The following is a 59,022-nucleotide window of genomic DNA, read 5'->3' as shown; positions in this document are numbered from 1 at the left end:
CCCCGTTACTCATCTGTCTTGTGGCTTCGTGGGCAAGGGAAAGATGCCCTCCCCCTCCTGCCCATCAATACCTGTGGCAGGTGGGAGAGCTGGCCCTGTGGTCATAAGAGAGGATTCATACATGTTGTTGTGTAAGTCAAAGAGAGGGATCTGAAACCATAAATGATGTCTGTACACCATGGAGTTTTCTCCAAAGAATTGGCCTAAGCTCTAGATTAGCCAAGGAAGATGGAAAACAAAACGCCAGGCTCCACTCTGCAGACAGAAGTGCTGTCCCTGTAGCATCTGATACCACTTCCCAGACACCCACACTCTGCAGGAAGTGCCTCCCAGGTCTGGATGAAGAGTGGTTCTCCATCCCTCTGTCCCAGGAAAGGGGACAGTATGGCTCTGACCACTACATATGGATTATGGTATATGTACCCTCATATACACAGGCATAGAAACAAATACAGAAAAAGAAAGAAAAAAAGGAAAAAGGACTCCTCAGCCTGCTACAGATGACATGTGGAACTGTGTCTCTGTAACCTCTACTCGTGAATCTGATGGGCCTCAGAGTTGTCCAGAGGCGGGACCTGGAGGGTGAGTCCACACTAATTTCTGCTGGAGGCTGTGGGAGTATACAGCAGATGACAATTAATAATTCAGGTGTCGACCCACCAGGTGAATAACTCTCTGATGGAGGAACCTCATCAAGCAAGGCTTATGGGACCACAGACTCTGAAAACTGGCTGCTTCTCTCTGGAATTTTTCTCTTGTGCTACTAATTTCTTCCCTAAGAGCAGCTATGGGTATTTTCCCCATTGCTTGTATGTTTATCTTGTGTATATTCCATCTATTGGGCATACATATATCTAGGATGGTCAGGAAGATGATTTCTGTTTAGGCGGTATAATTCTGATGAATAGAAATAATACTAGGATATTTTTCATAAACTCAGACTGACGTAAGAAAATGACAAGCCGGGCGGTGGTGGCGCACGCCTTTAATCCCAGCACTCGGGAGGCAGAGCCAGGCGGATCTCCGTGAGTTCAAGGCCAGCCTGGGCTACCAAGTGAGTTCCAGGAGAGGCGCAAAGCTACACAGAGAAACCCTGTCTCGAAAAACCAAAAAAAAAAAAAAAAAAAAAAAAAAGAAAATGACAGTATTCTCAGCTACAAAGTCAGTTTTTTCTAATCCAAAATAGACTAGTTGCCCCTGGAGACAAATTACACAGGGCTGAGTTCCCAAGGGTCTGTTGGTTGAACCAAAGTCAGGCTGATAACATTAAGACATAAACTCCCCGCAGCAATTGACTTTCTGCACATACTCCTAACCACAAGGTTCAGTCAATTAACTGTTTATTGTTTCAGTCCTGAATTTCAATGTAACTCTCTGTCTGGGAACCCTAACCACTCAGAGCTACATGCCTGCTTTCCTCACCATGCCCGGTCAGCACGAACTCCCTAGCCTGAGGGAAACTGTGTGACTTACCATGTGTTATTAGAATGGGTCGGACCCTGTATATGTAACTCATAACTGTCCAGAGTTTGGCTGTTGAAGGAGGTGTGTGTAGAGACAGCTGCTGTGTAGAGCTGTGTGTAGGTGTGTGTTCAGAGAGAGCTGTGTAGAAGATGAGTCGCTATGTAGAAGAGAGAGCTCTATGGTGTAGCTATATAGAAAAGAGACGTAGAAGAGAGAGGTGTGGGTAGGAGAGAAATGTGAGTAAAGAGAGATGTGTGGAGAGAAGAGATGTAACTGTATAGAGACGTGTGGCTGTGCAGGAGAGAGAGGTCTGTAAAGAGAGATACGTAGCTGTATATAAAGAATGAAACTGTGTAGAGACAGATTTTCAGAAAGAGATTATTTTAAGGTGAAATTACCACCAGAAAGTGTGTTTCCTTACTTACTCTCAGAAAGTCTAGTCCTCGCCATTGATGTTTTTGCATACCCTGGAGACGGTCTTGGAACTGGCTCTCCCAAAGGCTGCCAATAAATTTCCCTCCAATAAACTTATTTAAACAAATAAAAGTAACCTTCCTACAGAGAATATGCTTCCACTGCTGGCCCTCTGCCCTGCCTGCTGAGTGAGCACCATGTTGAAGATCCAACCAGCCTCCTCAGGAGCAAGGGAAGACTGGGTCCCCAGAAGAGGCTGTAGTACCTGAGTTCATTCTAGTGTTGGAGTGCAGTGGGTCTTCATGTTAAATAGAGGCCACTAAGGAGGAGATAGTAGGCAGCAGGTGTGTTCCTTGTTAGTAGACGCAGTCAAGGTAATTCTGTCAGTTCTGGATAGGACACCTGTGAGTTTCAAGCTTGAGCATGCAGCAGAATCACCTGAACTAATTGTAAAAAGTGAATGCTGAGCCCTACCAGGGTATTTCTGACTTAGTGGGTCTAAGACAGACCTGCACACCTAACCCAGGTGATTCTGTGGCTGCTGGAACCATACCTCGAGAACTACTCTAGATTTCCTTTCAAGTGCTTGGGATTGAACCTCGGACCTGGAACAAAAAAAGCACACACTTTCAAAATTACCCATAAGCTTGTTTAAAGTGCCTTTTTTTGTTTTGTTTTGTTTTTTCATTTATTGCTGTGCTTGAGTGCAGGTCAGGAGGCAACTTTCAATGATCCTGCATATTTGGGGTGGTATGGCCACATGCAGAAGGTAACTTCCAGAAATCAGTTCTCTCCTTCCACCATTGGGTCCTGAGGGTTGAACCAGGGTCGCCAGGCTTGGTGGCAATCATCTTTACCCAATGAGCCATCACACTGGCCCAGAAATGAGTCCCACTTCAGAGTCTTTAGTTGAGCAAGGTGCCAGGTGATTATGCCTAGACTTCCCCTCTGAATGTTTGGACGTAGAATTGCTAAGATTGAGTGTTCTGGTGATAACTGTGGACAGACCTGTATGGGAAACTCCTGCTCATCCCTCCCCATTCTTTAGTTCTTGGAGCAGATGGAGTAAAAAAACAAGAACCTCCAGCACGAGACTGAGAGGAACAGCTGCTCCCTAGAACAGGAAAGGGGCAATGTGGTGCCTCCATGGTCTACGATGCCGTCAGAGGAAACAGAGGCGGAGAGGCTGTGGGGTTGTGAGAACCACAGAGTCTACAGCTGGGAGCTAGAGCTCTGCTGAGTAGCACCTGTGTCTACAGGGGGCTCCGATCCCCGGGCCTCACTCTCTGGCCTCTCAGAGCTGGTTAGGACTGCCTGATCTGGTTTCCCTGAGAGGCAAAGGGCTCCTGCCCCAGTATCATGGAGACGCCTGTCCACTAACAAGCTTAGCTACCTCAGCTTACTCCGAACGCCTCTGGTGATCCTCCCGGCTGAGATCTGAACGTGCTAGTATCTAAGGTGACAACTAATTCTGTGCACTCGGAGGCCTGACCTGTCAGACGGCCAGCGTGCGAATTGGCTGAGTGTCCTCACCAAACTTCTGATGACAGACCCGTAAGTACACTTGCTTTGTTTTCTGGTGGACTTGGGACAGATGAGGAAGAACGGTCTCCTCTGGGACTGGGAGTGAGCTTTGTAGTCAGACTTCAGGAAGACGACTAGTAAGCTGTACAGGTCTCTAGGATTCCTTAGAGACCTAGTCTGCTCTCCCCTCTGACTGCCTCCAGAAGACCTGCATTTTACCAAGATCTCATGCCTCGGCTGGTCTCTTCTACGCTACCCACTTTCCATGTGGAGTATCAGCTTCTCCTGGGCCACAATCTTAGAGGAAAGGACTCTATTCTCCAAAGACAGCTGCAGCATCTCAGTAGCTCTCATAGGGTGAGATTCTCAGTTTGAAAAGGGAATAAGGCTGGGGGTAGAGATCACTGAGCCCCTGAGTTCTGTTCCCAGATACAAAACCAAATCCACAAAATCCCAAAAGAAGACGGCCATCCTATCTCTGCATGTCTCTCCTCTGCCTGAGCAGCAGACAGCTCCCTCCTCTACATGAGGTCACTGTATCCTCCAGACGTGGCCATTGCCATGAAAATGGGATTAGAGAGAAGCAAAGCAGCCTGGGCACTGTGCAGTTTCTGCGGCCTTTCACCAAGACTGCCCACCCACTCGCCAGGACACCACAGACAGTGCCTAAGCACATAGTATGCTCCTCAGACATGTGACAAATGATCTAATCTCTTCTGCAAATGTGGCCAACACCTGTTTATCCTCGGCCTCATTGCCACTGTCTGGACCTCATCTTTCCCAATAGTTTACCATGCCTTGGCCAGACCAGGAAGAAAAGCTGCAGAGTCCTAGAGAAGTGTCCAGGAAAGAGCAGGTCCCTTATGGCCCAGGGCTCCTAAAGGTTATGGTCTTGCTGAACTAGAGCCAGGAAGTTAATCACCTCCAATCCCTCCTTCAGCCCTGTGGAATCAGTATTATGATCCTTCATCACAGGAGACTGGTCTGAGTTAGTCACCCATGCTACCCATGGCAGGCCTAAAGCCAAACACTTAGCCTGAACCTCATTCTCATGGCCAGCTGAAATGGGAGAATTGCCCTGGTAGTGAGCAAATCCCATCCCTCAGGAGGCAGCAGAACCACCGCCGCCACCACCACCACCACCACCACCACCACCACCACCACCACCAAGGCTGCCCAGTCCCCAGAGTCTGAGAGGAAGGGGCTGTCCAGAGGGGGACCAGTCTGCTGGGTGCTCCTGAGCTCTGTGCTGTGGACTCAGGTCCTGCACAGAGGCAACAGAGAGCACTGTTTCTCCAGTTGATAAAACAGGGCTGCAGGACAGGTGGGCACAAGAGTGCTCCTCCCTGCAAGACTGGGTCCACTCAGTGGGGACTGTTCCAGGACATGGATGCCATCCCAGGGCACTCATGGACAACACCCTAATGCATGCAGCACGTGGCCCTAGGGCAAGGAAGGTGCCCACTGTGTCCCCGTGCTGTTCTGTCAGCACGCGGCCCTAGGGCAAGGAAGGTGCCCACTGTGTCCCCGTGCTGTTCTGTAGGCTGTTCCTCCCAACTGTGAACCCTTGGCGGTGCCGGGCACAGAACCCAACCTCAGTGAATGACAGTGGAATAGAAGCAAACAGGTGAGATCATACCTTGTCCTGCTGAAACAATGCGACCATCTGGAAAGGATTAGAGAGCCAGCCCCCTCATGGAAACACTTAATATAGCATTGGAAAAGCAGCATCCCTCTAGAAACCAAGGTTTGCTTAGTCTGAGGACAAGACACTGTGCCAAACACTACTCACTTGGGTTCACTCTGTTGCTGTGTGTTGGGTGCCTTCGGTGGGCCTCCCAATGCTGAGGAGAGGGCATGGACTGTAGGAACGGTGGATTGAACACATGTTCCAGCTGAGCCTGGTGGCAGTCACAGGACTATGAAGCAAGAGGATCACCTGAGCCCAAGAGTTTGGGGAGAACCTAGGGAACATAGTCCTCAGTTCAGAGTCTCATGAAAACAAAACACAAGACAACAATAACAGTTTGTAACCGGATATTCAAAACCAGGAAGGAAGTATGCTTCCAGGGCTGGCTTTCCCAGGCATTATCTACCATGCCCAAGTGTTGGGTGTGGTTATCCCCACTTCTCAGATGAGGAAAGGGGGCACCAAGAATGGAAGTGACCAGTCAGTCCCTCAGAGCCTTGCAAGTCACCACTGTGTCACATAGGCTGACAGACTCCCAGCAATCTTACCCAGTGCTCTTGGCACCAATCAGTATTCAGTGTCGCCTCTCATGTGACTCCCATCCCAAGGCCTCCTGTCTCCTCCTCGGTCCATCTCTAACCCTAGCTGTGGTCGCTGACATGCCTGGAGAGAGCTCAGTGTCTTGTCACTATCCCTCCCACCAACCAGCAGAATGTGACCCTAGGTGAAGGAATGGTTCCTCAGGCTATGGGAGTTCAAAGGAGGATCAGCAAAGGCTAAAAATTCCTAGGAAGCTTCCTGAGAAATGCTGGGATCCAGACAGACTCAAAGGGAATGGAAAGGGCAGGCTGGCCAATCAGAGGGGACACGGGAAAAGGTCTAGGGGACTTGAATGGAGCACCGTCACTGCCTAGGAAGGATGGGATACAGGGAAGACACCTCCACCTTGCCGCAGCCTCAGCCTGGTATCTATTTATGTTGGTCAGTCCAACACAGTGATGCCTGCAAGGCCCTGAGAGACTGGCAGTTGGGATACTGCCTTTTCGATGGCCCTGATGGACCAGGTCGTTTTTCTGTGGGAGCCACGTTGGGGGTCCATGTTGGGGTCCATGGACTGTGTCCCCACAGCAGGACCCTTTTCAGGTTTCTTTCAGCAGTGTGCTTCTGAGAGTCTGCTGAGGAATGATGGGAAGCTTGCCCAGCAGAAGGAAAAGCCTGTCCACAAGCGCTAACCCCAGTTCCTCTGGTCCAGTCCAAGGAGCTGTGTCCACACAAGCAGGTAACTCATGTCTGTGGGTCTACAGACCTAGAGCTCACCACCTCTGGGTTTTCGGCCAACAACCCCAACACAACCCCAGACTTCAGTGAGAGCCTAGGACTATCCTTCCCAGTGAGCCACAAGCTCCCAGCTTGTGCTGAACTTGCAGGGGTGCTGAGAACATTAGATGTAAGGGGTTAGAAGTGGAACTCAGGGATAGAGGGCTGGATGGGTAGGTAGCACAAGGGGGCCTGTGGTTCCACCCCAGCACATTTGCCAACATGCGTTTGGAGGTGGGCATGAAGCTAGCTGCAGCGATAGGAGCCTGTACTTCCTTCATTTAGAAGGTAGAGAAGAGAATTGTGGGTTTCTGTATAGCTTGGGCTACACTAGAAGAGCCTGTAATTTCAAATGGGGGTGGGGTTTTGCCTTGTTTGAAAACCATCTTCCCAGAAATATCCAGACTGGTTTGACCAGATTCTATCTAAATGCTGTGTGGAGCCCCGTTGGTCCAGAGGATTAACCATCACGGATAACAAGATCACCCAAACCCAGCAGCACTGTTCGGAGGGGTGTGGCGAGCATTAACTAACCTAGACTAGAGACTGCAGAGCCAAGATGTCTGAACATCTCCAACCCGCAGATCCCTTAAAGGGGCAGGGTTTCTTTTCCTGTTCTGCACTCAAGCCTCTTATCTCCCCAATACCAGCCCCCACAGGGCCCTGACACCCTGGGCGCCCCCTCATCTGCAGGGAGAGACCTGCAGGAAGAGCCCCGAAAACCACACCTTCCACGGAGCTAGCAGCAGGTGGCAGCCGCTGAGTCATCCTGGGCCTGAAGATGTACCTGGGCTCAGGGGGGCTGCTCTTCCCTCCGCCTGGTCTCCCAGGAAGGGAGGCCATTTCTCATTGGAGCTGCCTTGTCCCAGAGGACTGTGAGTTTTCACTAGCCTGGTCTAGAAGCCCCGTGTCCCCCCAGGCCTGGTCCATCTGAAGCTCACTGAGGCTCTGCCAAGTGCCAAGCCATGTGACAGGAGCTGAAGACACAACAAGATAGGTCTGTCCCTGCCCAGAGACAGCCACTGAACCATGCTGAGTGGCGCTCCTGTTAGATTTGTGAGTGTTGCAGGGATGAGTGTGCAAAGGGGTAGGTCGGAGTAGCCTTTCTGAAGAAAAGTAAATGGGCCACGGGGCCAGCAGGAGCCACTGGGGAGCTGCGCCTGCTCGGCATGCAAGACCACAGCTTTCGAGAGGGCCAGGAACCTTACAGGCCGCTTTGTTCCACGCCTATGGGAAAGAGACCTCCATAGGAGGGAGGCATCAGGCATTCTCGGCAGCAGGACACCTGTCTCTGGGCAGGCAAGACCCTGAGAGCTGAAGAGCTTCCTGCTGGGAGGGTTTCTGCTAACCTTCTAAGAGGCAGAGGTGGGAATGGGTGCCTTCTTACCTACGGCAGAGACTCTTCAGCCCCCACCTACCTCCTGGACCCTTGTCTGTCTCCTCCTCCTCCCCCACTCCTGGGTCTCAGCTCCCTCTTGAGAGCATCCAAGAGTCCTGTGGGACCTTGGTACTTTGGGAGCTCCTTAGGGCCAAAGAACCCTTCCTGTGGACCTTGACTGCTTTTCCTGGCCTCCTACATCTGTGTGCTAAGCAAATCTCTCTTTTGGGGACCGTTATTGACAGGAGGAAGGAAATAGAGGTGAGGTAGGTGAATTAGGTTTTTTGTTTTGTTTTGTTTTGTTTGTTTTTTTGGGGTTTTTTTTGTTTGTTTGTTTTTTGGTTTTTCGAGACAGGGTTTCTCTGTGTAGTTTTGGTGCCTGTCCTGGATCTCGCTCTGTAGCCCAGGCTGGCCTCGACCTCACAGAGATCCACCTGACTCTGCCTCCCGAGTGCTGAGATTAAAGGCGTGTGCCACCACCGCCCGGCATAAATTGTTTTTTTGTTTTTGTTTTTGTTTTTTTTTAAATATTTTTATTTATTTATATTTTAATTTTTATTTTATGTGCATTGGTGTTCTGTGTGCATGCATGTCTCTGTGAGGGTGTTGGGTCCCCTGGAACTGGAGTTATAGACAGTTTGTGAGCTGCCATGTGGGTGCTGGGAATTGAACTCAGGACCTCTGGAAGAGCAGTCAGTGCTCTTAATCTCTGAGCCATTTCTCCAGCCCCATGATTGGTTTTTAACAGCCATTTGCAGGCCCCACAAGCTTAGGGGATTGTTGGACTGGGTGGGCTGGTGGGAGGCAAGTGTGAGCCCTCCATTTGCCACATGATGCCCCACCCCCAACTGGACTTCATGTCCACTGAGTCCTCAGGACCATTTCTAGGGTGACTGGTGTCTTAGCTTCACTCTGGTTCCATGACCTAGGCCAATCCCTCCTCCACTGGAACCTTCGCCTCCCAGGAAGCTGGGGCCCTTGCTGAGCGGTGCAGCTGTCAACCAGCCCTTCACCCCGCCCCCCCACTCCAGCCTGGGTCTGTGAACAGGGTGCTATGGAATTGGAATTACGCTCTCCCCTTGCTGAGTGCCACATCAGGGCCTGGAGATGACTAGACATGCCAACGTCAGGGCAGTGGTAAGGGCCCAGTAAGAAGTAAGGTGATGGACGAAGACCCCAGTAGGGCCCGATGTGCAGTGTACAGTCAGGGTCAGCAGGACCCTTAGTCACATGCTCCTGTGGGGCACTCGCCCTGGTCAGGCCTGCAATAGTAGCGTCTCGTGGCACTTCTCAGGCAGCACAGGCCTTCCCTCACTGCCCTGAACATAGGCCACCGGGAGGCCAGCCCGTCCGTGCCTGTGTGTGGGCAGTGCCCTAGAGTTACAGAGCCGGTTACATGGGCATCTCTCCAGGGCCTGATGGAGGAGTAACAAGGCAACCAGAGTCAGATGTGTGGGGAAGAGCCCACCCTAGCCTCAGCTCACAGACCCTGCTTTCTGTCTCCTGACAGCATGGCAGTCCTTCCTGGGGCCCCAGGCGGAGCTGTAAGCCTTCCTGAGTCCTCCACCCCAGCCCCACCCTCAGAGCTACTGTGTGGCCCCACCACTGCCTTTCAGAGGCCCACTCAGAGCCATGTTGACCTGGGCTTCTAGCTGCAGTGGGGTGTCTGTTTCGTCATGGGTCTAAGGATGGAACCCAGGGCCTAGCACATCCTAGACAAGTGCTGTCCCATTCAGCCAGAGCCCAGTCCTACAGGATGTTAGTTCCCAGCTGCAGAGTCCTTCCTCAAAGTCTCTGTGGAAGTTGTACATACAGGGAGGTGTGGCCAGGAACCTGCTCCTCCAGCCACACATACTGAAGGCCCTCCTGGGAACCCCCAAAGCTATCTGGGCTCTCCCAGGTTCTGTAGAGCCTTCTGGGAGCATTTCAGACTCCAGAGTCACCCCGCTTCAGGGTGCCTGTGGGAAGGGTGAAGGAGGGGAGCCAGACCAAGGCAAGAATCAACTAGCTCACACCTTGAGGGAGGACTGACCAAGAGGGTGTGTTTCTCCCTCTATCTAGAGAGAAGCAAGGTCACAGCTGTGGCCCTGGGCAGCTTCCCAGCAGGTGAGCAGGCTGGACTGTCTCTGAGACTCGGGGAGCCACTAACCATCATCTCTGAGTAAGTCTACAACACTGGGCCCTGAGGTCGCACTGTGGGAGAGGGGCCTTCCACTACCCGCGGAAGGCACAGGGCCGCTTTGGAAAGGCTCCCATGTGATCATGTTGGTCTCTGGGTGGCTTTCTGGCAGCCTGACACACCTACAGGGACAGAGGGAGTGGGGTCAGGCCTTGGAACAGGAGGCCTTGGATCATGTGCTACCTGCCAGGCCCTCACCCAAGGAGGAGCCTGGGTTAACTGGTGTAGGGAATTCTGGGAAATGAGTAGAAAAGGTGCTGCAAGTTCCATCGGGAGAAGGAACTCACAAACTCCAAATGAAGGTGGCCCTCTGTGATCTCTCCACAGGGATGGAGATTGGTGGACAGTCATATCGGAAGTCTCGGGCAGAGAGTATCACATCCCCAGTGTGCATGTGGCTAAAGTCTCCCATGGGTGAGTACCTGGCCCAGGCCACCTCCAGGATCTCCTACACTCTTCCCACAGTGTTCTCTTTATGCATAGCCACAAGCTGAACAGAGCCTGGGCCCCGCCCTTCAGAGCAGCAGACAACAACTGTCATGTCTTGTGCACCTTGGCCCATGAGACCTGGGAGACCAAAGAAGGCCCCATAGAGGAGGAGGTGTGGTGTGGGACTTTGGAGGGTGGTCAGGATCAAATGTCCAGAACACTGAAGGGGTTGTAGAGGGACAGGCACAGGACATCCCAAAGCGGGAGACAAGGGGCACTTCCGGCAAGGGTGAGTGGATCAGCAGTGGAGCTGGAGGACTGGGCAGTGAAGACAGAGGCAGGGGAGCCTGTGCTGCCCTGCCTGGCCCTCCTCCACCCACTCCCTCCCAGACACTTGGTAATGAAGTCTCCAGGCAAAGAAAGCCTGAGGGTGTCTTCATAGGGCTGTTCCCCAAAGACTCTGGAGTCAGGACCCTGAGAGCATGGCTGAAGGGAGTCTCTGAGCCTCTGGCGCCTGCTCTTCATGGTCCAGAGGTCAAGTGAGGCCAGAGGGTAAGGGAGGGAAGATCTTGTCAAGGTCATGCAGAGGCATATTAAACCCTTTTACTAGAAGGATTCTATTCAAGTCCACAAGCTCACCTTGTCTCTCTCCTTGCTCCACCAGGTGGCTGTATGAGGGCCTGAGCAGGGAGAGAGCTGAGGAACTACTCTTGTTGCCTGGAAACCCCGGAGGGGCCTTCCTCATCAGAGAGAGCCAGACCAGGAGAGGTAAACTCCGTCCCACACACCTCTCCAGAGTCGGGCTCAGGAGAGAGGACAGACTGTTGGCACACCTAACAGTGGAGGTTTCTTGAGTCCAGCCAGGCCCTGACTATAAAAGGGCCTGAGGTGGAGCCAGGCTGTGAGGGCAAAGGAAAGACAGTTTACCTGGAGCAATCAAGGTCAATCCACTTTGTGGAGTGGATACCTAGGCTTGGAGTTGGGTCACCTTGCTTCCATGACCGTCCTTGGACAATAGTGCAAAGTGGGCGTGAACCCACTGGCAGGGATCCAAGCTTAGTCTATGTTGTGACAACTGGGATGCTGAGCCTTTAATGCCAGCACTCAGGAGGCAGAGGTAGGAGGATCTCTGTGAGTTCGAGGTCAGCCTGGGCTACAGAGTGAGTTCCAAGACAGCCAGGGCTACACAGAGAAACCGTGTCTTGAAAAACAAAACAAAGCAAAAACCAACCAAACAAAAAACACCTGGGATTTACTCTGATCAGCAGTGGTGATTTCTCCTTTACAAGACAGGACACGATAAGATCTCTTGGCAAATGTTCATTGCAAGTCAGGCACCCAGGAAAGACCTCAGGGGACAAAAATAGAGTTTGCTAGCGACAGTCTAGGGAGGAGATACTGGCGTGCAGACAGACCTCCTGTGTCTGCCCTGATTGAGCTTACTGGATGGGCTATCACGGTCCACGCTCTGTACCTCCACCCTGCATGCATTTCCCTCAGGAGCTTCCTAGATTAATCTTTCCCCAGCCTCTCTTGCTAATTTCCAAGAAACATCAACCCCTCACCCTCCGAAACGCCCATTGGCTGGCTGCGGACGGTGGTAGGGCTGCTGGCTCCGGTGCGGCAGCTGCAAACAGGAAACCTCAGTGCTGGTGGTGACTGGGACAGGAGCCCTGCAGACCTACCAGTTGTGAGCTAGAAAAGCCACAGGAAGTGCTCAGCGCTTAGCCACCCCACCCCGCCCTACCTCTGGCCTGGTGCAGTCCTGAGGGTATAGTGACCACCCTTGTGCCATTTTTCTCCCCTCTTCATTAAGAAGGAGCATATACAAGGGAAATTCATGGAGATGCCAGGAGGGATCTGTGAAGATCTTCAAGGACCTGAAAGGATCCACAGGAATTCTGGGACTAGCATCCCTGTGGCCAGCACCTAGTGCAGGTCAATCAGAAAGCAACTCTCATCAGAAACCAAAGACCCTGAGTTAGAGCACTGTGTGCATGCCAGTAATCCCAGCACTTGGGAGATAGAGCCCAGAGGAGCAGGCGCTCAGTCACTTTCGGGCACACAGAGTTCAAGGCATACGTGTTCATCATGAGACCCTATCTCAATAAAGCTCTCAAAAGGAGAGACAGGAGGATCACCTAGAAATTCAAGACCAACCTGGGCTAGTGGTGAGTTCCAGGCTAGCCAGAGGGACAGAGTAAGGTACAAAGTAAAATAATAAAGGCCAAAGGGTCTCAGAAAGTGTTTGCTTTGCAAGTGTGAGGTCCTGAGTTTGAGCCCCAGCACCCATGTACAAAGTCTGGCAAGGTGGTGTATGCTTGTAATCTCAGTACTGGGGAAGCAGGATGGGAGGATCCCTGGGGCTTTCGAGCTTATACGTACAAAAGAACCAAAAGCTTCCCGTGCTGACCTGGAGAATGGTTGTCTCCCAGGCATGACTGCAGCCTCTCCTCATGGCTTCCTTTGGACAGCACTGCTTAGGCTGAAGGGCGTAGCCTGGGCAAAGATGTCACTTTAGTTCATTGCTTGTGGGTCTCTGTCCAGGAAAGCGACAGAATTGCCTGCAGGGCGGCTACCCCACACCGGGCATGCCAAGTCTGAGTTCGGAGCTAAACATGCTCCTCTCTTACACTGCTGGCCTGGGGAGCTTGCTTAGGAAACTGGATCTTAGCTGTACATTGGAATCATCTGGGAGAAGCCTGCAACATGGATGCTTATACACCAAGCTTGAGTTTCTGATTTAATTGGTCAGGAATGTGTCCTAGGATCTGGAATCGGAAGGAGTGCCCTGGGGTGAGACTCTTCAACAGACAGGGCATGTATGTAGTGAAGTAGAAGAACCCCCGGCGTGCGCTGGATCTGGAGTACTGGGGGTCAGACTGCTTCAGAAGCTTGAATCAGTATGTCCTGAATAAGTGACTGAACTTTTATTCTGTGGTTCCTGGGCCAAAACCCAAAATTGATACTAAGTTCTAGGGTCCTGAGTGATGTCAGAGTGCTGGTTCTCTGATCTTAACGCACAGAAGTCATTGGGATGCTCTGGACTTGGTAACAGCACTGGCTCTCGCCACCACAGACCTACTGGGGGCAGAGGCCACACACCTGCCTCCCTCTCTGGGTGGTTCTCTGTTCTTTCAAAGTGACAGAGGAAAATCCAGAAGGAAGAAATAGAGAAGTCATGTTGCCTGTAGATCAGTGGGAGGGAGGGAGGGAACGAGGGAGGAAGTGAGAGACTGACAGACAGACAGGTTATATCCTGTGCATCTTGTCACATATGATTTCTTAACCACCAACTGGGTGACAGTGGGATCGTCTTTTCTCCTCTTTTTCTGCAGGACTGGGTATCGAACCCAGAGCCTCAGATACTTTTGGAGACAGTGTCTCACTAGGTTGTTCAGGCTGGCTTTGAACTCATTCTGTAGCCCAAGCAGGCCTTGTGATCCTCCTGCCTCCACCCGAGGAGTCCAGGATCAGCCTGGACCCAGAGTCCAGTGTAGCTCTGAGGCTGGGATTCCAGTGGGGGGTGGAGCCTATGTGTGGACCAAGGAAAGCCTGCAGCCCTGAACTCTCAAGAACACCCTCTCAGCCACCCTCCACATCAGCTCAGAGTCCCTCTAGCCTACCTGGTCATGTTCTAGGCCTGGGGAGAGCCAGGCTTGAGTTGGCCCCGAAGTACTGCTTTACGAAGGAGGTCCTGGAAACTGCACAGTCCACAGGACTGCTCCAGAGTGTGCCAGGATTAAGGACAGGCTCCAGTAAGCAGCATTCCTTCACTCCCCTGCTGTCACCCTGTCCCCTTTCTGTTGGACTCAGTAAGGGAGATCAGTGAGCAAGATGTGGCTCCTCCACCCAGGGGCTCAGCTCTGCCCACTCTTGGGTGGTCAACCCTTCCCCAGTAGTGGCTGAGTCACACTTCCCGCATGTGGCTCCCAGGGCCTAGGGGTCAGCATCTCTTAGGCCATTGGCTCCTAGGTGGCCTCAGTGGAGGAAGTGCAGGCAGGGTCTGCCAGGCATTTCCCCCAGGTAGACCCTGATGGCATCCCTTACCTCTCCCAGCACCACTGGAATGCCCAACTCCAGAAGTTCTGGGCATGACTGCCTAAGCCTGCTAGAGCATCCTAGAGTCCAGGGCCACCCTCACTGCCCTTGGTCTGGAAGGTCATCCTCTCAGCCCTCTGTGCCCTCTAGCTTCACTGCTTACCAGGTACTCTAAGAATACACCTCATTTTTTCCATCGCTTCCTGACACATAGTCCCACAGCCTGGACAGCCCCACCCCCCACTTCTCCCCTGGGCAAATATACACTCGTCCTTCACGGTCCAAGCCTATCACCCCACCCCACCCCCAGGCTGTGGCTCTTCAAAACTCCCACAACATCTTGAGCAGTTCTCCCTGGCATCTTTGGTGAACTGACTTCTTGTAACAAAACTGAAAGCTATGCTCTGAGAACAATGGAGCTCACTGTCCCATGAGGACCACCGAGGACAACCGTGAGGGGATGGGCTGGCAGCAGCTCCTCTCTACCGTCCCTTACACCTAAGTCTGGGCCTGTGTCTGGCATTGTAGTAGGGGCTCAGCAGATGTTTGTTGGAGAAATAAATGAGTCTGCCTCGGTAGGCAGGATAGATAGAGTAAACTGCCTTCCAGACAGGAAGGAGGGGGCCATGTTTAATACCAGACTGCAAAAGACAGGCCCAAATTTGCCCCCCACACCACCAGCTCCCTCATACCCATTCAGGCAGCTAGGCCTGTGTGCACCTAAGCACTCTACCCTCAGCAAGGGTCTGGCTCCTGAAGGGCCCTCTAGACCCATCGCCAGTGTGGGGAGGGGAAGGTTCAATGTGTGTTTTCTATGAGAAATGCAAGGGTAGTTAAGTCTTCAAGTGGCCCACTATAATTCTAGCACTGGGAGGCTGAGGCAGGGGGATCACAGTTCAAGGCCAGATTCAGCTACATTGTGAGTTTCTGTCAAGAAACCAACCAATTAGTCAACCCATAGGACACCCAAGATCCAAGGTATAAAAAGCAAGACCCCAGCCATAGTCTCAGTGGCAAAGTGGACAGTGAACAAATAAATGCCCAGCACATTAAAGCGGAGATGAGGGTGTGTCTGTGGGTAAGTGTGCCTGTGCCCTGAAGAAGGGCTTTAGTCTAGAGCCAGTGGGGCTGGACAGGTCCAAGGAGAGGTCAGATTCTGCAGTCTTTCAAAGATGATGAGGACTTTGCTTATAAAGAGCCATAGAAGAAGCAGTCACAAGCTCTCTCTGGTTGAGATGTGGTCAGACCCCAGGTGTGCTCTCAATGTCGCCGGTATCTTGGCTTGTGGATCAGGCTTCTGCTGACAGTCACCTGGCCCAGCTGCTTTTAGGGCTGTGGCAACAAGGTAATTTGCCTCATGGGGAAAGAGTGTGGAAAAAAGCTGCTCACTTTGTGGCAGTCAGGGAACGGAAAAGCTTGCTGGGACAAGGCTGAGCCCTCATGATCCCATCACCTCCCAAAGGCCCCACCTCTGAATACTGCAGGGCACTGGAGTCCCGCTGCCCTGCAGGGCTTTGTGAAGGCATCTCAGACCCAAGTCAAGACGGTGTGAGAGGAAGCAGTCAGAGACTCGAGAGTCTGGGGCGTAGTGAGGGATGGATGGGTCAGGGTTGTATACGAAGACAGGAAGATGGTAGGATAAATCTGAGCCATCCCTCAGGAGGCCTCCTCCTCCTCCTCCTCCTCCTTCTTTCTTCTTCTTCTTCTTCTTCTTCTTCTTCTTCTTCTTCTTCTTCTTCTTCTTCTTCTTCTTCTTCTTCTTCTTCTTCTGTTTTTCGAGACAGGGTTTCTCTGTGTAGCTTTGCACCTTTCCTGGAACTCACTCTGTAGCCCCGGCTGGCCTCAGACTCTCAGAGATCCACCTGCCTCTGCCTCCCGAGTGCTGGGATTAAAGGCGTGCACTACCACCGCCCGATGAGGCTTCCTTTTTTAAAGGAAGGCATGCATCTTGGAGGTAGAATGTTCTGCATAAAAGGATGTCTTAGGGTTTCTATTGCTGTGAAGGGACACCACGACCATGGCAACTCTTATAAAGGAAACCATTTAATTGGGGCTGGCTTACAGGCCCAGAGGTTCAGTCCATTATTGTCATGGCAGGAAGCATGTCAGTGTGCAGGCAGACATGGTGCTGGAGAGGTAGGTGGCTAAGAATTCAACACCTGGATTGGGAGGCAGCAGGAAGAGACTCTGGGCCTGGCTTGAGTATTTGAAACCCACCCCCAGTGACACACCTCCTCCAAGGCCACACCTACCCTAACAAGGTAAAACCTAATAGTGCCACTCCCTAATGACCAAGCACTCAAATATATGAGCCTATGGGGGCCACTGCTATTCAAACTACCACAAAGGAACAGCAGGGACACAGGAAATACTTATGGGTGCTTGCTGCATGCCAAACCTGGTTCACTACCTGAATGCTCACAGCTGTTGAGATCAGGGTAATCGTTACCCCCTTCACACAGTTAAAAAAAAAAAAACAAAAAAAAACCCTGAGTGGCCAGGTGGTGTGCCTTAGCAATAGGGCCGGTGGGCACAGGTGGCAGGGGTACTACAGACTGCCTGTGTGAGACTGAAACCCAGGCAGCCTGAATTTTAAAACAGAGATCTTGGAACTGGGAGAGTACAGCAGTTCCTCAGGATTGGCTTTAGTTTATTTTTGAGAGTCCCACTGTAGCCCTGACTAGCCTGGCTACAGACCAGGACGGCCTTCAGCAACTGCTTCTCTTTAAAACCTTGCTGTGTAAGTGTCCCCGCCAACACCCTTGGCTGTTTCTGAATTTTAAATAGTCTTCCTGAATGTACACTCTGTGACTAGTTGCGGCTCATTCTTTTACTTGTTTTTTTTGTTTTTTTTTTGGGGGGGATGGTCTCACACAGCTGAGGTTGGCCTCAAACTCACCATGTAACCAAGGAGGGCCTTGAACGTTATCCTCCTGCCTCCACCTCCCACATGCTGGGATTACATGTAAGTGCCACCAGTCTATGCTACATAATTAGCACTGCATTCTATAAGGCACCATGGGACTTTGTGTGAGGCAATGGGACTACCTCACACCAAGTCTTTACCACTGAGCCACATCCTCCACACTTAGCATACCATTGAGCTCAAGCAGGCTGTGAATGTGGTATCTATTGAAAGCACTTCTGTTTTTCTCCGTGTATGAGATGGGACTGCTGGGTTTGAAGGTAACTTAACTGTTAACACTGACCTGTTTCCAAAGTGCCTTTCTCTCTATGGCCATGCTGCCCTCTACTTGACATTTTCACATTCCAACCCTTCTGCCACCCGAGTCTTATCTATACAGCCAATATTAATGCTCACTTACACCTCACCCAGCCTGAGGATCATAGGATCCGATCTATTACAACTAATAATCTTTGCCCTACCTGAAGGCTGGACTATGATCATTATTTTTTTCTTCTTCCAACCTGGGTGGGGCTGGGTCTCCAGCAGGGCCTTAGCTGTATCCCTGGACCCTTTCCTCCTCAGGCTGCTATTCCCTGTCCATTCGACTCAGCCGCCCTGCATCTTGGGACCGGATCAGACACTACAGGATACAGCGCCTTGACAATGGCTGGCTGTACATCTCACCACGTCTCACCTTCCCCTCACTCCAGGACCTGGTGGACCATTACTCTGGTATGGCTTTTTCTTTTTTCTTTTGCTTCCACAGTAAACTAGACGAGGGGCCTCGGAGGTGTCAGTTATGCCCTTAGAACCTGCTGGGGCTATCCAGACAGAAGAGGCATGTCCGGTCCTCTATCTGTCCTTATGCAGCCCCCGTGCTGGGTGAGAGAGGTCTCCAACCCACACTGACGAAGAACTAACTAGAAGCCAACTGTGTGAGCTTGGCCAAAATCTCACCACCACGGTGGTGGTCCCAAATCAAAGTGCCCTACAACAGTGTTCTTCACAGGATCAGATTGTGCTGTTCCTGGGTGCAATGCAATCTTTAACATTTCGGGTGCCCGCCCTGTTACCAAGGCAGTGTCAAGGAGCCAAGGAAAACCTCACTGGGCGGTGGTGGCGCACGCCTTTCACCCCAGCACTCGGGAGGCAGAGGCAGGCGGATCTCTGAGTTCGGGGACAGCCTGGTCTACAGAGTGAGTTCCAGGACAGCCAGGGCTACACAGAGAAACTCTGTCTCAGAAAACAAAGGCAGTAACAAACAGTAAAAAAAAAAAAAAAAAAAAAAAAGGAAAACCTCTTGAGAAGGTTGACTGGGGATTTCTACAAGTTGGTTCTCCACAGCAGATCTGATGGGGCCACAGGCTGAGCACTCAGCTTGCTTTTCTTCAGTTTTACACGAACTAAGTATCACATAACTTAGCCCCAGCCCAACTTCTTCTACATCCCAGACTTCACTTCCTATTACGTTTTGGTGACCATGTCCCCAACGTGCCAAGCACAGAAAACTTCCAGGGCAGAAGTCTGGGTTATAGCAAGGGTTTGGGTCTCTTCCACAGAGCTGGCAGATGACATCTGCTGTGTCCTCAAGGAGCCCTGCGTCCTGCAGAAGCTTGGCCCACTACCTAGCAAAGATCTCCCTCTCCCTGTGACTGTGCAGTCGGCATCACTCAACTGGAAAGAGCTGGACAGGTAAGGGAGTCCTGGGACATTAAGACAGAACAGAACTTGGGCTCCCAACCCAGAACGGACACCTTCTAGAGCCCGCCCAGGCCTGAGCAGTGCTGAGGACAAGGCAGTGTCAGGGAAAAAATAGGCATGGACCTCGGGGCAGCCTGGGTGAGAGGAAGGTTGGAGTGAGTGGGTCAAGAGTCCTGAGTAGGGAGGTCAAGATGGAGTTAGATCAGTTAGGAAACGAGGAGTTTGTCAGCAGGAGTAATATGGTGCTGTACTAAGGGTAGGGACACAGAGGTGGCCCCTCACCCGCTTTCTCCCGTCCACAGTAGCCTGTTTTTGGAAGCACCTGCCAGTGGGGAGGCATCTCTTCTCAGTGAGGGCCTCCGAGAATCCCTCAGCTCCTACATCAGCCTGACTGAGGAGAACTGCTTGGATGACGCCTAGTCCAGCACACAGTCAAAGGGGAACCGAGGCCATGTCGTCACCTAGGACTCCAGCTCGGGCAAACCTGACGAAGCACCCCAGAGGCAAGGCTGGGAATGCAGAGGGTTGGGCTGGGACGCAGGCACATCCCGGGTCCCACCTGGACCTTCTGCTCTTTCCTCTCTAGAGGATAAGAAGTCATTTATCTCCTCCCAAGGCCTCGGACCCTCCTACCACCTCTGGTCCACGTGCTTCGCAATTCAAAGCAGGGCCAGGCCTCTACAGAGAGTAAATTACTTCTAAGGTTTGATAAGTCAGTTCCTGAGAGGGATGTCCAGCACGACTGTGGAGTCCCTTCCCCCACTGTAACTGCTAATCAGCCCTACTAAAGGCAGAGATCGCCACTAGCATGAAGGAGAGAAAAATATTAGGGACATTCACAAGTCTCTTCAGAATGCACACACATCTCAGACAGTAGGATGGTCAGAAAGCAGAGAAGCAGAGCACCTGAGCTTACCACAGCGGCCCCCACCTCTTCCCCAAGCAGAGCAAGAGCAAGTCTAGATCTTCCCATGATCCCTCACAGCAAGGTGTCTTAGACAGCCAAGCTCTGAGATCTCTACTCAGTGCTCACCCCCACATAGCCCAGTCAAACCCGTCTTGCCATCTGGTGGTCAAACACAGAATGACAGCGTTTAAGTCTCCCACTGTAGACCAGTCACCCATCTCAGTGCTGGGCCGGGCCATCAGGTGTAGGCCCTCTGCAATGTTAAAACCAAGGCAATAACCTTCACCAAGCCTGACAACCAAAAGGAGAAAGAGGCCTGGCCGAAGCCGCTATGGGAGCTGCGAGGGAGGAAGAGCAAAGTGGGGTCTCTGCCCTGTCGACACTCCTAGGGTTTCTGAGGGTCCAGGTGAGTAGGTAAGCAAGGCTTTAGTTTACCAGGCATGCCAACGCTTTCAGTTAGACTTGTTTATTCAAGTATCCGAAAACACTCTACAGTGGAAACCTATTAGATGGCTGCCCGTACCGCGCTATGGATCACGCACATGGTGTTTTCAGAAGACTTGAGATGCCATTGACAGTTTAAAAACTGTACACCTGACGGAGAACTAAGGAAGACAATTTAATGTTTCATCCGGATCCAGAGGCGCATTAGATTAAACAGCAGCTCCACTTGGCAAACAGCTGTTACATGATGGTATCCAAGAAAAATGGTTGATGATGGACAAATTCAGAAATGCTTCCCCAAAGGCAGATGGTTCTTTGAAAAGTTTCACAACCCTTGCAGAAAACACCGATGCCCAACACGCTGATTCTAAATCCAAGAGACATGGGTCTTCTCAGTTCCATGTGGCGGGAGTGCCCCAACAGGCGTGTATCTGTGCTCTAATAAAAAAGTCCTTTGGACTGGACAGAAGAGATGGGAGCAAAGGCCATCAGTCATAGTGGATGGCAGTGTAAAAGATGATCCAAATGACCTAAGGGAGACACAAATGATGTTTTTTTATGGTGTCACCTGATCAACACAGCCGCCCCCATATGAAAATGGCCGTGCATAATTCTGAGGCTTTAAGGTATTTATAAGAATAAGAATCATCAATCCCAAAACATCACACCAAAGAGAAGGCCTGTTCCCATGGCCACTTATTTCCCATCCCTCCTTCCCCTCAGCTACTGGCGATCACTAACCTACTTTCTGTCCCTATGGCCCTGTGTATTCTGGACATTTCACTAAGGGGAATCATGTAGCCTTTTATGTCTGGAAGCACTTAGCGTAATGTTTTCAAGGTTCACCTATACTACAATACCATAGAAAGTACATTTTACTCTATGGATAGTAAACATTTTATATTTCAGATGACAGCCATGTGAGTGGTTTACTTTTTCCTATCAGGAATAATGTGCTTATTTTATATATACATATCTATCTACATTTTTGTTTTTTCCTTTCTTTTGGGACAAGGTCTCTCTATGTACTTCAGTCTGAATTCAAACTTATAATCCACTTTGCTGGTATTACAGCTGTGGATGACCACACCCAGCTCAACAAGCACGTATTAAAACATTTCCCAGGTTGGAGAGATGGCTCAGAGGTTAAGAGCACTGACTGCTCTTCCAGAGGTCTTGAGTTCAATTCCAGCAACCACATGGTGGCTCACAACCACCTAAAATGAGATCTGGTGCCCTCTTCTGGTGTCCAAGCATACACTCAGACAGAACATTGTATACATAATAAATAAATAAATCTTAAAAAAAGGGGGGGGGGGGTAGTATTTAAAAAAAAAAATTCCCGGTTTTAGTATGTAGTTGACAGCGGGACTTGGATTTACATAAGTATACAGAACTGCAGTCTACATCTTTTAGAGGACCTGCTTGAGGGGGTCACTGAAAAGAATAGTAGCTCAGCCAGGCGGTGGTGGCACATGTCTTTAATCCCAGAACTCGGGAGGCAGAGTCAGGCAGATCTCTGTGAGTTCGAGGCCAGCCTGGTCTACAGAGCAAGATCCCAGACAGGCACCAAAGCTACACAGAGAAACCGATTGAAAACAAAAAACAAAACAAAAACCCAGTAGCTCAACCACATAGCATAAGTCACCTAGTGTGCTCCCTGAATAACCAACATCTCCTAAAATGAATAGACACTGTTGTGAAACTACCAGCCACACATACCATGAACAAGGCAAATGAAGTCATAAACCCTTCTTTGGTGAGCTCCCATGTGCCACCATATTCTTCCTCATCGATTTGTAGGTAGTTGCTGAAGTAGAGATACAGGACTCCTGCATTGATCAGGCAGAATCTGGAGTGAGGGGGATAAGTAGCAAACATAAACTGTAAACTTCGAAGCTACAAGCATTCCCAGCCCTGTTAGGAGTCCCAGCCCTGAGTCCCAGTTTATTCTTTGCTTATGTGATTGTTGTCCCCTGACCCAGGCAGGGGATGACCTGGAGAGAAAGGCTCTCTCATCTGTAAAATGGGGCGGTGGGCAGCGGGGTGGGGGTGTTGCTTGGATAGTTATTATGGTGGGAGGGGTGAATGAAATACACAGAAATGTCTAGACCTTCAGTGGAACTGCCCACCTAACTAAGTTGGAGATTTAAGGACGAAACAACTACTTTTGGTCAAAAGCATGTGCTAAAATATTTAAAGCATGGGGCAGGGGTCTCAATGGCAGAGCACTTGTCTAGCACACACAAAGCTTTGGGTTCCATTTCCAGCACTGCCCCCAATTCTTCAATCTACCTTTTTTTTTTTTTTTTTTTTTTTTGGAGATAGGGTCTCACTATGTAGCCTTGGCAGGCCTGGAACTCAATGCCACCCCAAACAGGATCTACACCAGCCATGAACCTCAACACAGCTCCAACTGAGTGCTGGACAGGGAACAGACACATGTTTAACTGCTTTATAGCCTGGTAAAGCGGGCACACACTGTCTCTCTCCACACAATTCCTAAAAGGAGGCCATTCACGAACTCCTACTGCTTGTGACTGACTCGATGAACACACCCCTTGCCTTCAGCTTACCATCTACTAGGTGGCCAAGAACAGCAACGGGAATAGAGTTCAAACTTTTATGACACCCCCCACCGGCCTCTGACTCCTATGATGTACTGAGCTGATGCAGGGGTTGGAATACATGAGCAGAAAGGTCGGGGGTGGGATGCAGACTGTTTCAAAAGAGCGAGACATAGACTGACGTAAGGGAATCATTGGTGTCCGGGAGGTGAGAGGCTTCACGATCTGGTTTATAGTTTCTTAAGTAGAAGGATAGGAATTGGGAAGTCTGCTTTACACCTGTTACTAATGTCTCAGGACTTAAGAGCAAAGGCATCTTGGGGATGAACATGTCACAGAAGAGGAAATTAGTTCCGAAGACTTTTTAAAACCAATGGTCTGGGAGTGCAACAGTTCTTGGATTTCACAGGAAACACAGTTCCCAACTATGTTGTAGCCACATCAATATCTCCTGCCAGAAATCTTGGCACTGGGCCAGATGGCCACATCCTCTTCCCAAAAGGACTTTTATTTTGGACAGGCTGACTTACTGATACTGGGAGGTTCAGATAATAAGCTGATGCTGGGCATGGTCACTCATGACTGTAATTCAGCACTTGGGAGGCTGAGGCAAGAAGGATAGCTGAAGTTCAAGGCCAGCCTGGACAGACAGATGTACAAGCAGACAAAATATCCACATACATTAAAAAAAAAACCAAAAAACGCTGGGTGGTGATGCTAAAGTGGATCTCTGTGAGTTTGAGGCCAGTCTGGTTTACAAAGTGAGTTACAGGACAGCCAGGACTGTTAACAGAGAAATACTGTGTAACACTGAAAAATCAAACCAACCCAGCCCACAATGATAACAAGCCACCTTGGAGAAGGACCATGGAGTCAGAAGTGGGGCAACAAGAAGAAAAGGCTGACACAGCACTAACTTTCATAAAGGTGAGGTGAGAGGCAGGGTACAGAAAGGACTAGGGTCTCACACTGACTGAGCTTCCAGGATGAGGACCATTCTGTTATAGAAATGAGGAAGAGAGTTACAAAGATGTCAACACATTCACACGGTGGACTGGGGTGACAGAAGAATATGAAAAGGGCTGGGTCCCAACTAGAGGCCAGCCTAGCTATAGAGCAAGATCCCAAAAGCCACAGGGTGAGCTATGGCTGGCATATGCCTGTAAACCCAGCATTTGAGAGGTGGAAACAAGATAAAGGGTTCAAGGCCGTTCTGGTATTTGGAGGGGGTATATGCAGGAGTCCAAAGCAGCCTGGGTAATACAGTGAAACCCTGTCCCAGTAGCTAAGGGCCAAGCCTGCCAACTGAGTCCAGTCACTGAGGCCACGTGGCAGAGAGAACCAACTCCGAGTTGTGTATGAAGGGGAACATGGGTGTTCCCCTTCATACACACAAAATAAATGCCATATATATATATATATAAACACCAGTTTAAAAAAAGTTCAAAGCATTAACCGAGTGCATATCAATCATGTGCTGAGCTGAGAGAACCAGAGGTGATCTTCAATGCAAAACCTTAGTAAACAGAACAGCCTGTCAGCCAGTTCTCGGGCAAATTACAAAGCAGGAGACATGAGAAGTTTTACTGAATCTGATGCTAACTGATGGCCACAACAGAATGAAATAAAGCAAGGCAGGACTTGGACAGAGGGCAGCTTACAGTTACTGGAGAGAGGAGAGAAGTTCATAGAAATGAGCACCAGGAAGTCATGCCTAAAGCAAGGGAAGCTGGGGAAGGGTTATGGAAACAAACAAAACCAAAGTGCTTGGTCTGTCCCACAGCAGGGGCAAAGTGCCAACCCAAAGGAAGGTAGGGTTTGTCCAGAGGGAAAAACTGGCTGTGGTGACAGTGTGGGACTGAATCCAGAAACAAGCAGCTGTGGAATAGTAGTGCCACACACTGGGCAAGCCAGTCTAAAGTACACTCAGGTTCTTGTTCTCTCAGGCCCATTTTACCACTTTTTATAAATCTAATCACACAACAATAGCAATAGCAGCGAACTGACTCATGGGATGCCTGATGAACTGGTCTGCATTTAGCAATTTATTTAATCATCCTTTTTAATTCACCTGTCACTCCCGGTCTCCATTTTACTGATGAGGAAACTGATCTTAGGTAAACCCAAGATCATACAGCTTCAGCTGGACGGTGGTGGTGCACACCTTTAATCCCAGCACTCGGAGGCAGAGCCAGGCAGATCTCTGTGAGTTCGAGGCCAGTCTGGTCTACAGAGTGAGATCCAGGACAGGCATCAAAACTAGACAGAGAAACCCTGTCTTGGGGGGAAAAAAGTTTTAATGGTTGTGGAGATAGCTCAGTGGCTAAGAGCACTGGTTCTACAAACATGATGACCCAGAAGGGGTCTTGTTTCATTGAGTCCTTTGTGCAGAATTCCCTCACAATGAGGACCTGAGTTCAAATCCCTACCACCCACATAAAAAGCCCAGTCATGGCAACATATGCCTGTTATTCCAGTATTGGGGGTCACAGACAAGCAGACCCCAAGAACTAGCTGGCAAGCCCGACCAACTTGGGACAGTGAGCTACTGGTTCAGTGAGAGGCTATGTCACAAGGCAACACTGCATGAAGCAATAGAGGAAGACACCGGCCGGCATCCTGCTGTGGCTCTATATGCAATACATGGCACACTCTTGTGCATGTACCATACACCAAAGGAGGAAAAAAATCTTGTAAGATCTGATAGGTGCAGGGGCTCTAAATTAGCACCATCCCTCCCCTACACTGGTGGCCTTGAAAGATGAGAACTTGGTCTTTAGGCCAACCTCCTCTTCCTCTGGCATTACTCTTTATCTGCCTTTTTCTTAGCTCAAATAAGGGGACTGTCTTTAGTCACTCCATCTTCACACCTTGTCCTACCTAGACAGAGCTGTATGAACCCTAGGCCAACCAGTCTTAGTGTCCACTCTGTTAAGATCATGCCCAGCAAGCCAGGCAGTGGTGGTGCTTGACTTTAATCCCTGCACTCAGGAGGCAGAGGCAGTCAGATCTTGGAGTTCAAGGCCAGCCTGGTCTGCAAAGCAAGTTCCAGAACAGCCAGGACTGTTACACAGGGAAACCCTGTCCCGAAAAACAAAAAACACAACAAAAAGATCATGCACAGCATGGACTCTTAATGGTTTCCTTATACAATGCCTTGCTCAGTATAAAACAATGTAGAAAAGCTTTTAGTTAAGGGGCACTGAATAGTAGTTCATTCTTACTCAGTTTTTGTGTAGTTTCAGTTATCTACCATCAACATGGACAAATGGGATGTTCCAGAAATAAACATGTGCCATGTAAGTAAAATGCACAATTTCAACTCCAGGCTGCTCCAGGCAGCGTGTGAAATCTCATGCAGCCCTGCTTCACTGCACCACCCCTCCGTCAGCACCTTTATGCTGTATATGCTCCTACCTGTCAGTCAATGGCAGTGGCTTGACTATCAGACCTGTTACCAGTACCAGTGCTTGTGTTCAAACCCTGGCCTTACTTAGTAACGGCCTCAAAATTAGAGAATAGCAATGCTAGCAATCTGGATACACCATAGAAGCCATGAAGTACTTTCTTTAAATATCTCACATTATCACTAGCAGGAGTAGTATAAAACTATTAGGTATTTTGAGACAAAGGAAAGGACCATGCAATTTTATTACAGTATATTGATATATTTTATTAGTTACTGTTAATCTCTCATGGTGCTTAATTTATAATTTTTTTTAAAATGTTTGCTTTGTTTATTTTTTGAGACAGGGTCTCTCTGTGTAGCCCTGGCTGTCTTAGAACTCACACTGCAGACCAGGCTGTCCTTGAAATCAAGAGATCTGCCTGCCTCTGCCTCCCAAGTGCTGAGATCAAAGGCGTGTGCTGCTGCTGCACCTGCACCACCACCACCACCACCACCACCACCACCACCTAAACTGGTTTTTTGAGACAGTCTTATTCCATATCCCTCACTGACTGGCCAGGAAATCACTATGTAGCCCAGTTGGTAACTCATGGAGAGCCTCCTGTCTCAGCACAAAGATTACAGTCACGCACCATCATGCCCAGCTTCTCATTTACACTTTAAACTTTATCAGAGATATGTAATTAGTTAGTTGTGGGTATCCACTGAGGGTCTTGGAATAGATCTTGTCAACAGGAGAGACTATATACCCAATCTGTTTCTGAAACACACTACTCTTCACTCTCTAAAGAAACTAGTAAGATATACCAATAGCCCTCAGACAACCAGCACGGCTTTCCATGGGAGGAGGGGTGAGACACAGGAGTGCTCACTTGTATTCCTGTGTGAAACGAGACAAGGCAAGCCTCCTCACTTCCAGAAGAGCTTGCTCACAGTTCCTACTTACGAGTTTAAGGCTTTTAAGTGCAGTTTCACAGTACAGGCTTTCTTTCAGTAACTCAATAAAGTGAACCATGCATGAGCAGGTGTCAAGGATGTTGCCACTGGCCAGGAGTGAAGCAAAATGTGCAAGGCCAAGGAGTGAGGGTGGTGCTTTTAAAACATAGGGACCTGAAAATAACTCCTGCCAAAGCCAAGAGTTGGTACATCAGCAAAATACGAAGCATAAAAAAATCTCATCAACTACAAAGCTCCTCTATTTCCTCAACTTCCACAGGTACCAAGGTCAGGCCACAATTAAGAATACTGTTGCCAAGCACTTGCAAAGAGTCACATTAGACCCATGGAATGAATAAACTGGCCCAGTCTTCAGGACAACAGCCTGACATGCGATGCTCCTGGGCCCGAGAGCTAAGGAACACTGCACCAGGCCCAGGAGTGCTAATGCGGACATTTTTGCTTTAGTAATCAGATGCACATGGTATAGTCATAAAAGGAAAATAGAGCCTCTATTTGAAAAGAAACCACGAGCCAAGCGTGTAGACACATGCCTGTAAGCACCTGGGAAGTGGGGGCAAGAGGATCAGGAGTTTAAAGGGCAACCTGGGCTACATGAGACCCTGTCCCTAAAAACAAACAAACAAACAAACAAAAAAAACCAAAAAACAAAAAACAAAAAAAAAAAACAAAACAAAAAAAACCTTAAAAAAAAAAAAAAAAAAAAACAGAAATGAGAATCCTAAGCATAGTTGCTTGCTTCTAATCCCAGCACTTATTAGGCCGAGGTAGAACTACTCCAAGTGCTAAGCTCCAGAGAGATCCTATCTCAGACAAAACTACAAGAATGTGAAATACCCAAGACTTACCCTGCTATTCCCAAGAAGCCTCGCAAGGGCAAAATGCCCCAAATGACACCCAAGACCACAGCAATGATCTGTCGGAACCAGTAGATCACGTCTAAAAATTCATCCTATAAAAGAGACAAAATGTATGTATTATCTGGAGTGGCTGCCACAAGACAGTTATAGGTGAAGAAACAACAGCTTATTAAATTTTCTTTCTATCTTTTTTTTTCCAAGACAATGTCACTATATAGCTCTGGTTGGCCTGGAACCTGCTATGTGAACCAGGCCTGGGCTGTGGAGTGCTGGATTAAAGATGTGTACCACCAGGTTCAGCTTAGTATGTGGTTCTTTTTTGATTTGTTCCTTTTACTTGGTATGTATTTGCTTGAATGTATGCATGTGCGCCACATATGTGCCTGCTGCCCATGAACGCTGGATGGAGAAGGAGGGCTTTGGATTCCTTGGAACTGGAGTTACAGATCACTGTGAACCACCATGTGGGTGCCGGGAATCAAACCCAGGTCCTCTGCAAAAGTAAGTACTCCTCTAAACTGGTGAGCCATCTCTCCAGTCCCCATAAGCGGTTATGTCATCACTTCTAAAGTGTGGTGAAAGACAACGTATTTAGACATTAGGTGACTAAAGAAACCATTACTTCTTTAAAAAAAGAAAAAAGTTTCATGAATGCAGTGACTATGGGCACTGTGCTCCTGGCCACAGGTAACCCTTAGCTGACCAGGTAAGTCCTAGACAGTTCCCAGCAGGTGGGAAAAACTATTAACCTCAATACCCACCCTTTCTGTTTACAGTGACTTGAGAAAGCCACCGAGGAAGGGAAGTATGGTGGTGTGGGAAGTTCAGAGAAGTGCTTTAGGCATGTGCACAAAGAGCACTAGTGGTTTGCGAATTGCCCTGGACTCCAAAACATCAGTCCTTGGACCAGAGAAGAAGAAGGGCAAAAAAATGACACAGCAGATCACAAAGACACTGCAGGTTTTGCAAGAGCTGGGCAGGGCTGGGGGCAGGCCAAGGGCACCTTCAGGAAGTGCTTCCCATCCCCCCCCCCCCCCAATACGGAACTGAAGGAAGGAAAGCCCAACTTCAGCAATCCAAACGACGTAAGGATTCCAAAAAAAACATTCTTTTCAAACTATCTGCATGGTGACAGTCTTCGAGATCTCAGAACGGAGCAAGGGTGGGAAGCGTCCACGCTCAGATCCTCTGAAGGTGACCAGCGAGAGCATCTTGAAGTCCCCAAGCACTTCTTACCCATGTCTAGCGACATTTCTTCCTAACAGACACCCTCCTAAGGTGGTCTCAGACCCAGCCCTCGAATCTTAAGCTCATGAGACATCCATCTGGTCTTTTCCTCCAATCGAGCAAGGACAGAACCACCCCTCCCAATGTGCAAACTACACACCCCGGGGATTCCGCAGCCGGCACGGCGCGCACAGTCTTCAGAAGCTCTAACCACTCCGGATCCCGCGGAGTAAACGACAGAGGACCACGGGAGCTCCGCTCGCTCCGGCCCGCACTCGCCGCTTCCGCGTGGCCAGGTGGCTTTCCTTGCCGTCAGGCGGGCGGCCAGGCCCGCGCTCGTCCACTGTGCACCGGCACCCTAGTCACCCGCTCCCTGCTCCCTGCTCCCACGGCCGCGCCCGGCCGGGGCGAGGAAGACCCGGGCCCGTCCCCCTGACCCGCGCCCTCGCCGGGCCTCCCGCACCTTGTCGTCCCAGGCCGCGTCGCTCCGCAGCACCTTGCTCCACACGGACACCTTGAGGGCCCCGTTGGCCAGCTGCGGCTGAGGCGGCTCCTCCTTCCGCCGCCCGCCGCTCATCCTCCCGCCGCGCCGCCCGAGCCGGGCCTGGGGCGCGCGGGCCGAGCCAAAGGGAGTCGGGGTCTGGGGTGGCGGGTCTCGGCGCGCGGGGCGGCGGCGACAGCCCAGGCACTGAGGTTCGGAGGCACGCCGAGGATCCCCTCGCTCTGCCAAGCCGCCGGCTCGCAAGCTCCACGGAGCAGGCGCCGCGGAGGGAGGGGCGTGTCCTCTACGACGTGCGCACGCAGCCAATCGGCAGCCACGCAGCCGTCGGCCCGAAAGCTCGGCCACGCCTCCGTGCAAGCGCCTTCCGCTCAGCGGAAGTGACGGAAAGCTTAAGTCAGGCGCTAGGTAGGGTGAGCGAGAAGGGACAAGTGCGGCGCGGAGGCGACCTGAGCGCGAGGAGGCGCTGTGGAGACTGAGGAACAGTCGCTCTGAGGAAAGCCGAGGGTTGACGTGGCCGAGTGTCCCCTCGGGCGACAAGTAGAAGTGGCCTTGCAACACCTGCTCGCCTACAGAGCCAGGTCCTTAGTCCCCTCGGAGCTCCAGGCTGCCCCGCTGGAGTTAGCGTCTGTGCATTCTGTCCTAAACCTGCAAGTTACTCACGACTTTGTTCACGATGTTAACTCATCCACCGTCATGACTGTGGAAAAAATAAAGTTACTTCGCCTGGCGATGGCTCAAGTCTGCCTACCGTCTGGAGAATGGTGAGTCCCAGGCCACGTCAACCTGGGCTACAAAGCAGGCCCTGTCTCAAAAGGGGAAAAAAAAAATGTTTTCTGTGTAACTTAACGACTCAGCTTGCCCAGCCTTCTCTTCTGACAAACGTGAGGCTAAGATCCCAAGAGAAAAACTTCTTTTCTAAGGATAAGGCAAGTTGGAAGCAATGGAGAACTTCGGCAGGGAAATAGAGAAGTAGTCGGTGTCAGGATATCATTGCGTCCTCACGGTGTGGTGGTAGCATTTCACAGAGGATGTCTTGGATGGCCAGAAGCAGCTGCACCCCTTGCGAACTTGTACATCGGTACAAATTCTGAGGCGTCCCATGCCGTGGTGGTACCTGTCTGCAATCCCAGCCCAGGCAGGAGTTTTAGGGTGGCCTGGTTACCTTGCAAGATCCTGTGTCACAGCTAACCTGGGTTACATAGCAAGGCTAGCCTGGCATACAAAGTAAGCGATTCTGTCGCAAACAAACGATGAACAAAACCAATCCCCACCTTCCAGATGGTGCCATACACAGTGTGCTAAGCCAATAGATCAAGGAACAGCACTCCCCCCCCCCCCCCCAAAGCTGAGAACCGAACCCAGGGCCTTGCGCTTGCTAGGCAAGCGCTCTACCACTGAGCTAAATCCCCAACCCCGGAACAGCACTTTTATGCAGTGAGTTTATAGAGGCAAAGTAATTTGCCTCGATCCACGGGACTAGTATCTGGGTCTATTTGACTCTAAATCCACGTTTTTCTTTCTTGCTTTTTTCTTTTTTTTTTAACTAATCATTTCATTCCATGGTATGGGTGTTTTGCCTGCATTGTATGTCTGTGCACCACTTTGTGTGCCTGGTGCCCAGAAGAGAGTGACCTAGAACTGGGGAACAGACAGTTGTGAGCTGTCATGTGGGTGCTGGGAATTGAACCTCTCAGAATTCTTAATCACTTAAGCTCTGTGCCGTTGCTCCAATCCCCTTTGTGTGTGTGTGTGTGTGTGTGTGTGTGTGTGTGTGTGTGTATTTTAGATAAGATCTCACTATGTAACCCTTGGCTGGCCTGGAATTTGCTATGTAGACCCAGGCTAGCCTGAAACTCACAGAAACCCACCTGCCTCTGACTCCCCAGGGTACTGAGATTAAAAGCATTCCGTGTACGGGTCCATGCCTTTAATTCTAGCACTCAGATGGCAGAAGCAGGTGAATCTCTGTGAGTTCAAGGCACCTGAGGTGAAGACCCAACTATAGGTAAAGGTTGATAGATAAAAAAACGAGGTTCTGGTTTTGTTTGTTTGTTTTTGTGAGACAGGTCTCTTTATATAGCCCTGGTTGTCCTGAACATACTTTGTAGACCAGGCTAGCCTCTAACTCACATAGATCCTCCTGCCTCTGTCTTTCAAGTACTGAGATTAAAGGCTTGTGCCACCTAAAAAAAAACAAAAAACAAAAAACAAAAAACAAAAAACGACTAAATCTCACTCTGTAGCATAGGCTAGTCTTGAACTCCTGATCCTTCTGCCTCCACCTTCCAAATGCTAAGATTACTCCAACTCTGAGTAGTCCACATGGGCACATCTGCACATGCATGCACACACTCACACAAACACACATACATAAACATAAACTTGGGGGCAGGTAATGAGACAGGGTCTCATTATGTAGTCTGAGCTGTCTTGGAACTCACTGTGTAGACCAGGCTGGCCTTGAATTCACAGAGAGCCTCCTAAGTGAAGGGGTCCGAGGCCTGCAGCAACAGAATAGCTCACTGTAGTTTTGATGGACATCTTCCTAAAGGTCAGGGATGCTGAACATTTTTCTGTGTGCTCACTGACTGTTTTTTGGTTTATTTGTTGTCTGATTTTTCATTCTAGAGATTACTAACCTTATGTGATTTACATTCTGAAGTATTCTGTGGGTTATTCTGTTGCTAATGCCATTTATTTACTACAGAGTTTTTCTTTGGTTTTGTTTAAGACAGGTTCTGATATGTAGACCGAGATAACCTTGGACTGGCTTTGATCCTTCTGCTTTTGCCTCTTAGGTTCTGGGATTACAGGCCTGTGCACCCATATACTCCAAACTTGTTCATTATATTTTGAGACAGAGAAGGGTGTCTCCCCAAGTTGCCCAGTTTAGTCCCAAACTTCTAGGCCCAAATATCTCCTGCTTCAGTCTCCCAGGTAGCTGGGAGCACAGGTGAATGATTTCAACGTTACTGAAGTCTAACTTTGCCAATGTTTCTTCTGCCAAGAACGTATTGGCAAGTCTTCTGTTTCATGAGGATTTCTTCTATTTTTTCCCCTAAGAGTTTCATAGGCTAGCCTACCCCACAGGTAATCCTTATGGCTCAGCCTCCCTAGTGCTGGGACTGCAGATCGGAGTCTCCAGTCCCAGCCCCCCTCCCCCCCCCCCCCCCCGCCCCCGGCCCCCTTGTTGCCCTGGCTAAGCAAGCCCTCTAACAGAGCTACAACTTCACAGTCTGTTTTAAGTTAACTTCTGTCCTTTTGCCTGTAGATGTTCAGTGTTCTAGCACCATTTGTTGAAACAACTGTCTAGGACCTAGTCCCCTCCCAGAGTCTTTTACACATTGGCCTCACACCCTTATTGAGAATAATTTGACTATCTCTATACAAGTGAAGGCTAATTTCAGGGTTCTCTATTCTACTTTATTGGTCAATATGCCAGTTTTTATGCCAGTGCCATATTTTTTAATTCAGTAACTTTGTAGTTTTTTGGAAATGACTTCATGCATGTATATAATGTATTGGTCATTTTCACTGTCTAGTTACTCTCTCTCATCCTGGCTCCACTCCCTCTGAACCTGCTTCCTTCTCAGAAGGCCCCTCATACTTTCATGTCCTTTTTGTTTGTTTGTTTGTTTGTTTTTTGAGACAGGGTTTCTCTGTGTAGCTTTGCGCCTTTTCTGGAACTCACTTGGTAGCCCAGGCTGGCCTCGAACTCACAGAGATCCGCCTGGCTCTGCCTCCCGAGTACTGGGATTAAAGTCGTGTGCTACCACCACCCGGCTTCATGTCCATTTTTTTCAGAAGATTTTCATTTTATTTTTTATGTGTATAAATATTTTCACGGCACGTATCTGTATGTAGCACTTTTGTGTTTGGTGCACATGGAAGCCAGCAGAGGGCGCTGGATTACCTTGGAACTGGAATTGAGGTGTGATTGTGAGCAACAGCATGTGGGTGCAGCCTGTACTGTGTACTGTTGAAAAAATAAATAAATAAATCTCACTTTGCAGCCTTGGCTGTCCTGGAACTCACTCTATAGACCAGGCTGGCCTGGAACTCAGAGATCTGCTTGCCTCTGGCTCCCAAGTGTTGGGATTAAAGGCAGTTAAAAAATTTTAAATTAGCCAGGCTGTGGTGGCACATGCCTTTAATTTCAGCACTCTGAAGGCAGAGGCAGGCGGATCTCTCAGTTCCAGAACAGCCAGGGTTACACAGAGAAACCCTGTCTCAAAAAACCAAAACAAAAAAATTAAATTAAAAATTTTAATATACTTTCTGTGTATTTGGGTGTATATATCAGAACATGCATATGGTCAGAGGACAGCTTGTGGGAGTTCTCTCCTTCCACCATGTGGGATCAAACTCACGTTGTCAGATGTTGGCAGCAAGCACCTTTACCCACTGAGCCAGCTCAAAGGCCCTCTATAGGGTTTTCTACCTGATTGCATCAACACAACTTTTCCTTAAATGAGACAGGTTTTTATGTAGCCCAGGATGGCCTTGAACTTGCTTCATAGCCAAGGATGACCTTGTATTTCTGATCCTCCTGCCTCTACATTCCAAGTGCTAGGATTACAGGTATTTACCATCATGCCAGGTTAGTTTTATGCTGGGATAAGGCTCAAATTCAGGACTTCTTGCATGGTCTCTTCCGACCGAGCCACATTGCCAGTCCATTTATTTATTTATTTAGTCATTCATTCATTCATACAAGTATTACAGAATTGCACCACACATCCATCCCCCAAACTCCTGCAAATAGTTTCTACAGGAGGGGGAAAAAAATCCCAATAAATCTTTGTGTTATAGATTGTGAAGTTCAATTTTTTTTTTTTTTTAATTCTAGTGTGATCAGACACCTGACAGCCTGGGAATTGAACCTGGGTCCTCTGAAACATCAGTCAGTGCTCTTAACCGCTGAGCCATCTCTTTCCCTCAATTTTAAATTCTTAGAGTCTGGGATGTTTCTGAAGGTTTGTGGTTAGAGGATCTGGTATCCTGCCATGTAGCTCAAGGTGACCAGCAAATCAGAGGTTAAGTAAGATGCTGGAAACCCGATCTGTGCTTCAGGGTTTTGAAGGAAGCCTAGCTGGCAGCCCAGGTAAGCCCTAGCCTAGAAGGTATGTGACTAATGGGTGAGACTGGCTGGTTCCCTTTCTGAATTCTCTCAGGCTTTCTTATCTTAGGAAGTGAGGAATCTGGCTGAATCCCAGGGCATCCATCTGGTTAAAATAAACATCTTGGGTGGTCTGAGATGGAAAAGAACCTGAAGTCAGGTTTGGAGGTGGGAGACAGATTTGGAAGTAGTGCACAATTTGTCTTTGTGAGGTGTAGGTTTTTAGCATGTCAGACCCGTGATCTCAACCGTTAGACTATTTCCTTCCCACTGAACGCCTGTGACCCTGACAGCTGTTGCAGTGAGACTGGAAAGGAAGGTATGCTCCGCTGGCCTCAGATATACACCGCATAGCAGGGATCACAGCAACCTGACATACTGTGGGGAAGCGACTGCCTGCCCATGCTATGCAGAAGACGAAGACAGGGAAGGAAGGCGTTCTTGTGTAGTGTAGTTTTGGCACACTCTGTGATGTGGAGCCCATGGATGGGAGGTTAGTGATTGAAGTGGTAATCCCAGGAAGGTGACCTTCAGGTCATTATAGACTGTCAGGGCTCAGAAGCCAAACAGTTCAGGGAGGATCCATCCATCCATCATCCACCCATCCACCCATTCACCGAGCCATCTATCTATCTATCTATCTATCTATCTATCTATCTATCTATCTTAGTTTTCCTAGACAGGGTTTGAGTAGCTTTAGCTGTCCTAGAACTCGATCTGTAGATCAAGTTTGTAGATTATCAAACTCAGATAATCTCTTGTCTCTGCCTCCTGAGTGCTGGGGTTAAAGGCGTTTGCCACCACTGCCCACCTTTATTTTATTATTTTCTTCTTTTTTATTTTTTATTTTATATGCATTGGTGTTTTGCCTGCATGTATGTCTGCATGAGGGTGTGGGACCCCTGGAACTGGAGTTAAAGGCAGGTGTGTGTGTGAGAGCGAGCTTCCATGTGGGTGCTGGGAATTGAACCCAGGTCCTCTGGAAGAGCAGCCAGTACTTATGGTGATATTTTATTTGTATTAAAATGTTATTTGTGCCGGGCGGTGGTGGCGCACGCCTTTAATCCCAGCACTCAGGAGGCAGAGCCAGGTGGATCTTTGTGAGTTCGAGGCCAGCCTGGTCTACAGAGCAAGTTCCAGGAAAGGCGCAAAGCTACACAGAGAAACCCTGTCTCGAAAAACCAAAAAAAAAAAAAAAAAAAAAAATGTTATTTGTATGTTAATAAATAAAGTTGTCCGGGGTCAGAGCTATTAGCAAGCCATAGGAAAGCAGGGCAGTGGTGGCGTACACTTGTAATCCCAGCACTTGGTAGGCACAGCTGGGTAAGTCTCTGTGTGTTCAGGGATACAGCCATTGTTGGATACACATGCCTTTAATCTCAATACCAAGCATGGAAAACCTGGAGGCCTATACAGACAGGCCGTGACAAGGCAGTCATGTGGTTGAGTTTACAACCAATGAGAAGGCAGAACAGGAACTCTATATAAAGACTTTAACACAGGGGTAGCTCTGGTTCGGAGAGGTAGGACCACTGCAGGAGGAAGGGTAAGGTTTTAGCTCTTAGCTCTGACCTCTTGGCTTTCTTCTTTGCATTGGTTCTGTGTTTCTTATTTAATAAGAAGGTTGGTTACATCTACAAGTACTCTTAACTGCTAAGCCATCTCTCCAGCCCCTAAGACCTTTTTGTTGTTGCTACACAGACAGGGTTTCTCTGTGTAGCCTTGGCTTTCCTGGAACTCAATCTGTACACCAAGCTGGCCTTGAACTCAAGAGATCTGCCTCCCCCTGTCTCCCAAGTGCTGGGATTAAAGTTGACCACCACCACCCAAAAGACCTTTTTTTCCTTTATCTTGTAACTACTAAGATTGGAGGCTGGGGTATAGCTCACTTGTAGAGTGTGTACTTAGCAGGTGGGAAATCTCTAGTTTGGTCCCAAACTCTCCCTCCCAAAACACACCAAAAGGCCGATGTAGTGTCTTGGGAGCTGAGGCAGAAGGCCCCTGAGTTTAAGGCTAGCCTGAGCTACATAGTGAGACTGAAAACAAAACAGAAAAGCTGTCCTTACCAAATGAGGCTGTTCTGCGACAAGGGGTCATACACTTGGCTTCAGGAAGAGGCATCAGTCACATTCACAGGTCAGTTCATGAGTATCATCAACCTACAGCTTAAGGGTTGTGTTTGGATAGACAAGGCCTTATATGTCTCCCATAGCCTCCAACTATACAGCTGAAGATGATCTTGAACTTTTCAAGTTATTTTTGTGTGTGTGTGTGTGTGTGTGTGTGTGTGTGTGTAACACATGTGCCATAGTACATATGAGAGCAAAGAACAACTTGTAGAGTCAGTTTTTTTTTTTTTTTTTCAGTTCTTTTTATTACACAGGAATTGAACCTGGTGGTTAGGCTTTGCAAGCAAGCACCTTTACACACTCAGCCAACTCACAGGCTGAAATTTTGATTGTCATAATACTACCCATAAGAGTTCTGGGATTACAGGTATGAGCTACCATGCCTGGACTATGACGCCAGAGTGAGTGCTGGGGAGCAAACCCAGGGCTTCATGAACGCTAGTACTCTACCAATGGGCTGTATCTGTAGCTCCCAGAAGCCAGTTTTGGTTTTAGTTCTTTTAAAAGTATTTATAGAAGCCATTTCTCCTTACGAAGTGAGACCATTCTAAGCCCTTCTCCTTTCTAGGGTGTATTAGTCACATTCTCATTACCATGGCCTAATTCCTTGAGAAATGATTTTCCTTAATATTTATTTATTTATTTATTTATTTATTTATTTATTTATTTATTTATTATATATACAGTGCTCTGCCTGTATGTATGCCTGCAGGCCAGAAGAGGGTACTGGAACTCATTACAAATGGTTGTGAGCCACTATGTGGGTGCTGGGAATTGAACTCAGGACCTCTGAAGAACAGCCAGTGCTCTTAACTGCTGAGCTACTTCTCCAGCCCCCCTTGAGAAATAATTTAAAGGATGAAGGTTTCTGTTAGCTCAGGCTTGACTAGAGGTTAAGGGTAGAGCAAAGGTGTTTGTTTACTGTACTCTAGCATGGAAAGGAAAGGAAAGCAGGAAAAGGATGGGACCACCGTATAGACTCTGCTAGGGCAGGCCCATCCAGTGACATTTAGTCCCCTCCTCTTAGTTCCTACTCCCCTATGTCACTAAATTATAAACCCACCCATTGACTAACCAGTTATAGCTTTCATGATCTGTAAAAAAAATTTTAAAAAGCCCCTTCCTGGGGCTGGAGATGGCTCAGTGGTTGGGAGCACCGACTGCTTTTCCAGAGGACCCGGGTTCAATTCCCAGCACCCACATGGCAACAACTGTCTGTAACTCCAAGATCTGACCCCCACTCCAGACATACATGTAGGCAAAACATCAATGTACATAAAATAAGAATAAATAAATTATATTTTTAAAAAGCCCCTTCCCATCAGGTTGCAATAGCTTTCGCCCCCCACCAAGACAGGTTTCATTGTGTAGCTCTGACTGTCTTGGACCTGGCTTTGTAGACTGGCTTGCCTCTGCCTCCTGAGTGCTGGGATTAAAGGTATGTGCCACCACCGCCCAGCCTGCAACAGCTTTTAATTTTTTTTTTTTTTTTAAGATTTATTTATTACGTATACAGCATGTATGCCTGCAGGCCAGAAGAGGGCACCAGATCTTGTTACAGATGGTTGTGAGCCACCATGTGGTTGCTGGGAATTGAACTCAGGACCTCTGGAAGAACAGTCAGTGCTCTTAACCTCTGAGCCATCTCTCCAGCCCCAGCAACAGCTTTTAAATAAAGAGCCTTCAGGGGACATTCAGACCCAAATCAATATGGGAATATTAGTCTTATATTTTTGGTTGTGAGCCTGTCCTTAAGAGCTGAGCCATCTCTCCAACCCAGACATCATTACTCTTGATGCCATAGCATCTAAATACGTAGCCCAGACTAGCTTTGGAGTCACTGATCTTCTTGCCTCTACTTCTAGAGTACTAGAACTGTTATTAGGCCCAGCAAAAACAAATCTCTTTTTGAGGTTTACCTCTTCCTCCTGGGCCTAAGTGTCTAGTTTGGGGATACTAACAGGTCCTGGTGAATGAGTAATGATGAGTACTGGAGGTCAGTTTTTTTTGTTGTTGGTTTTTTGAGACAGGGTTTCTCTGTGTAGTTTTGGTGTCTTCCCTGGATCTTGCTCTGTAGACCAGGCTGGCCTTGAACTCAGAGATCCGCCTGGCTCTGCCTCCCGAGTGCTGGGATTAAAGGTGTGCGCCACCACTGCCCGGCTGGAGTTCAGTTCTTTTAACTGGAGGATCAGGAATTCAAGGCCAGGCTGTGTACACACACACACACACACACACACACACACACACACACACGAGCACCCCATGGTGGCTCAGTTCGAGGGCACCCTCTTCTAACCTCCAGGGGAACATACATACAAGCAAAACACTCATGCACATGAAAGAAATCTGGAAAAAGAAAAAAAAAGCAAAAAGCCCAACCAGCCACTTGATTGTAGAAGTGCATAGCCTACACTGATGTTCAAGACAGCTGGATACTTGGCAGTGGTAAACCACTCACCACTGCTTGAACTGGGTCTGGACATCTCTCAGTGACCTTGAAGCAAGAGACTTAATTACAATCCTAAATTCATACCTACACTGGCTGAATTCAAGCAAGTAACCTAAACCCTCACTCAGTTACTTTTCCCAGGCCGTGGGCCTCTGTCTTGTATATGTGTACGAAATAACCAGATGATCACTGCAGAGGCCCAGGCACACAGCACAGCTGTTTACTACTGTTGTTGGTTTTTATACTTTAGGCCACAGTTACCATCTTGATGTGACAAAATGCATCCAAAGCTAGTGGAAACAAATGGGAATTTACAGGCTGACACAACAGGGAAGTGGAAGTCAAGCTGACTTCAGCTGTGGCTGAAGCAGATGTGGTCCAGATCTTACAGCTGCTTTTTTGTGGGGTTGTCAAATTGTAATATGCTTTTCCTCACTCAGTGGACCTGCCAGCTCCCAGGTCCACTCGTGCGTCATTTAGCAAACCCAGTGTTTACCAGTGATTAGAAGTGACTGACCAGGCTTACAAGGAATGTAGAGTACTGAACAGGGTACACACGGTCTAGGTAAGGACTGCGCTAACCCAGGTGGCTAGAGGGACAGTAGAGGAAGCAAAGCTGATAAAAACGCAGTTACTGGGCTGGAGAGATGGCTCAGAGGTTAAGAGCACTGGCTGTTCTTCCAGAGGTCTTGAGTTCAATTCCCAGCAACCATGTGGTGGCTCACAGCCATCTGTAATGAGATCTGGTGCCCTCTTCTGGCCTGCAGGTATACATGCAGACAGAACACTATGTATAATAAATAATTAAATAAATCAATCCGTTAAAAAAAACCAACCAACCAAACAAACAAACCAAAAAACAAAAAAAACCACGCAGTTACTGGCCAGGAGGTGGAGGCGAAACCTTTAATCTTCCCACTCAGGATCTCTCAGTTTGAGGCCAGCCTGGTCTACAGATCAAGTTCTAGGACAGCCAGGGCTAAGAGAGAGACCCTGTCTCGAAAAAAAAAAAAACAAAAACCAGAGACCTCAGTGACTGCTCTGTCTCAAAAGCATAGTGGATCCAATCAAGAATTCAGTTTGACTTTTAAAAATAAAACCAAACAACTTTATTTGACAAAAGACAAAAACCAGTTATTTACAGTAGTTTTTTGCTCAAATATTGTTCAATGGGACAACCATACCTCAGATTTATCTTACAAGCAACCTATGCAGAGACTGACCCACCCCTTAGACGCCCCATTGTATTCCAGGAGGGGGAATGCCAGAATATGTCAGCAGCATGGCTCCCTCCCTCCTCTCCTGCTCAGTGCACTGTAGAGGAGAAAACTCCCACTCACCCCAATGTCACCCCTACTGTAGGCATCCTGTAGCAATCACCGGGGATCTAGGCTCACAGACAGTTGGGGTAGAAGTGGGCAAACAGCAAATTCTACGAAGCTGCCATGTTCATCCCCCCAGCAGTGCCTCTAGGGGATGAGGGTGCTGGATCCCCTGGAGGGAAGCAGGAGATCCAGCCTAGGAAGGCAATCTCCTACAGAGAGCAAATCTCTCAGTTCCCACTTGCACAGCAAGGGATGGGGCTAAGCCACTCAGGAGAGGTAGGGAAGCCTGTAAGAGTGACAGGGGGCTCCTTAGAAAGGCCAGAATGGTATAATGGTATATCTTTCTCTGGGACAGGCACTCCAAGTCAGTGATCACCCAGGAGCCTCCTCTCTGTTTATAACCTAGTAAACATCAGGAAATTACAGTCAGGACTCCTCAAATCTTCTGATTATTCAGAACACAAATATTTCGGTTAATAAAAACCTAGGATTAGTGTTTCTTAGGATATATAAAGATGGGGTATACTGTTGCTGAAAACTAAAAAACAAACAAAAAAACCCCCAGCAAAGTGAAAGGGGGGAAGGGAGAAATTAAAACCACGTGTGATCAGTTTCCCCAGGAAATTTAGGCAGGCCCTTGCAATTCCAACTTGAAGGGAGTTGAAACAGATGCAACTCCCAGTGTTGGGCCTGTGCCGCACTAACCCCTTCCCCCACGAAGGTTCCAGCTTGTGGAACAAGCGGCATGTCTGAAGAGCCTCCTGACCAGTAAGGAGATGGCTCACTCTTCCCCAAGTAGGAGATGCTGGTGCTACTGACTTCTGACCAAGCTCCTGAATGAATCCAAACAGGCTACAAAAAGGGGAAGGGGGAGACAATACCCAAAGGAGAGAGAGAAAACAAACTGTTTCAGTCTAGCTTAACCACTCCAAAGTAACAGCAAAAACAAGTACGTCTCTAGTCTTATCATCCATCTCGGCTGTATCTAAATGGCTATCTGGTTCAGTTGGATTTTATCCCCTTCTGTGCCTGGTGCAAATAATCCAACACCTGTAGGTATTTTTCTTCTGTCTTTTTTCAATAGAGTAATCCAAACCAAAAATCAAACAACCACTTCCAGCTGGAATTCAGCACGGCTGCAGAGATTTTGCTGGTCCCTTATACAATCATCCCCAGTGCGGTGGTAGATCACCCCGTTTATAAAGCTCCATAGCATAAGGTGCTCTCTCCCCACACTCGTGCTTCCGGGCTACCTACTGCCATTAACACAAACCACAGCAAAAGGAAAATAAACAACTTAGCAAAAACCTAAACATTCAACTGGAGTCGGTTCTGTGACATCTGCTGGGCCTTTTCCTTTGTCCTTTGAGTAAGCTGGAATGTGCACACCTGGCCTGACCGAAGGAGGCACAGCTTAGGGGCAGGTTGGACCTAGCTCAAGTCTGAACTTGGCAAGTTTCCAGAGCCTGCCGAGGAAAGCAGGCTGGAGTGCAGACATCCAAGGCTCTCTGGAGAAGCAGCAGCAGCAACACCTGGCTCTGGCGCCTTGGTCTCCTCAGAGAGGAAGCTTGAGGGAATGCAGTCAGCAAGAGTACAGGCCCCCGTAACAGTGCAGCGACACCAGCTGCTGTCTTTCTGCTGAGGACCTCTGGACAGAGATGATCCCGATGCTTGGCAGTGATCCGTAGATAACCCTCTGTATGAAAGGGAAGTGAACCAGGAACCTGGGACAGCTGGCCTGAACCTCAAGCCACCTGGTAGCAGGCGCCTACTTGGCATTTTCCGAGACTAGAGGAAGGGGAGTGTGCAGCAATGGAGGTGCTGGATCCTGCTGCTTCTGAAGCTCCATCTCAGCAGCCCTCTGCAATGCCACCTCCACCAGCAACTGGAAGCTGCTGAAGTCTTCCTTGTCCTGCTCTGGGGGTGTGGGTGGCGGCGTATTGAAGAGTCCACCGGTAGGGCTTCCAGCCTCAGCACTAGTCAGCAGGGTGAGTGTGCTCCCAGGGGTCACCAGGGCCTTAGGGGATTCCAGCTCCACTTGTGGGAAGGGGGCTGCTGGCTTTTCACCCTGACTTGAGTGGAGCGGCACGGAGCAGACGGACAAGGAGAGCACGTTGGAGGGGGCCGGTACAGACACGGCCAGCAAGGAGGGGCTGCCGCCCCTGGGGAGAGCCACATCAGAGGCTTTGCCCCCACGGCGGGAGATGGTGAACTGATTGGGGTCTTTGCCATCCTTCCGAAGCATGTCTGGGAGAAGGCGACGCCGGGCATTGATGAACCAGTTACAGATCTAAAACGAGTGTTAAGAGACTCATCAGTTAACTCCATTCCAATCAGCTATGCTGTGCTTATCTAAGCTGTTCTAGTACCACGACAGACTCGGGAGTTAGATATTTTGGATATTGGGGTGAAAACCTGACAGAACAAAGAAGCAGTGGAAGAGCAACCAGCTGACCTTCTCTCCACACTTCCCAGACCACAACGGGGCACAAGAAAAAGCCTGAGAATCTCTAAGTCCCTCCCTCCTTCCTTCCTGTTCTCTGTATTCTCTATCGCAACACAGCTACAAAGTGCTCGCTGTTCCAGACACCAAGACCCAGCAGCAAACCTAACAGACAAGATGCTGGCCAGTGGCAGGGTGGGACAACGGTGTTGAGGGAGCTAATGGTGGTGAGGACTTGAGGAAATAGTTTCTGAGGAAGCAGTTTTCAACTGAAATTTGAAGGCAAGTGGGTGTGGTGGGGCACACCTTTAATCTCAGCATTTAGGAGGCAGAGGTAGGGAGGTTCCATGAAAGCCAAGGCTAAACAGTGAAACCCTATTTCAAAATAAATAAAAAAAATCTGAAAGACAAGCAGTTGAAATGGGAGATGGGTAGGGAGCAGGAGTCAGTACTGGCAGCAGAGTACTCACGAAAAAAGTGCTGAAGGCAGGCATGTGTGGCTGGGCTCAGTGTGGTTATCAGAGGTCACCTCCTAGGATAAGCATTTAGTTCTATGGATAAAGGGAGCCATGGGAATTATTGGTTTTTATTTAGTTATTTTTTGAGGCAGGGTCTCACTCACTATGTAACTCTGTTCTGGAACTCACTCTGTAGGCCAGGGCTGGCCTCGAATTCAGAAATCTACTTGCCACTGCCTCCCGAGTGCTGGGATTAAAGTTGTGCAGCACCACCATCCTGACGAGTTTTGTTTTTTTAATCAGTGTGTGTGCATGTCAGTGAGTGCGCACACACGCACACGCACATGTGAATGTATGCAAGTGCGCATCATGTGCCTGTAGAGGCTAGAGGATAATTTGTGGGAGTTGGTTCTCTTTCCATCTTGTGGGTTCTAGAGATTGACCCATCAGGCTTTGTGGCAAGCAGCACCTTTACCCAATGGACCATCTTACTGACCCTTAAGTAATCTCAGCCCCATAGGAGGGTTTTAAGCAAAGGAGTGGCCTATTATGTAGAGAGCAGGCCGGAAACAGGGAGATGGGATGGCAGTTCAGATTACCTTTGGAGGTGACAGGAAGAAAGCATTCCATCTGTTTAGGACACTAGCTTCCAGCCTAGGTGTAGGTGGGCACAGCACAAATGGGGCTAAGAGTGACTCACTCCTGAGCCGCTGTAGACCGGAGAGACACAGGGACCCCAAAGGGGCTATTAGGGAGAGGAAATGATTGCTTCCAAGCAACACTAGGACCATGAGGCATGTCATCCTTCACGGTATGGTGTGCCTTAGGCCGGGGAGAAGATCTGTCCCCTGTGTGTCCATATATATCTGCAGTGCTGGGATAGCACCCACAGTCTTGTTCACATTAGACAAGTGATGTATTACTGAGTTGATCCCCAGCCTTAGATTCTTTAATACCCCAGGTGCTGGCGGCGCATGCCTTTAATCCCAACACTCAGGACAGGCGAATCTCTGTGCATTCGAGGCCAACCTGGTTTACAGAGCGAGCTCCAGGACAACCAGGGCTACACAGTAAAACCTTATCTTGAAAAATAAAAAAATACCCCCAGCTTCACAGCTCTCTTTCTGACCTCTTCACTGGTGTAATAGTCTGCACAGTGCAATGCTGGTGATCCCAGCTAAAAGAGGCTGCCTGTCTCCCACTGCCGCTGAGTCCGGATTCCCGAGCCGGGCACTGAAACCCTCCTGCCTGCCTGCTGCTCTTCTGCAGTCAGCATGTGAGGCAGCTTTTGGGCCCTGCTCATTCAAACAAAACAACTAAACACACAAGCCGGCACTTAGTCCCAGCACTCTGGAGACAAAGGCAGTGCGTGGACCCGAGTTCCAGGACGGCCAGGGCTACACAGACAAGCTGTGTCAAAAAAAACCAAACCAAACCGAAATTCCAAAGAACTCTATGCCTTCTACATAGCACACTCCCTTTTCTCTGGAATGCTTTCTCGCCCACTGGTGGACAAAGGTGTAGGCTGTGTCTCCAGTGCAGATTTCTCCAACAGCCGCCACTTAACTCAGCACAGTGCGCTGGGTTTTCTTCTGACCAAGAAATGGGTTGGGCTGTCCCGTTTCCCTGGTGAACAGACTTAAAGCTCCGCAAGGCAAGCCCCAGGATCAGAGTCAGTTCTCCATCCTGTCTCAGGACCCGGAGCCCAGCTTGCTGCAGTCCCTAGAACAGTTGGGTTAGAGCCCCACCTTTCCCTGCTCGCTTTCAGGGCTTATTCATATCACTGGTGTTTGCCTACTATGCACCAGGCCAGTCCCTGGTGCACGCTGGAGCTGCCTTTTAACACACAGGTCCCCTGCCCTGAGGTGCTACCCTCCAGCTAGCTGTGCGATGATAGTACACAAATAGGTGAATGACCACCAGTCCATGCCCAGAAGCAGGAAGGAGTAGTATATAAACCTAACTACTTCCTGTTGGCCATGAGGTGGCTCTCCCACTGTCCAGCACACTGCTGCTCTACCACGGCTTCATAACGAGCCCAGAAACAAAGAGCAAGTGACCATGGACCAGGCCTCAGCAACTATGAGCGATAAAAACAAACCCTTCCTTAATTAAAACAAATATTCAACATCAGAGACAGAGCTAGCAGATCTGTGTGAAGATGTAATTAAGGGCCAGGGCAATTACATGGAGCACAGGGAACAGTAGCCAGTGAAGCCAGCTGTGATGGCACACACCTGTAATCCCAGCACTGGGAGGCTGAGGCAGGAAGTTCGGTTCAAATTTGAGGTCCACTTGGGCTTTAAGACCCTGCCTCAAACAAAAGGACTAATGGACAGATTGTGAATGTGTGTTGTCTATGCAGTCCTTGTTACCCAGGAGCCTAGGCAAAGTAAGCAACACAGTAAAACCCCACATCCAACAACAACAACAACAACAACAAAAATCAACAAGGAAGAGGGTATGGTGAGTGATGAGCTCTTGGTGGCAGGGGATCTCACTAGTTGGGAACGCCATGCGGTCTGACTGAAGTTTCACATGCTAGGTCCTGCTGCCTTGTTAGTTCATCAGCAGACACTCTCAGACTGTACTAAGTACCAGCAGCTGTAGGAAAAAGAATGGTCAGGAGTCTGTCTTCTTACTTCCTGGGAAGGCTGCAGCAAAGCTTCATACTTCCCTACTGTCTGCTCAGGAGATCAGAGACCCAGGCTCTCGTACCCATCTCTCTCCCTGACTATTATCAGGCTTCTTTCTTGGTACAACTCTTGAGCAAGCCCTGGGGTATAGTCTTCCCATGGGATCTCTGCCATGTCTAGCTAAAGAGACAGATACCGTGATGGAGACTGATCTGCAGCAGACACAGCTCAGTATCTTGCCAGCTGCAGTTATACCATCCTACAGAAGAGCCCTGTCAGGCAGGCTGGAGGCAGAGGCATCTGTGGCCCTTCTTTCCCTCTCTGCTCCAGCTTCAAGAGGGCCTGCCCCTGAGGATTCTCACCCTTCTTCACCTCAGGGGTTTCCCCAGTGTAAGCAGGTGCGTACACACAGACAGACACCAGCAGGCTCTGGCCACACTGGCTGGAGTTCCAGCTCCGTCCTTCAGAAAAGGAGGGCTGAACTGCTGGCCGGGTGGGCAGGGAGGAAACAAACCTAAGCACCTTGACTTCGCTGTCTTGCCAACCACTTCATGGGCATTCTGCTAAATGTGCACACATGCCTGGGAGGTGGTACGCAGTGTCCCCAAAGCCTTAGAGAGGGGAGTACAGAGAAGAAGACATGTGCCTAGCCACACTGCCTTGGGTGCAGAGCTGGTTTCACAACCTCGTCTCTTGGTTAGAGGTCTCACTCTTCGCTGGCCTGCCACATGGGCAGCTAAGTAAGCCGCACAACCTCAAGAGCTTCACTCAGGCACAGAACTTCAGCTCCAGATGGACCTGCTCATTCAGTCGTCCCCAGGCTATGACGCAGGGTTTGTGACGACCTCTACTGTTGGAACGGTGGCCATCACTAGGAGTCCAGTAACTTCCCCTCAGGTCTCAGGTTTGAAGGCTGCAATATGACCGGCCAGCAGCAGGGAGTGAGCTTAAGACCCTTTCTCCCACCAAGGGCAGCACCTGTCCACCTGCTTCCTATCTCCCTCAGCCATCTGTAACAGGAGCCATGCACCTCTACCTCTGGGTGGGAGGTGGTGGGAGCAGGTAACAGGGATCGTTTAATGACTTGTCTAGCAAAGTTGGGAGGAAAGTAGCTGTGGAGAAAGCAGGAAAGCTTTCTGGCACCGATCAGCAGCTGTGTGGGCACACAGCCCCAGGACACACCCCACACGGATCTGTTTCACAGACAGCGTGGTAGACTGCTGCTTTGTCTTCTTGTCCCACAGAGCTGCGTATCTGAGGGGATGAGGGAGTAACTCCTAGCTTTATGCAGTGCTGGGACTCATAGCAGGACTCTGGGATTGTTAGCCAAGCACTCTGCCAACTGAACTCCATGCTCAGCCCTTTACCGTAGATTTCCTCCACCACCGCCACCTGGGGATCGAATCCAGGGCCTCATGCATGCTAGGTAAGTGCCCCGCCACTGAGCTACACATTGACTCCTTGGAGGGATTTTAAAGTCGTTTAAATAGCTATTTTCTATCTGCTTTATGGATTTGGGGCAGGTAGAATGAGGTGGAGTTAACAAGATGTATTTTGTTCTTTCTTTCTACATCTATCTATCTGTTATCCATCCATCCATCTTTCTTTTTTTTTTTTTTTTTGGTTTTTTGAGACAGGGTTTCTCTGTGTTGTTTTGGTGCCTGTCCTAGAACTCACTCTGTAGCCCAGGCTGGCCTCAAACTCAGAGATCCACCTGGTCCTGTCTCCCGAGTGCTGGGATTAAAGGTGTGCACTACCACCGCCTGGCCCATCTGGGTCTCACATCTCACTATGCAGCCCTAGATAGCCTGGAACTTAAGAAAGATCTACCTCTCCTGATTCCCAGGTGCTGGGATTGAAGGTATGCACCATTCAGCGCCTGCCCCGCGGCTTCAGCTATGACCCCGTCTTCACCCCACACATGCACACTCTGGCTGCAGCTGCTCCTACTCTCTCCTCTTGTTTCTTTCCTTTTTCAACAGTCTCCATAGTCCAGGCTGACCTAAATTCATGGCACTCTTCCTGGAGATCATAGATGGGAGCCCCCACCTCCATCTGGCAATACATGTTTTTAAACAAGGGCTCCAGAGAGCTGTCATTCCGACTCAGGAGCAGTGGTTTGTCCCCTAGTGTCACCTGTTCTTGTGAGTGCCAACAGTCCTTTTATTCAAATAAAAAGTGTCACATAGAAGCTCACAGAATACACAGAAAGGCCTTGGGAGACAGGCGACATGTTGCCGTGGAAGCCCCAGCTTGGAAGAGGACAGGACATAAATACAGTGACTGCCTGACTAGGGGCCAGGCCACCCCTCCCACCCAGCCTTCACAGGCTCCTCTCTGACCCCAGGGCCTTACCAGGGGGCCTGCTATGCTCAGGAAGGCTGTGAGGAGGGAGCCCAGAGAGAGGAGCCTGCCTGGCCGCCTGCCCCCATACAGAGCCCTCCCTCCCTCTGCAGCCCAGGTGGCAGTAAAGCTGAGGAGCCGGCTCAGAACCCTCCAGGCAGTCCAGGAAACAGGAAGCCAGACTGAATCCAACCAATCCCCTGAGCTTTGACTGTCAGAGGACCAGTGAAAATCCTCCACAAGAGATCCAAAAGGGTTTTAGTCTCCCAATTGCCTTGCTCCGGGCAAAACCCAGCAAACCATTTACTTCCATGACTCATTGACTTGCTAATGCATAGCTCCAGGGCAAGTTAAAAGAGACAATCAGAAGAGATACCCCAGGGAGAAGAAACCAGCTTGGCATGATGTAGATACCTGTTGAGGCCAGTGCTGAGTTCATTTGAATAATCTTCCTTTGGAGCAAGGAGTGTGGTTTAGTGGCAGAGCTTGGAAACCTCCTTAAGAGCAAAGGACATTTTGAAAGTAAATACAGACAAAGATGTGTGACTGAGGAGCTACTGCATTTTCTACTTGAATATTTCCTTCATTTTCTGCAGTTACAATTACTGAATCCTCTCCTGACAGATAATGATCAAAACCACCCCGAGTGGAGCCCCAACAACAAATAGAACTAAAGTCTTTGTCCCCCACTCCCTGGTGACTCTGCCATCTAAATGCCCCAATGCTGGGCCAGTAGAGGTGCCCACGTTCCGTGGAAGCACCTGACTCCTTTAGAGGCTGGGGTTCCCTGGTCAAAGGAAGGAGTGTGGTAATCAGAGTACACAGCAGGAATGTGGGTCAGAGAGGAGACCTACGGGAAAACAGCAAGCGCTGTAGTCAGACTGGCAGGAGCCGGTGAAGGATTTTATGTCGAGTGACAGGTGATCTGTCAGTGATGACAAGGAAAAGCATAGGATCAAGAAGTTGCATTCTTGTCAAGCATGGTGACACATGCCTTTAATCCTAGCACTCGGGATACAGAGCCAGGCGGATCTCTGTGAGTTCAAGGCCAGCCTGGTCTACAGAGTAAGTTCCAGGACATCCAGGGCTACACAGAGAAACCCTGTCTTGAAAAACCAAAAAACAAACAAACAAAAAACAAAACACCCACCAAACAAAACCAAAATAAAAAATAAAAAAGAGTTATATTTCATACCTTTAGGCCCAGCGCTAGGAGGCAGAGACTGCTAGATCTCTTATGAGACAAGGCCAGCCAAAACTGTATATAGCAAGACCTTGTCTCAAAAACCCAAACCAAACCTTCCATTGCATTACATTCAAGGGAAATGTATAAAGGAGCTAGAGCTCTCAGAGGAGCCTCTGAGAAAGGGCAGGGCCAGAACTGTCCATTTTCCCACAGGTACTTTAGGCCAGAGTCTTGAGAGAGGCACACTGCTGAGGCTGATGTGGGGCCGAGGGTAGGTATCCTTTCAGGAGTGTCCGATGGTTTCCACTGGTCCCTAACTCTCAGTATAGTCCAGAGCAGGTGGCCATCACTGGGATCCAGTGGCTGATCCCTGCCCTGTACTTGGATATGCACATGGCGCTCTGCTCCTAGGGAATCCACTGGTCTCTACAAGGACGTTTTGATTTTCTCTTTCCACTCTGATCACAAGTAGGTGCATCATGTCCAACTACACAGCAGGAGCGGGCAGCAAAATACACTGGCCCCTCTAGTGCACTCAGGTGGGATTTCATTGGTTTATATTCATCTACTTTGGAAAATCAGTTTTGTAGCTGTATATCAGAGCAAAATTAAACGTTTTTAACTCAAGTTTGTTGGTACACAGTTATAATAATAAAAATGATTTTAGCTAACATCTTGAGGGGAGACGGGGTCAACAAGAACAGCTCTTTTATGCAGTGCTGGGGAACCCTAACTCCTTTGGTGTGCCTGGCAAGTGCCTGATCACTCTGCCCCATTCCCCAATTCTTAAAAAAAAAAGGGTCAGGACACTCCTCAGGTTGGAGAACTAGTGTCCCTGACAAGAAGCAGTTCCAATACAGTGTGACAAGTGGGTTGACAGGACAGGTGTGAGGTGCCATAGGGATGTACAGCAATGACTCCAACAGGCTGCAGGACAGAGTGTTTGCAAGAGACAAGTGCTCCGGCAGAATAAAGCAAATGCAGAAGGCCAGGACTGTGCCCGATGTTCATGACCAAGCGCCAGTCCCAGGAAGAGGGAGCTGGGGTGAAGTCTGGAGCCCATCCGAAGACAGTGACACGATCAGATTTGTCCTTTTGAGGCTGAAGGATATAGGCTGTATAGACAGTTCTGGTCTCAAGTTCTAGGCCTTGTATTTTTGCCTCTGTGCCTCTAGAACCTGTAAGTTCAAGGCCACCTTCCAGGGGGTCCTGAGGCCCCAGGCTGTGTTACCCTGTGTCTCCACTGCGTTCGTTCCAGTAGTCATCAATCTGCACCCCACTACCCCCTCCCCCGAAGACTAGATACTCCTTAAGGTATCCTAGACATAGGAGCTGGGCCCAATGGAGGCACCTGGGAAGTAAATATGAAATGCTCCATGCTGCCGTGTGCATGAACCCCTGGAGGATAAGAACGAGAGCAAAAGACAAGCACCCCAAATGGTGTTGGAAATCTTGAGAGTGCTCCAAGCTTTTCCCATTGTCAACTGAGGAAATGTGGGCCAGAGACGGCAGCAGCCTGGCTACAACAGCAGCCTGGCTAACGGCCAGAGTCCTCCTGTGAAGGGGGTGGGACGCCAGCCAGTCCTTTAAGAGTCTAGACCCTGTCTCAGGACAGACTTGGGCTAACCACTGCCCAGAGTAGAGAGCGAGGTCACAGGAATTTTACAGGCTGACTACTAACTGTGCCTATTCATGGGAGGACAAGAGGTAGGAAGCTTGGAAAGTCGCAAGATCAGAGCGGGACGAGGGAAGGAGGGAGACAGCTTGTGGGCTGGAGAAATGGTATGAGAGGACAGAGGAGAAAGCAGGAGGAAGTCTACTGGCTCATGAAAGGAGGAACTGTGAAGCCACCAAGACAGGGACAAGTCCCTGGTGCTAGGCCCAGGGCCTACTGCATGATCTCCTAGCCAACTCGACTCTGAGCACTGCCCGGTCAGCATCATGGAAACAGAGCAAAGCCTTCTGCGAGTCAATAGACAATCGAAAAGAGACAATATTTCGAGTACAAACATCTCGAGTGTACCCCTGTATGCTGTTTACAAAGGTTCTTTTATATTTGGTTCAAACTCTGTTCCTCCTAACAGATCCACCAGGCACTGGAGAGGAATGTATGGCCATCCTCCTCCTCTTCCTTCCAAGTGCTGGGTTCACAAGTGTGGACCAACCTGTCTACCTCCAGCTCAATTTTTAAAAGACCTCCTCTTTTACATTAAGAAAAAAACATTATTCATGGGTATTATGTGATCCTGAAGAGGCAAGACACCGTCAGATCTGCTGGAGCTGGGTTAGAGAAGGGCCTGAGCTGTCTGATCTGGGTGCAGAGAGCCAAAGTTGGATCCACAGAAGAGCAGGAAGTGCTCTTAATCACTGGGTCATCTCTTCAGTCCCTTCATTTAACCACACCACAGAACCCAGCTGTCCTGCAATCAAGTCCTGTTCAAACAGTGTGGCGGGGCATCTCAGCTACTCAGTGCCTTCTTCTCACCTTCAAGGTCAATAATGACACTAGAAACAATTCCTTATCCCTTCAGAAGGGCCAAGGCCTCAAGGCCAGCTGCAATGACCCCCCCCCCCCCACACACACACACACACGCGCAGGGATCAGGGACAGAGCTGGAGACTGGTGCCTGGTCCCACCTTACCTGCAGCACTGACAGGTTGGTCTGTCCCGAGAGACTCAGCTTCTCCTGCTCGGAGGGGTAGGCATTGTAGCGGTGTAGATACAGCCAGTCCCGGAGGATCTTCACCGACTCCTTGGGCAGGTTTCCCCTGCGCTTCCTCTTGCTGGCCAGAGACAGAAGGCCTTCGTCTTCACCTAGATCGCTGTCCGACATGGTGCCTAGGGGCTAGGCTGGACCTCTGGGGAGCCTGGGGCAAGTGACAAAGGGGATGGGGATAACATTACCACTTCATGCCTGTCCCCTTTTCCTTACTAATGAGTCCACCATCACAAAAGTCAGAGTTCCAAATCGTGGCTAGTACCATAGCCTGAGCAAGCTAGAAGGATGAATCCTAAATGCCACCAATTCATGGAACAGAGAAGGGACTACTCAAACATGAGTGGCACCTCTTTAAGAAACAGAATAGGACCAGAACGAACTACAGCTTCCTCAGTATTCCTACTGAGACAGGGTCTCACTGTATAGCCCAGGCAGGTCTTGAAATCTCGATCCTCCTGTCTCTGCCTCCCAGTGTCAATGCCCAGCTTAAATTCTGTTTTCCAGGCTGTCCAGGAAACAACATTTATTACCTCACTGAACTCTCCAAAAGCTCCTGTAAAAGGAGAAACTTATCATTTTACACATTAAGAAAGCTGCCAAAGGCACCAGGGAGTTACCACATGACCCAGAATTTGAAACTCGAACACGGGCCCATGCAAACGCCTATGCACAAATGTTCACAGCAGCCAAAAGGTAGAAACCATCAAGAGACCTTCAGCAGATGGCTGAACGAGTGAACTATCTGGCCACACAGAGGAGGAGAGTGGGGCTGGAGAGATGGCTCAGCAGTTAGGAGCTCTGGCTGTTCTTCCAGAGGACCTGGTTCAGTTCCCAGCACCCATGTGATAGTTAATAGCCATCTGTAACTCCAGTTCCAGGGGATCCAATGCCTTCTTGTGACACCTGTGGGCACCCATGTGGTGTATATACACACATTAGACAAAACACTCATACGGGTAAAACAAAATAAATGTAAAAAAAGAGTACACTTCTGATGCTTGCTACAGCATGGATGGGTCAGCAGTTAATTAGGGCTGGGGGGACAGAAGGGCATTCGCCTTTGATGCTTGCTTATTTTAGAGTTTTACACACATAATATTCTTTGATCAAAATACTCTATTATCTTGTTTTTCCTTCTCCCAAGATTTTATTTCTTTTTATTTTATGTATATAGATATTCTGCCTAGTGTATGTCTGGGCACCACACATGTAGTGCCCTGGGAGACCAGAAGAGGGAGGTGGATCCTCTGGAATTGGAGTTATAGATGGTTGTCAGCCTATGTCTCTTCTGGGACCGAAACCCAGATTCTTCCCAAGAGCAAGTGCTCTTAAATTAAGCCATTTCTCCAGCACAAGCCACCGCCCCCCCATCTCCCCCATCCCCCATCCCTGCTCTTATTTTAAAAGTGAATTTCTGGGGCTGGAGAGATGGCTCAGCAGTTAAGAGCATTTGTCAAAGTGGTGGTGCATGCCTTTAATCCCAGCACCGGGGAGGCAGAGGCAAGCAGGTCTCTGTGAGTTGGAGGCCAGCCTGGTCTACAGAGCAAGTTCCAGGACAGCCAGGGTTACACAGAGAAACCCTGTCTCGAAAAACAAAAACAAAACAAATCGAGCATTTGTTTTTCTTACAGAAGACGTGGGTTGTATTCCCTGCACCCACATGGCAGGTAGTTCATAACCATCCATAAATCCAGTTCCAGGGGATCAGATGTCCTCTCTAAAAAAAAAAAAAAAAAACTAAACCTAAAATTTTTTTTAAAAAGAGAATTCCCATTTCTTAAGATCCACTATAAAGCAGTTCCTTCCAAGGCCCAGAGGCAGGTTTGGAAACTTCACCGTGGTCCTGCAGCCAGCCACTGGTAAGTGCAGGGAGTAGTGTGTCATTCCTACGGTTTTCTTAGACCCTCTCCGTGGACGGGCCTCTGACCTGGGCCCAGACTTAATCTCAGAATCCAGATCAATGAGTGTGGCTCCGGCCCCTGCTCTAACTCCCACAGCGTGGGATCCTAATCAAGTGTCCCCCTTCTCTGAGTTTGAAGCCCTCCTCCTTCTCTGCCTAGATAACGCACCCCTATCAGCTGCTCCTCTCCACCAGACAAAGTTCCAGTTCACACAAGCAAAAGAAATTTACATTTTAAAAGCACAAGTTCTAGGCCAAGGCTGTGCCAGAATCTCAAGGCTCCTCCCTTCTCTGCCTTTTAACAGCTCCCCAGCAGGCCTAGCCAACAGACTCTGGCATCTCCAAGGTTTTGTTTCCTCGACTTGGGCCTGAGCCCAGATCTCGGGGCTGGCTAAGCCAGACTTTCGAGGGAAGGGTCTACCTTCGGCCAGGCCACCTGGAGGTGAAATGGACACTGCTCAGAGGTACTGTTCCTCAAAGTATCACAAATGGGCTGCTTTCTGAGAGCAGGCATTTCAACCACCACCAGCACAGCTGGGATTCAACCAGCAGCACAGCTGGGCTACCAGCTCAGGGATGCAGCCCTGGCAGTTGGTGAAAAGTTTACTGAAAGTCATCTTTACAAATTCCACTCTAGCTGCCAGCCAAGAACCCAGTCTTCAGGGTTCCCAGGGTGAGGCCAGAGGACGACCCCTCAGCGGGGCTTTTCCATCCCTGGATCCTGCACCCTAGGCTTGCCTGCAAGTTTCCCACACCCGCATCCCAGTAATACCTCGATATTCCCCATGCAAGTTTAACAGTATTCAAAATAACTGACCCGATCACATCCCACAAGCTCCCCAAGTTTTACGAACGCACACAATTTACACCCCATACTTAGGACCGACGACTACAATGACTCTTGAGACTAGCCAAACCTCTGCACCCGCCCACCCACGAACTCCAACTGACCTGCCCACCCACGATCTCTCCGACCGAGGAGCACGCACGTCATCACATTGGCCATCCATCAGCTTTCACCCTAACTGGGTTACCGGCTGCACCCTTGGACACTGCACCCCATACAATCTCCTACACACTCCCACAGGAACTTTCTGACAACTCTCCCAGCTCCAGATACTCTCCCCCAGGCCGCACACAGGGGCTGGAGTTCTCAGCAGTTCACACAAAGCGCGCAACCTCCCCCGCGGCCCAGGCGCAGCGGAGCACATGGCTCATGGGGCGCCGACGAATGGGCCGGCGCTCAGGGCACCCTCACCCCCCGTACCCCCCCTCCCCAGAGTCACGATGCGTGCAACAGCTCCCCTGCCGGTCCGCCACCTGGCGGGGGGGGGGGGGAGAACTCTGCAAGAAAGAAAACTCACGTGTCCATTCTAGGGCAGGAAAAAGTTTGGTTCCCAACCCCTTCCCTGGTACTCCGCGCAGGCTGACTCTTGGGGCGCGGGGCCGCCGGAGCGTGCGCGCTCGGCTTTGTGCTCCGAACTCGGCCCGGAGGGGGAGGGGAAAGGAGGGGGCTGGGCTCCAACCTCCGCACCGCCCCCCCCAGCCCTGCGCCCAGACTCCATGTTGGCCGCCCCCCCCCTGCACCGGGGACGCGCGCAGCCCCCGCAGGAGGCTCGGCTGCCCCTCGCCTGGCCCCGGAGTCCCGGCGCGCACAAACTTTCTCCGCGTCGCCAGCCCCACGCGCCCCACAGCCTTGGCCAGCCCGGGAGTGACAGATGCCTCGGAGACAGACTTTCCTTTGTTCCAAAGGAAAGGGGAACTCGCGCGGGCTCCCCAGCCCTCCCCGTCGGGGCCCCGCCCGCGGCCCCCACCTCCAGCTGTCACTCGGCGGCCCCCGGTCCCGCTCCGCCGCCGTGGAGGGGGGGCGGCTGCCGGCGGTTAGCAACGTGCACTTTTGAAACCAAACAAACCCGCTCCCCGCGCGCTCACCCCGCTGCGGGGCACCGGCCGCCCTCTCCCAGGCTGGGATCTTTGGGAGCCGACCCCCCCCAAAGGATCCCGAACAAGCCTCCCCCTCCCCCGGCATCCCGCGCCAGAGCTCAGCGGTCGGGACGCGCACACACACACACCCGGGCTTACACACCCACTGCCGCACGCGCCGGGACGACGCCCCCGCCCCCGCCTCGCCGCCCCAAGAAACTTTTCAAGTTGTCCGCGCGCCCCCAGCCGCGTCTCCAGCCCTCCGGCGTCCCGCACTTACCTTCCCCGGCGGCTTTCCGGCCCACGCGGCCTCGGCGGGGTGCGGGACAGCCCGGCCGGGGCGGGGGGCGCCGGGGGAGCGCGCCGCGTACCTGCCGGGTCTGACACCCGCCTGACAGCTCGCGGCTGGAAAGCACCTCGCGACCTGACGTCAGATCCCCTCTCCTCCCATCGCGCCCGCCGCCCCCTCCCCCACCGCCCCGAGGCAGAAACAAACTTTGCGCGGAGCGTGGCCAGCTACGCCCACCCCCGGGGGCGGGCCCGCGGAGCTGGGGGGCTTCGCCCCGCCCACGCGCCGAAGGGGGCGGGCCCGCGGCACCTCCTTCCTGCGCCCACCCACCTTAGGAATGCCACATGGCCCGGGCCGGGGGCGGAGCGGTGGGACCCGGACTCCAGGAGTCAGCTCGGGGGCAGGAAGTGGCCCGCTCCTCCTTTCGGAGAGCGTTTCCGGAGCGCCTACTGTGTGCGCCTCGCTGGGGGTGGGGCGCTGCCGGGGCACAAAGGGTGCCAGTCCCGGGACTTTTGTAAGTTCGTTCCCTCCTCTGGGTGCTTGCCCGTGTGGGGATGGGGAAACTGAGGCCCCGTAGATATGGAGACTTAACTCCCAGCCGCGAAGGGACCTGTGGTTTTGTCCGTCCGTAGGGTCGCGGAGGTCATTTTGGATAAAACCCCAAGCCCAGGGCCTAGCGCAGAGGGTTGGCCAGGGGTGACTCCAGGCTGCGCCTTAGGAGCGCGGGTGAGGCAGGCAGCGAGCCCCACTTTGAGGTGTCCGCAGTTACTCTCTGGGTGCTGACACATCTGCCAGTGTCCTTTGGCCCAGGTGGGTCTCGTGGAGACAGGGTGGTGAGTCTAGGCTCTTCCGGCGGTCCAGGCTGGTGCATTTTTCCTTGCCTCCAAGTTCCCTGACCGGCTGTCTCTTGGGTCTCCACCTAAGTGTGGCAGAGCCTGACTCCGGCTCAGAAGGACCTTTTCTGAGTTTGTGGTCGTAGAGGCCCAGAAACCTGAGACCCTTGTGCTAGTACCAACAACAGTGGGACAGTCTTTAGGGTTTTTTAATGCTATTATTATCTTATTATCAGTATTTTACTATTGAACTGGGGTCTCAGACCAGTCTCAGACTTGGAGTGGTTCACCTGCTTCAGCTACCTAAGTGACAGAAACTACAGCTGTCGTTGCTGCATCAGGCTCAGCTTTTTTTTTTTTTTTTTTTTGCACTTTAGTCACAAAACTTTGGGGACAAAAGTTAAGTTTTCCTCCCAGAAAGCCCCAAGCCAATCAGAATGCTGATCAAATGACTCTTAAGGTGTACCTGGGTTTCCTGGAAACCAGACGTGCCTGAAAATGCTTTAAACCAAAATGGCCATCCTGCTTTCCGTTTAAATATTGATAACATTTCCCAGTACCCTCCTTTTTACCAGTGGGGAAGCCAAGACCCAGAGGTAGTCACAGCAGTTTCTTGGCCAAGTGGTATATTCCATCCACAGACCTGTGAGAATAAAGGAAATGGGAAGTCTTGGGTGAGAAAGGCAAAACCTACTGGGCCTTAGCCACTAGGGTAACCGTGTGCAAGAGGCAGGTACCTTCCTATAGGTGGGACCACTAGGGGAGATAGAGGGGGCAGCCAGATGAGCTTGGAGATGTGCTGGGTTCTTAGCTACTGAGCTCTCATGCTAGGCATGTGCTGCAGGTGAGAGAGCCGTATCTTCTCTTTGGAGCCTCTGGTGGCCAGGGACAAGCCCACAGGACTCGCCACAGATTCCATCGGTGGCGGCCTGCTAGGCCAGTGTTCCTAAGTCTGCTCAGTGGGGAGATGAAGGGAGTGACCTGTTCCTTCCCATGGCCTGCAGCAGAGCCAAGTGAATGCTGGCTGACGGCTCTGAAGTCTCCCTGATCCCCCTGGAAGGGTACAGGGCTGGGGTGAGGGAGGCTGCTTCTGTGTCAGGATTTCACATAAACAGCCCCCCTCGCCTAAGAATACCATGAATTTGACAGTTGCCAGGTTAATCTTCTCTGTAAATACAGTGTAAGATGCGTGCATCATTACACCGGGATTCCACCGGGTTAATATTTTTGAAGTAGCTGCGAAGCAATGAGATGATTCTTCCCGGTGCTGTTGGTCCCTTCCCGGGATCTGGATGGTTATTGGCAGCAACTGAAAAATACAATGTGTAAATCTGTGTGCTCTAAGGCAGAG

At 50.0% G+C, this 59,022-nt stretch overlaps 3 protein-coding genes across 5 annotated transcripts; 1 reads left to right on the top strand and 2 right to left on the bottom strand.

Moving 5' to 3' along the window:
• Positions 1-6,189: 6,189 nt before the first annotated feature.
• Positions 6,190-19,513, top strand: Sla2 (Src like adaptor 2). The gene is made up of 7 exons (XM_059261781.1): positions 6,190-6,371; positions 9,849-9,948; positions 10,294-10,380; positions 11,060-11,163; positions 17,927-18,076; positions 18,904-19,036; positions 19,348-19,513. The coding sequence occupies exons 1-7, from the start codon at positions 6,275-6,277 to the stop codon at positions 19,463-19,465; spliced, it is 789 nt and encodes a 262-aa protein (XP_059117764.1). The 5' UTR covers positions 6,190-6,274; the 3' UTR covers positions 19,466-19,513.
• An 889-nt stretch (positions 19,514-20,402) lies between these two features.
• On the bottom strand, positions 20,403-30,250 carry Rab5if (RAB5 interacting factor). Its single transcript, XM_059261780.1, has 4 exons — positions 29,880-30,250; positions 28,178-28,281; positions 22,119-22,248; positions 20,403-20,926 (listed from the first exon to the last, which is right to left on the bottom strand). The coding sequence occupies exons 1-4, from the start codon at positions 29,991-29,993 to the stop codon at positions 20,885-20,887; spliced, it is 390 nt and encodes a 129-aa protein (XP_059117763.1). The 5' UTR covers positions 29,994-30,250; the 3' UTR covers positions 20,403-20,884.
• Positions 30,251-40,694: 10,444 nt separating this feature from the next.
• Tgif2 (TGFB induced factor homeobox 2) lies at positions 40,695-57,250 on the bottom strand. 3 transcript variants are annotated; one of them, XM_059261779.1, is made up of 3 exons: positions 57,169-57,250; positions 52,649-52,874; positions 40,695-43,230 (listed from the first exon to the last, which is right to left on the bottom strand). In XM_059261779.1, exons 2-3 carry the CDS (start codon positions 52,838-52,840, stop codon positions 42,709-42,711), a joined length of 714 nt encoding a protein of 237 aa, XP_059117762.1. In that variant the 5' UTR covers positions 52,841-52,874; positions 57,169-57,250; the 3' UTR covers positions 40,695-42,708. The 3 variants fall into 3 exon arrangements, with proteins under 3 accessions (XP_059117762.1, XP_059117760.1, XP_059117761.1); XM_059261777.1 differs by lacking the exon at positions 57,169-57,250 and adding an exon at positions 56,830-57,014; XM_059261778.1 differs by lacking the exon at positions 57,169-57,250 and adding an exon at positions 55,991-56,119.
• Positions 57,251-59,022: the final 1,772 nt, after the last annotated feature.

This window comes from Peromyscus eremicus, chromosome 4 (assembly GCF_949786415.1).
Source record: "Peromyscus eremicus chromosome 4, PerEre_H2_v1, whole genome shotgun sequence".
NCBI classification, from domain to species: domain Eukaryota; kingdom Metazoa; phylum Chordata; class Mammalia; order Rodentia; family Cricetidae; genus Peromyscus; species Peromyscus eremicus.
Note: the sequence above shows the minus strand (reverse complement) of the source record. Positions and strands in the feature narration are given on the sequence as shown.

Bases quoted from the DNA above. Each gene is read 5' to 3' on its own strand.
- Sla2 (XM_059261781.1), top strand. From the start codon at position 6,275: ATGATGGGAAGCTTGCCCAGCAGAAGGAAAAGCCTGTCCACAAGCGCT. The intron at 11,164-17,926 runs GTAAACTCCGTC...TTTCCTCCTCAG, and splicing joins AGAGAGCCAGACCAGGAGAG to GCTGCTATTCCCTGTCCATT. The intron at 19,037-19,347 runs GTAAGGGAGTCC...TCCCGTCCACAG, and splicing joins AACTGGAAAGAGCTGGACAG to TAGCCTGTTTTTGGAAGCAC.
- Rab5if (XM_059261780.1), bottom strand. From the start codon at position 29,993: ATGAGCGGCGGGCGGCGGAAGGAGGAGCCGCCTCAGCCGCAGCTGGCC. The intron at 28,282-29,879 runs GTGCGGGAGGCC...TCTCTTTTATAG, and splicing joins ACGCGGCCTGGGACGACAAG to GATGAATTTTTAGACGTGAT. The intron at 20,927-22,118 runs GTATGTGTGGCT...TGTCTCCCTTAG, and splicing joins CTTCATTTGCCTTGTTCATG to GTCATTTGGATCATCTTTTA.
- Tgif2 (XM_059261779.1), bottom strand. From the start codon at position 52,840: ATGTCGGACAGCGATCTAGGTGAAGACGAAGGCCTTCTGTCTCTGGCC. The intron at 43,231-52,648 runs GTAAGGTGGGAC...CACTCGTTTTAG, and splicing joins CCAACCTGTCAGTGCTGCAG to ATCTGTAACTGGTTCATCAA.